Source organism: Hibiscus syriacus, unplaced genomic scaffold, assembly GCF_006381635.1.
Source record: "Hibiscus syriacus cultivar Baekdansim isolate YM2019G1 unplaced genomic scaffold, ASM638163v2 tig00110683_pilon, whole genome shotgun sequence".
In the NCBI taxonomy this organism is placed as follows: Eukaryota; Viridiplantae; Streptophyta; class Magnoliopsida; order Malvales; family Malvaceae; genus Hibiscus; species Hibiscus syriacus.
The window spans coordinates 167,455-239,543 of NW_024062823.1; the positions used below are offsets into that span (position 1 = coordinate 167,455).

General features: G+C 34.9%; 2 pseudogenes; both read right to left on the reverse strand.

The window, feature by feature from the left end:
• Positions 1 to 17,103: 17,103 nt before the first annotated feature.
• Positions 17,104 to 19,073, reverse strand: LOC120138266 (annotated as a pseudogene).
• A 10,798-nt stretch (positions 19,074 to 29,871) lies between these two features.
• On the reverse strand, positions 29,872 to 31,336 carry LOC120138281 (annotated as a pseudogene).
• Positions 31,337 to 72,089: the final 40,753 nt, after the last annotated feature.

Below are 72,089 nucleotides of genomic sequence, written 5' to 3' on the forward strand. Positions count from 1 at the left end.
CAATCGTTTCTGTTTTTTTAAAAAATACATTGGTTTTCTAAAAAAGGGAGCCCTTTACATGTTTCGAATAAAAGGATAAAATATAGTTTTTTTAATATAATAACCAACAACCCAGTTATCCAGCAATAAAAAAATACGAAAATAAACAAAAGAGGTAGATCATGGCTTACCTGAGCCGGTGAGGGCCTCGTCGAAGGTCGTTGGAATCCGGGGAAACCAAAAGGTTTCGAGGTTGTTTTCAGATGGTTTAGGGTTGCTTTCGGTGTTTTAAGCCCTAAATGGGACCTAGTGGACTAGTATACCTTTGGTGAGTTTTTGGGAACGTTTGGAGTTTTTGGCCTCTGTGTGCAGCGGTCGGAGACGGGTCAGCCAAGGGAGAGTTGAGAGAACTCTCCCTTTTTTGGGATCAAATGGAAAAAAAACCATTTGTTGGAATTTATAGAGAAAGTTTTAGGTTTACTTGCGTTTAACCCCCTGAACATTTGCCATGTTTTTGCAGATTGGTCTCTAAGGAGACCAAAATTGTTATTTCACCTTTTCGTTGTGCATGCTTTAATATTTTTGGTAAATTCATTGTTTTAATCCCCCAACTTAACCATGTTTCTGTATTTTGGTCCCTATAAGGACCAAAAATGGTATTTCTCCTTTTATTTGTTATTTTTATTTATTATGGTAAAATTTCTTTTAGTTCCCTTTAATTCAAACGTGTTTTTACATTTTAATCCCTAAATCTATTTTTTATTTTATTTCGAATTACCCTTTAAATTCTAATTTATTTTAATTTAGCCATTGTTTATTATGATTTAACTACAAACTTTTATTTTCTTGTATTTTAGTCACTGCTATTTTATTTTATGCAATTAGGTCCTTATACTTGTGTTTATTTTATTTTGTTTTGTTTTTACTATTTTTATTATTTTTATTTTATTATTCTAATTATGTTTATTAATTGTTTTGTTATTTCATTGTTTTAATTCTTAGATTTGATTTTAAATTAGATTAATATTCAAATAAAGCTTATAAATTAGGATTTCACTCTAGTTTAATTAGGGAGCAATTCGAGTCGAGTTTTCGCATAAGACGTCTGATTACTCGTCCGATTAATCGAATCGATTGCTCGACTTTAAAAATTAATTATTAATTAATATTTTCTAAAAAATACATTAAGTTTAATCGTTTAGAAAAATTAGGTTGTTAATTGGCCCCTAACTTTGGAAATTACCAATTTAGCTCCTAAGCTTTTAGATCTTTTAGAAATCAATTTTTTTAGTTCTTGACCCTTTTTTAGTCCCCGAATTTGGATTAGTGTTTTAATTTTGACATAATTAACTAAAACTAATATTAGAGCCTCAATCTTAGGCTTGATTTCACATTTAGTCCTTTAAATTAGGTAAATTCTTAATTTGGTCCTCGCTTTTGCTCGCGGTTCCAATTTAAATATTCGAAATAATATTTATTAAAATTAATTTAAGGTAATGTTAGAACCTTTACTTTAGGATAGATTTCACTCTAGTCTTTTAATTTAGGGAATAATTCGAGTTAGCCCTCGCCTAAATGCTCTAGGGACCATCTCGATTATTCGATTCGATAATTGATTAAAATCAACTATGATTAATATTAGAGCCTACACTTCTAGGTTTATGCCTTTAGGTTCTTTAATTTTCATAATTTGACACCTTAGGCTAGAAAAAGCCTTTAATGTACCTTAGCTTAATTAGGATGAAATAAAAAAATTGATTGCATTATTTTTTAAACCTAAGGCAATGTTCACTTATTAGGGAATTAATGATATATATCTCCCGCAAGTGTGCTCAGGGGTGACTACTGGTGGTTCCCGAAATAAGTCGACATCCTTGTCAAATACCGCATCATAATTTTCTAAAATCAAGGCAATATTCGGTTATTAGGCACAATAGCAAATCTTCCACATTTACGCTTGGGAGTGAATGCTACCGGTCTCAATAAACGAATACCCTTTTTAACTTTGCATCCGTAATGATTTTCAAATTAAATAAAGATCGAACTCAAAATTTTCGAGTTTAAATATAGGGTAACCAACTACATACCAATTTTTGGGTGCTTGTGGGGGTACTAATCCTTCCCCAAGCGTAACTGACTTCCAAAACCGATTTTTAGATCTTCGCAGACCTTAAAACTCGATATTTTGATAAAAATAAAATGTTTTGTTAAAATCACCCAGTTTTTACGTGTCCCAATCGCACCTTAAATGATTGGTGGTGACTCCTCACATTTCGAAAATTCCTTTCAAAGAGAACCCCCAAGTCAGTATTGGTCTTTCCCTCCCGGACGAAAAACAGTGTCGACACTTTCTCATGTAGTATAAGTATATATATGGTGTATGTACATAAGTGTATATATGTATATATGTATGATGTGTGTACATAAATATATACCAAAACTGCTAATGTGACAACTCATAAATGTCACTAGATTCAAGCTTTATCAATGGCCCAAAGCATTTGTATTTCTTTCTCATAGATTGCCAAGTAGAAAACTGTAACTCTCACAAATGTGATAAAACGATGGAGCTCACTCCTCTTCACTTTCTCCCAAAACTGGAGTCATTAATGTAACTCTTCACAAATGTGCAATTGTCAAAAGACCTACAGAAATTGTTGATTTTTTAACAATGGTAGAACCTCAATTTTGGTCATTGTAATTTAGGGTATTTGTAAATTAGTCCTTAAGCTTCAACTATAAATACCCTAGCTCATTTAGCTTTAAAATCATCCCAAAGCATTCTAGCTTACTTCCAATACTAGAGAGAATTTAGAGAGTTTCTTGAGAGTTGTTTTCTCATTTTTATTAAGAAAGAATTATCATTGTTTTCTCCTTGGTCGATCAAGAGAAGTTGTAATTCCTATTTTCTCATAGTGAAATTCTTCTACCATTGCCCTTGGTTTTTACCCTATATTAATTAGGGTTTTCCACGTAAAATTTGTGCCTTTTTTATTTTCATTTTTATTTTCTCAAATTATCAGTTTCGATTTTTCTCTATCCGATAGCTGTCTTCCGTAACAATTGGTATCCGAGCCATATTTAAGTGTGTAATATATGCTTATCATCTTTGTGGTTACCACCAAAAGGTGGATCATTCAACATAAGAAAGTAAGAAGGTATTACCAGTTCTTTGAAGGTTCCAGAGAACTATTCACGATAGTGAAATAGTGGTAGCTATCCATAATAGAAGTTGTGGCAACAAAATTTGATATTAAAAAATTCAATGGGAGAAATTTCTCATTTGTAAATTGAAGATGAAAGATATCCTGAGGAAATACAGTTGTCTAACAACTATTAGTGAAAGGCCGGTAGATTTCACAGATGACAACAAATGGATCGAAATGGACGGGAATGCTATGGAAAATTTTCATCTAGCATTAGCGGATGAAGTATTGTCAAGCATCGCTGCACAATAAAATTTTCCATAAGAGAAAATTGTACACTCTCCGTATGCCAAATCTACTTCAGTGACGGAGCACTTAAATATACTGAACACTTTATTTTCTCAGCTTACATCCTTAAGCTATAAAATAGGAGAACAATAACGTCCTAAACTTCTACTTCAAAGTCTATCGGATTCGTATGATCAACTCATCATCAACTTGACAAACAGTAATGTCACTATTCTAGTCTTCGATGACATTGCAAATGTTGTTCTACAAGAAGAAAATTAGTGCAAGAACAAGGAAGACAGAAGAGTAAATCTGCAACAAGCAAAAGCATTAACAACGATGATAACGATGAGAGGGAGATCAACAAAGCGTGGCCAAAGCAGCAGTCACAAACATTGTAGATCAAAGTCGATGAGCAAGAAGAATTTAAAGTGTTACAACTGTGGAAAGAAGGGTCACTTGAAGAAGGATTGTTGGAGTCTAAATAAAAACTCCAATCCACAATACAATACCGCAAACACTTCATATGATAGAGATGCTCTATTATGTGAAGCATCAACCACCGTGGAAGGCAAAAAAAGATTTACATATATGGCTCATTGATTCAGGAGCAACATATCACATGACCTAAAGAAGAGAATAGTTCCATCATTATGAACCTGTCTCAGGAGGATCTGTTTATAGTTGCAATGATAATGCCTTAGATATCATTGGCATGGGAACCATCAAATTAAAGATGTATGATAGAACAATTAAAGTTGTTCGAGATGTGCGGCCCGTGAAAGGCCTGAAGAAAAATTTATTATCCTACGGATTGTTGGATAAAATACAAGTAAGATTGAAACACAAAAATGAATCATGGAGGTGTTCCGTGGAGCGCTTGTGGTGTTGAAAGGCGAAAAGATAGTAGCAAACTTGTACATTCTGAAGGGAGAAACTTTGCTAGAAGAAGAAGCCTCTGTTCCCTCATGCAGTTCAGATTCTGTAATGATATGGCATCAGAAACTTGGACACATGTCAGAACAAGGAATAAAAGTCCTTTTGGAGCAAAAGCTACTTCCAGGCTTAACAAAGGTATCACTTACTTTGTGTGAGCATTGCATAACAAGTAAGCAGCACTGGTTGAAATTCAACATATCAAATTTTAGGGGCAAAAGTGTTCTAGAATTGGTTCACTCTGACGTATGGCAAGCACCAGTTACATCCCTAGGCGGAGCAAAATATTTTGTCTCATTTATTGATGACTACTCCAAGAGATGTTGGGTGTACCCTGTTAAGAAGAAGTCAGATGTGTTTTCCACTTTCAAAAACATCAAAGCGCGGGTGGAACTTGATTCTGGAAATAAGATCAAGTGTTTCAGAATAGATAATTGATAAGAATACACAAGCGAAGAATTTGATGACTTTTGCAGGAAAAAAGGCATCAAAAGACAATTCACAGTGGCGAACATTCCTCAATAAAATAGAGTGGAAGAGCGGATGAACAAAACCTTGTTAGAAAGAACAAGAACAATATTGAGGGATGCAGGCCTAGAAAAATCATTATGGGCAGAAGCAGTCAATACCGCCTGTTATTTGGTGAATCGAGCTCCATCAACTGCAATAGAGGTGAAGATAACAATGAAGGTATGGACTGGTAAACCAACTGATTATTCAAACCTCCATGTATTTGGAAGTATTGTGTACATGATGTACAACTCCCAAGAAATTTCAAAGTTGGATCCAAAATCCAAGAAATAAAAATTCTTGGGGTATGCTGATGGAGTAAAGGGGTATCGCTTGTGGGATCCCATAGCCCATAAAGTGATCATTAGAAGAGATGTTATCTTTGTAGAATATAAACTACTAAGAAAAGAAGACGATGATAGCGCTGAAAAGTCAGAGACTACACAGATACATGTGGAAAAGGAGTTTGAACAAGGAGATTCTTCTGAAGCATAACCAGCACATGATGAATAAAAACCAGAGAGTTTTGAAGCTCCAACAACTCGTCAATCAGATCATGTGAGAAGACGTCCCAATTGGCACTCATATTATGTTATAGAATGAAATGTTGCATACTACCTTTTAACAGAGGACGGTGGGCCATCAATAAACCAGGAGGCAATAAACAGCTCAGATGTTTTATTGTGGATGATGGCGATGCAAGAAGAAATTCAAGCCCTTCATAAAAATAATACATGGGACCTTGTGCCACTACCACAAACAAGGAAGTCAATTGGTAACAAATGGGTCTTCAAAATCAAGCGAAATAGTGACGATCAAGTGGAGAGGTATCGTGCAAGACTGGTAGTCAAAGGATATGCTCAAAAAGAAGGTATTGATTTCAATGAAAGCTTTTCTCCTATGGTTCGACTAACAACAGTTCGAGTAGTCTTGGCAATGTGTGCTACATTGAACTTATATCTAGAGCAGCTAGATGTTAAAACAGCTTTTCTTCATGGAAATCTTGAATAAGGATTTACATGCTCTAGCCTGAAGGTTTTGAAGAAAAAGAAAAGAAGAACTTGGTTTGTAGGTTGAATAAATCTCTATACGGTCTAAAGTAGGCGCCAAGGTATTGGTATAAGAGATTTGATTCCTTTATTATGTGCCTTGGATACAACAGACTTAATGCAGACCCTTGTGCTTATTTCAAGAGGTCTGGTGATAACAATTTTGTTATATTGTTGTTGTATGTGGATGACATGTTGGTTGCAGGACCCAAAAAAGATCATATTGAAGAATTAAAGGCACAACTGGCTAGGGAATTTGAAAAGAATGACTTGGGATCAGCAAACAAGATTCTAGGGATGCAAATTCACCGAGACAGAAGTAATAGGAAGATTTGACTTTCACAAAAGAATTACTTGAAGAAGATATTGTCATGATTCAACATGCAAGATTGTAGGCCAATTTCTACCCCTCTTCCTATTAACTTCAAATTATCCTCCAGTATGAGTCCTAGCAGTGAAGAAGAGATTATGGAGATGTCTCGAGTGTCGTATGCATCGGCAGTGGGAAGTTTAATGTTCGCTATGATATACACAAGACCAGACATTGCACAAGCAGTGGGAGTGGTTAGTCGGTACATGGCGAATCCACGCAAAGAGCATTGGAATACAGTGAAGAGGATCCTGAGATATATCAAGGGACCTCAAATATTGCATTATGTTACGGAGGATCAAACTTACTAATCAATGGATATGTAGATTCTGACTATGCAGGGGATTTGGATAAAAGCAAATCTACTACAGGATATGTGTTCAAAGTTGCTGGTGGAGCTGTAAGGTGGGTTTCAAAATTACAGTCAGTTGTGGCTAAGTCAACAACAGAATAAAAATATATAGCAGCTACACAAGCCATTAAAGAAGCAATTTGGTTGAAGATGCTATTGGAGGATCTTGGGCACAATCAAGAGTATGTCTCTCTGTTTTGTGACAGTCAAAGCGCCTTGCATTTAGCAAGGAATCCAGCATTTCATTCAAGGACAAAGCACATACGAGTTCAGTACCATTTCATTCGTGAAAAGGTGGAAGAAGAGACGGTAGATATGCAGAAGATCCATACCAATGATAACATAGTAGATTCATTACGAAGACGATCAATGCCGATAAATTTACTTTCTGTCGATCCTCTTGTGGCCTGTCAGAGACGTAAGCAACATGATGGTACAAGGTAGAAAGAATGGTGTGAATATATGATTGTTCCAATCAAATCTTCAAGTGGGAGATTGTAGAAAGTCAAATATGGGAGGAAGATTTCGGTGCATGAATGCACCGAATGTGCAATTGTCAAAAGGGCTGCAAAAATTGTTGATTTTTCAACAATGGTAGAACGTCAATTTTAGTCATTGTAATTTAGGGTATTTACAAATTAGTCCTTAAGCTTCAACTATAAATACCCTAGCTCAGTTAGCTTAAAAATCATCCTAAAACATTCTAGCTTTCTTCTAATACTAGAGAGAATTTAGAGAGTTTCTTGAGAGTTGTTTTCTCCTTTTTATCAAGAGAAAATTATCATTGTTTTCTCCTTGGTCGATCGAGAGAAGTTGTAATTCCTATTTTCTCATAGTGAAATTCTTCTATTGTTGCCCGTGGTTTTTACCATATATTATTTAGGGGTTTTCACGTAAAATTTGTGTCTTCTTTATTTTTATTTTTATTTTCTCAAATTATCAGTTGCGATTTTGCTCTATCCGATAGACGTCTTCCGCAACAGTATAAGCTACTTACAAAAACTATTATTCGCCACATGAAACCTCTTTTCCCAAACTTGATTGCTCCGAATCAAACCAACTTCATCTCGGGCTGATCAATTACTAAGAACATCAGTATTAATCAAGAGGTGATTCACTCCATGCAGATATCCAAAAGCAGAAATTGTTGGATGACTATCAAGGTAGACCTTGAAAAAGCTTTTGATAGGCTTTGATGGGACTTGATCTCACATACCTTGATTAAGGCGGGTTTCCTTGGTGGCATTCATCGTATAATTATGAACTTCATTTCTTCTTCCAGTATGTAAATTTAGTGGAATTGAGACCTTACTAATGTCTTTTCCCAAGAAAAAGGTGTTCGACAAGGAGACCCCATCTCGCTCTATCTCTTTCTCCTCTCAATGGAGCGTCTAGGACATCTAATTCATTATTTTGTGGCATAAGGTACTTGGATTTCTTTTGGGTTTAAGCGTAATGGCACAGGGTTGTCTCACATTTTTTTCGCGGATGGCTTGATCTTATATGCTAAAGCTAATATGGCCCAAGCGAGGCACATTAATGAAATTTTCATCGTATTTTGTAATTGCTCTGGTCACCGAGTTAGCAAAAATAAAACTCAAATGTTCTTCTCCTCTATTGTCGATTAAGCTTTGAAGAATGATATTAGCACCACTCTCGGCTTTCAACAAGTCAGTACTCTTGGGAAATGTTTTGGTGTCCTTGTCCTCCATCAGCGTCTCCATTATTCTGACTTTGATTTCTTTATGGATGGCTGGAATGATCACTTTGGCTAAATCTGTTCTTTCGGTAATTCTGGGGTACTTTATGAGAACCATGATTCTCCCAAAGAAAGTTTGCAACGAGATTGAAATGCTTATTCGAAGATTTATTTGGGGTTCTATTACTAATACCCCAAAACATTATCTGATTAATTGGGAGGTCGTTTGTCAACCCATGGAGTGTGGTGGTTTGGGTCTTCGTCGATTTCATGATTACAATCTTACTTTCATCCTCAACCCTGGCTGCTCCATTATTACTAAGGTACGTTTATCTTGGGTTTCTCTTTTACGTGAAAAATATGGTTTGCATGATGTTTATCCAATCTCGATGAAACGGAATGTTGTACCCCTTTATGGCTTGCGATTGCTGCTCCTTGGGACACCTTACGTGAGATTATCACTTGGTCCCTTAGAAACGGAGGAATAGTAAACTTTCTGCACGATGTATTGGTTACAACGTTAGGGCCTTTGCGGAATTATCTTATTAATTCAAACATAATCTATCCAAGTTTATCATTTGATGATTTCATGATGAGTGATGGTAGTTGGGATTTTTCAAAGCCCTCTATGTTTTTCTCTCGTGAAGTGGTCTTGCATATTGTTGGAATAAAATGCCATAATCCCCTGGATATTTCTGATTCTTGTATTTGAAGGTATGATACTCGGTATTCTTTCTCCATCAAGTCAGCTTATACTTGTCTTTTTAGCCTTTGTGGGGTTATAAACTCTCGATCTGGAAGAACATTCGTGTCTTCATGTCCCCCAGCGGCTTCGCCTTTTTCTATGGATGGCTTACTGTCAAATATTGATGACTAACCAAGAGCGTTGTTGATGTTTCATTAGCAACAATCCTCTTTATGGCTTGTGATTGCTGCTCCTTGGGACACCTTACGTGAGATTATCGCCTGGTCCCTTAGAAATAGAGGAAAAGTAAACTTTCTGCACGATGTATTGGTTACAACGTTAGGGCCTTTGTGGAATTCTCTTATTAATTCAAACATAATCTATCCAAGTTTATCATTTGATGATTTTATGATGAGTAATAGTAGTTGGGATTTTTCAAAGCTCTCTATGTTTTTCTCTCGTGAAGTGGCCTTGCATATTGTTGGAATAAAATGCCTTGATCCCCTGGATATTTCTGATTCTTGTATTTGAAGGCATGATACTCGGCATTCTTTCTCCATCAAGTCAGCTTATACTTGTCTTTTTTAGCCTTTGTGGGGTTATAAACTCTCGATCTGGAAGAACATTTCGTGTCTTCATGTCCCCCAGCGGCTTCAACTTTTTCCTATGGCTGGCTTACTGTCAAATATTGATGACTAACCAATAGCGTTGTTGATTCTTCATTAGCAACAATCCACTTTTCCCTTGTTGTCGTGAAAGTGAAGAATTCACCCTCCACACTCTCCATGATTGCAAGTTGTTGAAGTAAGTCTGGAATGCAGTTACTGCTCTTGTGGATGTTAGTTGAGCTCATAACTGATCACTGCACGTGGAGTTGTTGTAGTTAGGATATTAGGTGGTTAGGGTTGTTAGCAGTTGTGTAATTGTATGCATGTATGAACGTTATATAAAGCATGTAAAAGGAAGAGTTAAAGAATGAGATAGAAAGCATTCGTTTTTTTGTTCTTGTTGTTTAGTGTAATTGCTTCATTATCTCAACATGGTATCATTTTCTGTTGTATTCTAGGGTTTACTTCTGCTATTTGTACTGTTATGGATCAAAGTACCTCTTCCACATCCACTTCAATGAAGTTTTTTTCAATAAACACCAAAGTTTTCACCAATAAAAGGGTGAACGTGATTCTTGATGAAACAAACTTCCTTCTTTGGAAACAAGTGTTACTCACTGTGAGGAGTCATCACCTTGAGCGAATGTTGACAGATACGATGCTATCTCCTCCAGAAATAATGGTTGGTGAAGAAGGAGTTGTGGTTATCAATAAAGAGTATGAGGAGTTTCTGGCCCAAGATAATGTGTTAGCTTCTTGGTTGTTGTCAATGGCCAGTCCTCACTTACTCCCTCAATTTGTTGGTGCTGAAACATTATTTAGGTATGGAATAATGGTTTGTAATTCTTTGCAAATTGATTTGTCACTGTTGTAATGAGTTTACATTATAATCTGCAGTCCCTCTAGAAAGGAAGGGATAGCTTGAGAGTTTACCTTATAAAGGTGAAAGAAGTTACTAATACATTAACTTCTTGTGGAAGTCCAGTTCTAGTGTCTAAATATGTTGCAAGCATCCTTAAAGGTCTTACAAGGGTGTATCAGTCCTTCATTACAGTCATATCTGCTATGCGTGACTCACTATCACTTGACAACATATGCACCATGCTCATCGATGCTAAAACACAGCTTGAGGGCTTTGATTATCAACCTGAGGCTTTACCTCTTAGTGCTAATCTTGCACAAGGGAAGGTGAATCTGATTCTAACAAGAATCGAAAAAAGCAACAATATATATCTAGTCATTCGTCCTACTCGTGCGGGGGGTCTCGTGGCAGAGAAAGAGGTCGACCTAGAGTTCAATGCCAATTATGTTGCAAAAATGGACATCTTTTCAGTCAGTGTTGGAATAGGTTTGATGAGGATTTCACTGGTATTACACTTGATGATCATACCTTTGGTTCTAAAACTTCAAAAGTCTATTATGATGCAAATAGAACTAGTGATAGTGCTTGTGGTTGTTGTAATCACAATAGCAAATATCGTGATGATAACAGAAGTGTTGGGCAAAATTAGGAACATTTTGTTTCTGCTGGTCAAGATCATTGGGTAATTGACTCTGGTGAAACACACCATGTTACCTTCAATGCAGCCTTGATTACCCATCACACGAATTGTAGCAATCCTGGTAAGTTAATGGTTGGGAATGGTGATTCATTATTTGTTCATATGGTTGGCAAACTGAGTTACAACCTGCATCACGTACTTTGTCTTTAAGTGACATTCTTCATGTTCCCTCTATCACTAAGAATCTATTTTTTGTTTCTAAGCTTGCTATGGATAACCATGTGTTTCTTGAGTTCCATGCCAAAATTTGCTATGTTCGAGATAAAGACACCAAGGTTGTGTTGCTATGAGGTGAAGAATGTGATGGGTTATACTTCTTCAAAGCTAGCAGTACTCAAAGTAGAGATGGTGTAGCTAAAGTGCATGCTACCATAGTATCCTCCAAGACATCTGAAATATGGCAAAGGCGACTGGATCATCTTGCCTATGATACTCTTGTTAAATTTTGTAAACAAGTTGACGTAAAAACTCTTTATGATGTCAATAAAAGTTGTGTTGCTTGTCATTTGGGTAAAAGCCATAAGTTTTCATTTCCTCGATCTGATAGTGTATATGTTGAACCATTTCAACTTGTCTATTTTGATCTATAGGGACCACCACAAATTTCCTCAAATGCCTTTTGATTTTATGTGTCATTTGTTGATGCTGCTATGTGGTTTACCTGGATGTATCTGTTAAAGACAAAAGCTAAAACTGTTACATCATTTAGATTATTTCAGAAGTTAGTTACTACACAGTTTGGTGAGGTAGTTAAAGCTCTTCAAACTGATTGGGGATGAGAGTTTCGACCATTGATAGATGAATTAAGCAAGGTTGGTGTTCTTCATCGCCTTACCTGTCCTCATACTTCTGAGAAAAATGGTGTAGTTGAGCGAAAGCATAGGCATCTTGTTGAAATGGATTTAGTTCTTCTTGCTCAAGTTTCCATACTCATTAAATTCTGGTCCTGGGCTATTCAGACCACTATACACCTGGTTAACAGATTACCATCAAGAGTTCTTCATGATAAGTCTCCATTTCAGATGTTGTATGGCAAAATTCCGGATTACAGTGGATTGAGAGTATTTGGTTGCAGATGTTTTCCACATCTAAGGCCGTTTTTGCGTCACAAACTTTAGTTTTGATATCAGTTGTGTACGTTTTTAGGTTACAGCATGCAACACAAAGGGTTTTAGTGCTTAGCAAGTGATGGTTGTGTATACATTTCCAGGCACGTGGTGTTTAATGAGGATGTTTTCCCTTTGCATGTAATCTTAGAAGAAGCTCTGTTGCAGCTTCAAATAAAAAACAGTCTTGATCACTTGAATTGGTCACTGATATTACTAAGTTCAGGACTCAACAACCTGAAACTCATAGGCTATCTACAAATGTTAGCAGTAGTTCATCAAATAGCTTGCAAATATCAGGTACTGCTAATGGTGTGGGAGAAACTGAGGTTGTTCTTGTTGTTGAAAATAAACTGCCTACAGTTGCTATCTATGACAATAGTGGAAGTGTAGAGCATGAGATAAGCCCAGAACAACATACTGATAGCATGGCCATAAATGATGATGCTGAAGGTCAACATGCTGATGACATGGTCAGTAGTGATGATATTGAAATCGAAGTAACTCGTGGCAACACTCATCCTATTATAACTCGGAGCAAATACGGGGTGTTCAAACCCAAAGCTTATATAGGGTCTGTTATTGACTATGTTTCATGCACTGTGCATGAAGCACTTAAATCTTTAGAATGGAAAGCAGCAGTTTATGAGTAGTATAATGCTCTGCAACACAATGAAACTTGGGAACTGACTAGGTTACTAGAATGGAGGAAGATGGTTGGTTGTAAGTGGTTGTTCAGGCTCAAGAAAAAACCCTGATGGCTTGATTCATCGGTACAAGGCACGTTTGGTTGCTAAAGGCTTCTCACAAATTCCTGGCTATAATTTTAGAGACACCTTTAGGCCCGTGGTTAAATTCACTACCTTGAATGTTATTTTTTCACTAGCAGTAACCAACAACTGGGTGATACGACAAGTAGATGTAAATAATGTATTTTTTAATGGTGATCTTCAAGAGGTGGTCTTCATGCAACAATCACCAGGTTTTGAACAGGCTGCTCCTGATGGAAGTAAGCTGGTATGTCGATTGAAAAATGCACTCTATGGGCTGAGGCAAGCACCCAGAAGATGGCATACCAAGCTTCGAGATAGCTTGCTAAGCATCAGTTTTCAAGAATCACGAGTTGATGTGTCATTGTTTATCAAGAAGAATGGTGTGAACTACATTTATTTGCTAGTGTATGTTGATGATATAATCATTACAGGTCATTCGAGTGTTGAGATAGATGAAGTAGTTCGACTACTAAATGATAGATTCTCTCTGAAGGATCTCGGACAAATTTCAAATTTCCTGGGCATTGAAGTCAAAAGAACCAGTGAGTGTCTTGTTTTGTCATAGAAGAAGTTTGTTATGGAGCTTCCAAAGAAAGAAAACATGTTGAAAGCTTCACCTACACCAACTCCTATGGTAGCACCTGACAAATTGTGTTGTGATGATGGGGAACTTATTACTGATGCGTACAACTATCGCAGCATTGTTGGAGGGCTGCTTTATACGTGCCACACAAGGCTTGATATTGCATTCAGTGTTAACAAAGTGGTTCAATATATGCATGCACAACAGTCACATATGATTGTAGTAAAACGGATTTTGCGTTACTTGGTTGGCATGGTGAACTTTGGTCTGGTATTCGCTGATGTTGGAACTGGAGTGAAAGTTGACGTCTTTGCAGATGCAGATTGGGGTGGTAACCTCGATGAAAGGAGGTTAGTGTTTGGGCATAGTGTCTTTGTTGCAACAATATGGTTGCTTAGAGAAGAAACATAAATTTGTATCTCGCTCTACAATGGAGGTTGAATACAAGAGTGTTGCTGACACAGTAGCAAATGTGGTTTGGGTTGGAGCCTTGCTTGCAGAATTTGGTGTATGTCAGAAAGAAGAATCATCACAATGTGTGACAGTACTAGTGTTGTGGCTATGAGCGTGAACCTTGTCTACCATGTGCATACCAAGTATGTTGATATTGACATACACTTTGTACAAGAGAAGGTTGCAGCAAATCAAATGCGTGTCAACTATGTGCCTGCTGCTCACCAGGTTGTTGATGGCCTGACCAAGTCATTAGCTCGACATGCCTTTGAAGAATTTCGAGAAAAGTTATGTGTGAAGTTGTGTTGAAGAGCATGAGATGAGAGAAAGTAGGGAGAATGTTGAAGTAAGTCTAGAACGAGCTTATGTAATTACTGCTTGTGTGGATGTTAGTTGAGCTCATAGCTGATCATTGCACGTGGAGTTGTTGCAGTTAGGATGTTAGGTGGTTAGGGTTGTTAGCAGTTGTGTAATTAAATGCATGTATGAATGTTATATAAAGCATGTAAAAGGAAGAGTTAAAGAATGAGAAAGAAAGTATTTATTTTTTTTATCATTGTCGTTTAGTGTAGTTGCTTCCATTATCTCAACACAAGTATGCTACTACTATCTTGGAAAATTGTTACCCCAATCTTTGTCTCATGATTTCAACACTCAACCGCTTCAGATTTGCCTCTCGGCTAATATGTTCTTCAAGCAACCTCTGTCAAATTCTAATGTTACTTGGCAGTTAGTTTTTATCTCTACCTTGTGGCAGATATGGAAGAACATGAACGATTGGGTTTTTAATGCTTACTATGACCAGCCACATTCGCTCTTGCATCGAAGCTTGGTTTGGACACGTTTTTATCATGATTCTCCATTATTGTCTGCTTCCACATCTGAAGCCCCCATAAGGCCTATTCAATGGTCTCAACCAACCTAGCATGACTTTTGTTTAAAATGTGGATGGTGGTGTCTATCAATCCTCTGTAATTGTTTATGCTGGTGGTCTCCTTCATGACAAAAGAGGTAATTAGATTATAGGTTTCAGAAAAACTATTCGTTGTGTTCAACCTCTTCAAGCCAAACTTTGGGTTCTCTACACTGAATTATAGATTGCTTACGAAAATGGTATCACCAACCTGCAGATTCAATCATATAGTATGGAGGCTCTGAAGCTCATCCAAGCCCCTGCAGTGTCTATAAGTTTCAAACGAGTGCCACAAAAACGGTAAACTTGTTGATCACTCTTGGCTTACCACTGTTTTTCTTAATACTACCCCTTCTTCTTTGCTTCCTTTGATCAAAAGGGATGTCCTAGGACCACTGTTTTCTAAGCGTACACATTTTTTTGGCTCTTTCTTTTATCATTCAAAAAAAATTGTTTTGGGGTCTAACAACAATAATAAATGATGATAGGTGACTTGAGACTTTGGTCAAATTCATGGGTTAAACTGATATTTATCTAAAATTTAAGAGTTAAACTAATATTTTATTTAAAATTTAGGAGTTAAATTAATATTTTATCTAAAATTTAATGATTAAATTAAAAAATTAACTTCTTTTACTAACTAGCCACACCATCAAATTAAGACATTTGATAATTCAATTATCAAAACATTATAAATCAATAAAATAAATTACTATAATATTACTTTTTAAATTCAATGATAAAAAATGAATATTAAAATAAAATTGATCGTGAATTATAGATTATGGTTGAAGAAAGTATTATGTATGAGTAGCCAAGTAACCAAAAAGGTTGACAACATATAGAACTTTTGGAAGGGGCACTTAAATAATTAATTTCATTTATAGTTGGAACCAGCATGGGCAAATAAAAAAGTTTTTGCTGTAACAATCTGAATTTTTGAATCAACGTTTGAGTGTTGATTCAGATTAGTGATAAATTATTTAATTAGGGTTTGGGTTTCATTGGGGAAAGTTCAGATTTATTTTCACAGGTTTTGAGGTCTTTTGTAAGTAATTAATTTTTTGGGGACTTTTGAGAGTTGAGTGAGAGTTAGAGGACTATTTGAGTGATTTACCCATCTATTGTCTCAAAATATCGATTTATTTATTTTTATTAAATATAGGGAGTTTACAAATGATAATTTATTTTAAAGACTCACAACCATTTGTTAATAAATATTTAAGACCGAACAAAAAAATCTTTTATCCCGAGATTGTGCCCTACTCTTGCCTCTTATTTTAATTTTTTTGACACGTGTTTCGTTAATAAATTTCTTTATTTTATTTTTTGCTTTAAAATATTAAAAATTTGGTGTTTTTTCTTCTTTGGCTTATATTATATTATAATTTATATTTTGAAATTTATTTTAAATTTCAATTGTACCAAATATAAAAGTTATAACAATAAATAATAAATAGAAAAATCAAATCAAGTGATCATTACATTTTATAATTTATAAATACATTTTAAATATAATATCTTTTACTTACATTAATTTTCTTTTATTTGATGTTATTTATAATATCTTTCTATTTTCTATTTTTCAATTAGTGTTAAAAGTCTTAATTTAAACTAAGTTTGAATTTGAACAAAAATACAGTAGTTAAATTTAAAATTAAACATGCAAATTAAAAGTCTTACTTGATCTGATTTTTCTATTTTATTAGTTATTGTTATAATTTTTATATTTTATACAATTGAAATTTAAAATAAATTTTAAAATATAAATTATTACTTAATATAAATAAAAGAAGAAAAAAAAATCAAACTTTTAGTATTACTAAAACAAACAAACAAAGTTTAAAGAAATTTATTAAGAAATATGTATCAAAATATTAAAGTAGGAGGCAGGAGTAGAGGCACAATCTCAGGGCAGAAAAGTTCTGGTCCTAAGACCTTTGGAATAACACATGTTCTTATAATTATTGAGATAATTTGGTTCGTGAAAAATATTTGTTTGTTATATTATTTAACTATATTCACGAATAAAAGTTTTTTTCCCCTTTTGTGTGCTTCTTCATATGTCTCATCAATAATTTAGTTCCACATATTAATGAAAATGTGTTTTATTTTTACTTGCTATAAGGGCAGCTTTGGCAATCAACCTTCCTGAAAACTATTGAGACTGCCATATTTAATGTAATCAGAAATTCACGCCAAGCTGAACTCAATCTTCTTAGTGCTCGTCAAAGTACATATTTTGATCTGTGTAATGGGATCAGCAACATCGAAGCGTCCGATCAACCGTGTAAAGAACCAGTTGTTTTTCTATTGTGAATTTGATGTTATCAGCCTGTTCCAGTACGGTATCAGCAGGATCAATCGTATCTCAATATGACAAAATTTTGAAGAGATGCAGGTGGGATATGTACCTCGCGGAAACCATGCTGTTCTCCCTCATACTCCACAGAGCAACAGGCAAACATTTTTCCTTTAATGCCCTGTAGATTTTACGAGATTGATCCGGGGGTACAACCTGTGACATATAAAGGCTATTCAAGCTACTCGTCATATTTACAACAAGATACTCGTATCAGTAAGTCTTCATTACTGTGTACCAACAAAAAAGAAATTGAAGAAAATTTATGTACCTTATCTTCCAGTCCCTGAAAGAGAATGATGGGACAAGAAAATTTATCCACAAAATTGATAGGTGATCGTTCAAAGTAAGCCTTCTCTTCTCCTGGAATGGTCAAGGATATGATAAGCAACTAAATGGATAAAAGTTATAATCAAACTCAGGCATTGGTTATCCTTTTCTAATTACCAACGAGTTTATCATTATAATGGGACTCAAATTTATGCATTTCGGCTCTCAACAAGCTAAGGTCAGCTACCTGTTCACAGAGGATTATTACACATAAAACAAATGTCAGGTTTAATTTCACTCATAAGATTCAAGGAAACATATATGCATAAGGCGTTAATACACAACACAATGAAAGATGCCAAAGTTAAATCGAAAATAATGATGATATAATTACCCCATAGAGGGAAGCTCCAGCCTTGAACGTATCTCTAAAAGCAAGGGCCGCTAAGGTTGTCTACCCGCCAGCAGAGCCTCCTGTTATACAGAGTCGTTCCTTATCAGCTTTCCCATTCTCCAACTAGAGAACAGAAAAATGTATTGTCACGATGGGCAGTGTCATATATACTCGATCATTAGTATTTAGAAATGATCTAACAAATTACCAAAAACCTAGCACAGCTGCAACAGTCATCAACATCGACAATTCCCCACCGCCCCAAAAGTCGTTCCATAACCTACAAAATTGTCATGTGATTCAAGAAAGGCAGCGCATTAAATCAGATATAAACAGAATTAATTTGTTCAGAGATGCTAATGGTGTGTGCATGTTTTGCTAAAGGAAAGGAGAACATACCAGTGCTTCCACAATAATTAACATCCACAAATGCCCAACCTCGACTAGTCCAGTAATGGATGCTGAGATTCAAAACTCCACGAGTTTCAGCAGTAGGCCCTCCTGCCATATATTACATAGATACAAGAGTCATGATGCAATCAAGTACGGAAAAGAATTTTCTTATCTGCTCGAGAAAATACTCGTTAAGCAAATATCATACCTTGACTTTCCAACAGCTACGGTGGCTTTTCTTCCTGGCAAGCTTGATAAAGGGGATTTTTTTGGTGGATAATAGCATGTATAGGCATTTTGGCCAGGAACCTCAGTTGGAAATTCAATTAACTCTGGCCGACTGAAGTAGGCCTCGTACTTTAAGCAATCCAATGAAGATGACCAAACAATCTTGAAATCAACTACGTTTAATTTATGACCATCTAGCGTCACCTTCGAAGACAATGAAAGATTGCTATGAGTGTGACTGTCATCAAAGGATCTCTAAAATATTATTGAAATGTAAAGAAGAGGACAGCATTACCTTAGCCACTGATGAAGGTTGAACTGCAGAGACTCCCTCAACATACAGATAATTATTCCATGAAGTCCCCAAAACAGATAACATGCATCTTTAAAAAGACGTTCCCACACAAAACTAAATTTAAAGATAATATTAGAAAAAATTTTGGGATACCGAAAGTTCAATATTTTCTATATCTGTGAAAGGAATATCAAGCAGAGAAAATGAACCCTGAGCATCATCCAAAATTCCAAGATAAGACCTCCCATTCTTCCTGCATTTAGACATCCACAGTTTCACTCAACAAAACCAAAAACATGTTTTAGTTCTCAAAGGCCTTATCCATATTATGAAGTGTGATGGCCAGTAATTTTTCATTACTACCTGTAGGTGCAAGCAATTAAGGTTTTTCCAGCATCGCTCTTGATGAACTCATAAGAATTCATTCCAAATACCCATAATGGTCTTGTGAACTCAGCATTCAAGGGATAAAGTGCAAACACCTCATTCTTAGATTCAACCTGTTTCCAGAGATGATAGGAGGTGATTAATTTTGATACACACTTCAAGCTCGGAGAAGTGCACAGCGAAGTATATAATGCAGAAAACCACCAACACGATTTTGGAAGGGGGAGGGGAATCGAGAGAAAACAAATATATATATTTTTTGGAGATGTTGGTTTATGGAGAACTATTAGCCATGTAAGACTAAATACACAATTGATATCTTGTTAATATTGATTTTTTTTTTAAAAAAAAAAAAGAAGATGCATCAGGTAACCATGGACATCAGGATAAGCCCAATACTGCTGGCTAGAAAATGCAGCTTTAAATTGCCAAAAAGGAACTTACCATTTATGGAGATTCTAGAATCCATTTTTTCTATCTGTAATGAAAAAACGTTCTGCACATATTCGAAAAATATTTGAACATTTCACTGAAAACTGTCAAACAACCGATACATGGATAATCACTTTCCTATAAGATCAGAAAATATCAAAAGGAAGAGAAAAACATCAAATTAATTGGTCCAAACCTGGCAGAAATGTCCCGGTCAGTATTTTGGCGTTGATGTTGCAAGAGTAATGCCAAATTACTGGATTTTATTGCTGTTATTAAGAAACAAAAAGTTGGAAGAGGGGGAGGGGGCAAAGACAACTGTTGAAGACCGTATGGAATCTGACCAAATATAAGATGATCTTCTATTATTATTAGAGAGAATGAGATAAATTTTATAACTACATTCAATATTGTTGAATTTTGAAGTATTCTAACTTTCGATGTCAAAATTATATCCTTAATAAAGTGTCAAATACAATGTATGAAGTATATGATATTCATAATATGACTAAAGAATTATATTAGACCATGATTATAAATAGTAAAAGTGGAAGAGTTGAACCTTAAAGAAAATGATGAATGCAATGTTAAAAAATTTGGGTTGTCACAAAACAGGTGGGATTGTTCTATCAATTAATTACCCTTTTAATAAGGTTCATCGTAAGAAAAGAGACATGGCATTATATAAATTTAGAAAACTTTTATACAGCTACCTGAAAGTGTGGATGTAACGACTAGAATTATGGGTTAGTAATTTCTGGTCAACCCGAGAATAATTAAATAGCCTAATAGACCCATAGAATAGCTTGGACCAAGTAAGTTTGGAAGTGGGCTTGTGATATGCCCAAAAAGGCAGAGAATTAGGGACCATTTTAATATCTAAATGGAAGATAAGGACTAAAGGAAACATTTTACCCTTTTTCAAACCAAAAGCTGATTTCTTTTATGAATGATGATGTATTTTGCCTTACCCACTCCCCTAATTTCCCTCATTTCTCATCATTTCCTTGTCTTCTATCTTCCCTTCTTCTTCATTTTTCTTCTTTAAGAAAATCATTAAAGGTAGAAACTTGACAACCCTTCAAGCCCTTTGAAAAAATCCCAAGGTTAGAATCATAATCTCCTCACCCCAAGCTTTCATTTAAGCTCCTAATCTCTAAGTTTGGTCACCATAGCTATAAGTGGGAGTTTAAGAATCTAGGGGTTTCAAGCTCGTTTTTAGGTAAGATGAAATTAGGAATGTGTTTTTAGACTTATTTTAGCAGTATAAACAAGTTAATAACACCATTTTCATGTTATGTTAATGAGAAAAATTTGAGAAGGTTCCAAATCTAGAGGAAAAGAGAAGTTAGCTCTTAGGTGGTTTGAAACGTTTTTCAGCTACAAAGACTCTAAGGTAACACATTTCTAACCTCTTAATACCATTTGTAGACCTCCTAGTGCATTTGTCCAGCTTGCATTAATTTTAAAGCATATTTATGGAAAATTCTAAATTTAAGTGTTTCTAAGCTTGCAAATTAACTCTTTATGATCCTATTAATATCTCATAAGCTTTTAATAATGTTTGGAAATCTCAGTAGGGTTGTAGGAGTGATAAGATAATGATTTTCATGCCCAAATAGCGCATTTTTTTAGCGTGAGTATCAGTACTGAAAGAACAGTACTGATGTTGGCAAAAACAAGGAAGTTTTAAGGGAGAACTGTCGATACTCACTATAAGAATATCGGTACTAGGATCACAGTTTCGAGACCCATGGATTGGTATCACGACCAATTTTCCAGTGTTGAATTTTGCTTTCGATAATCAAGGGGAGTATCGAAACTCCCCATAGGAGTATTGATATCGAGGTAATTTTTCAAACATTGAACCTAAATTTAGTATCGATACCCTGATTAGTATTTGTAGATTGTTTTTTTTGTCCCAATTTTAAATTATTATTATTATTATTATTATAAAATAATAATTACAAAACAACAACCTAGGACCCAATTACAAGTGACCCGTCGACCCAAATCAGACCCAATAGCAAACCCAGACCCAGTTAAAAAGCAAATTCGACCTGAAGGCCAAGATCTGACCCAGCAGTCCCAAACCCGATTAGGGTTTTCACCCTAAGTCCTCTGTGCCACGAGCCCTCAGCCGTTGGATCTGTGAGAGATCCAATGGTCTAGATCTCTAATTAGATAGGGTTTTAACCCTAGTTTTCTACAAGCGCCGCCGCCAGTCCACAAGGATCGTCCATGTGCCACGTGTGAGAAGCACGCGCCCAACTCCTCAAGCCACCACCACCACCACTGTCGATGTCACCAGCCATATCCGAAAAATCTGAGTGCATTAAATGCACCCAGCTATAAATCGGTGCCACCCCTAGTCACTGCCATAGACCGGTGACTTAGAGGGAGCCCATCCCTCTTTCTGGTCTGAACAAAGCTCCACGGGGCCTATAAAACCCCATCACCTACAAGAGAGCAAAGAACCATTCGACAGCAATAGAGAGAAAAAAACCAACACAAGAGCAAGCAACCATTCGAAACCAATTACCACAACTAAAAAAATAGAGAGAGATCGAAGAAGTACTTACCCTGATTCAGAGTCTTCAAAAGTAGCCGAAGATCGTTGTTTTAAAACCGAGGTAAAACCTTTGGTTTTGTATAATTTAGGCCGATTGATAAATTTTTAGGACGAGGGAGTTTTGGATTTAGGTTGAGGGTTTGGAGATCTACGATTTGGGGAAATTTTTAGGTCGTTGGCTAGTGACGCGGCGGCTGGAATCCCCAGTATAATGGTGGCCGGTGGTGGTCGGCCTACCTCCGGCGAGGAATTTTAGAGAGAAGCCAGAGCTTCTCTATTTTAGAGAGAGAAGAAAGAAGGAGAAGTGAAGAGATGAAGGCCATTTTCGGCCATTTAAGGGTATTTATACCCAATGTTAAACAACGTCGTTTCAAGGCAGAGCTGTGCGTTTTGGGGCACATGGGAAAATCATTCTCGTAGTCATTGGGCTTTGTAATTTTACGATTTAGTCACTGAAATTAATTTATATGTATTTTAATTTGGATCTCTGATTTTATTTTATTTTATTTTAGTCACTGCCTTTATTTATATATATTTTGGGTAAATACCCAATTTAGTCCCTATTATTTTAGTAGTTTTTATTTTAATCCTAAATAGTGATTAGGGTTAAATTATCATTCTAGTACCTCAATTATTGATTTTTCTATTTATGGCCATTACTTTTGTTTGTTTTGTATTTTAATCCTCGAATTTATTTTTTAATTCATAATATTATTGGTTTATTTACAATTGTAATACCTAACATATTAATTATTTACATTTGTTTCCTTAATCTTTTGTTAGTTTTGTTAGTTTCCTTAATTGACTAGGGAGATATTTTTTCGAGATTATTCGTATTAAAATATCCTTTTTATTTTTTCTAAAAAAGTATCATAATTTTAATATATTCAAATTTGTCAATTTTAAATAATTAGATATGCTAATCGTGTAAGTACCATTGTGGGCGTTGTGGGGGTGTTAATCCTTCCCCACGCGTACCGACTCCCGAACCCTTTTCAAAGTGAATTTCTGGTTAATTGCATATCAATTTTATCTTTTAAAATTATTTTTCTTAAAATTATTTCAAAATGTATTTTTAGGTATTCGATTTGCCTAATCCAAAAGGTCGATGGAGACTCCAAACCTATGTATTTGTTTTATTTTAAAACCCAACATGTTCCCAAAATTAAGTTGGATCGATCCCCGAAAAATCCCTAAAAAGCCGCAGGGACCGTTTCGATTGATACCTTAGCTTGGGAGTATTGATACTAATATGAGAGTATCAACACTCTCTGTTTTTTCCATAGTTTAAATAAGCCGTCAAGTATTGTTACATAGGTGGAATATTGATACTCATGGGCCAGTATCGATACCATCATACTTTTGCAAACAAGAGGAACATTTTGAGGAGCCAATGTTTATACTACTTTCCAAACTGGCGCCAGGTTTTGAGTACAACTCGAGTTTATTATTAGTGGGAATGTAATGTATATGAACCCTTTTTATATTCGAGTCGTAATTGTATTTGGAACTTTTGTAAATTTTGGTTTGAATTTATTTTGGGGGCTCCCGTATTTTGTAAATCAACTATCATATATTATTTTGTCTTAATTTCATAGATGAAATCTTTAATGGATGTTTATGTCATTTTAAAAGAAAAGTTTTGGGTTAACCACATCAGTGGTTCTGTGTGATGCCCTAGTATGTTGATTTTAGGGTCGTATTGGATTAGGATGCTACAGTGGAGTTGTCTTATATATTGTATAATGATAAGCAAAGGGATTCCACGTCGACATAATACGATTAAACAATTGATCTCAATTGAAGTTGTCTTTATTGATTTTGTAAAATTAATAGATGATATTGTGGATCCACTAGCCAATGGATTGAATCGAAATCAAGTATATAAAACACCAAAAGGAATGTAACTAAAAGCCCATAAATATTTAAGGGGTTATGTGAAGGAAAACCCAACTTAGTTGACTGTAGATCTCAAGGACTAAGTTCAATAAGACAACCTACTTGTATGGACAATGTGAGGTCACTATGGGAGTTCTTATCCCAAGTCCATTCATGTGATGAAAATGATGACTAAAATATAAGCGATGTTTTCATGACCAATACGTGTTTTCTGTGAGTCGAACAACATAAGTCACCTATGTAAGAGTGAAGTAAAGCCACTTCAAGGAGACTATTGGGGCATAGTTCTTTAAGCTCTTGCAAAACCATAAGATGTTCATGGCCATATGGACATGACCATAAGAACCAAATTCTTGTTAGTGAGATATTTGTTTGAGGTATGTCATCACTTACACAAATGACAGGATAGTTCAAGGATAACACATCTATTGGACAACTAAGGTAAACATATTGTAGACACCTATTTTGTTCGGGTCGGAAAAAAGTATTAATTATTATTATATATTATATTATTATTATTACATATTAATACATATTACATGTTTGTAAGCTACTCCAGAAGCCCAAATGGAGACTCAACCAGCAGCCCAAGTGCAACATTTACAAGCCCAGCATATTGACCCAGTGAAACCCACTGGAGCCAGACCCGAGGTCTACGACCAGACCGACCCAGACTCTTTAGGACTTCATGTTCTCTGCCCTAGCGCCACCCAACATCATCCGTTGGATATGGACCCAAATCAACAGTCCAGATCCAAAGCTATATAGGGTTTGAAACCCTAAACTAAAGTCAACCACCAATGCCTATCCAGTTTCCCCAACCGCACCAAACACCATCGAGCCACCACCAAGCCCCGAGCCATCACCATCACCATCACCTGCAAACAACACCCAAATTATTCAACCAATCAAATAACTATATCATTACCCACCGAAAGTTCAATCAAATTTCCAAGTCAAAAAAGTAAACCACCTAAACCCATCAATATCTTACCATAAAGAAAAATAAAGAAAAAGATGGGGGATTTGGTAAGGAAAAAACATAAAGAGAGGGATTCGATGTGTGAAAAAAGAGGATTTGGGTTCTAAAAGAAAATAATAGAAAATATTTGAACCCAAAATCAACAAAAGAAAAAAATAAAGAAAATCAAGAGGAAACTTACCAAGGTTCGAAGCCTCGGATATTCCCAAAGGTCGTCGTAGTTGAAGAATACGAAGAGTTCTTCATAGATATACGGCTTGTGAGCATTTTCCAGGCGAAACGAAGCTCGGATCCGTGACTAGCATCACAAGACGCTTCGAATGGTGCTATTATCTCTCCTCTCCGACGTCGGCGTACGGCTACTACCGCCGGTCAGTGGCGGCAGACACGGTAGAGCTCCACCGGCTATGAGCTTCACTTGAAGCTCTGGAGAGAACTCTCCCCTTCTCTCTCATTTTCTCTCACGTGCAAAGAGAAAAATAAAGAAATGGGATGATTTTGGTCTGAGTTTGGCCTTATATTCAGTGTATGAAACGGCGTAGTTTCATGAAGGACCGGGATAGCATTTTCCCCCCTGGGATATTCACGAGAGAGGTCCCCTTTATCTTGTAGCTTGTTAATTTAATCATCAATGCTATTTTAATATATTTTTACTGCGATCTTTTATTTTGTGTATATTATAATTTAGGCATATTATTATATATTTTAATATATTATTATTATATAATATATTATTATTGTAATCATCATCATATTCGTTTATGTATTTTCCACAAAACTGGAAACTAAATATTGGTCTTTGGATCCCACCCGCTCTGTTTTGAAAACCGGACCAGACCGGCTGGTTCAACCGGGAACCGTTGCTTAGTCCGGTTCAATCTAAACCGGTTGAATCGCTATTAGTGAACCGGCCAGAACCGCTGAACCGTTAGAACCGGACCGGCTAAAAACCGGGAAAAATCGGGATATTTGTTTTTTTTTTTAAATTAAACCAAACAACGTTGTTTGTTAAACGAGCCAAGTTGAACTCGAGTATTGCGAGCTCGACTCGAACTTGAAAACTTTAAAAGTAAGCTCAACTCAACTCAAACTCACAAGCTAAAAATTATCAAGTTCAACTCAAACTCGAAATAATATTGAAACTTGAACTCAAAAAGGTTTGAACTCAAAAAAAAATTAGAAGCTCAATTGAAGCCTAAAATTCGAGCTTGATTGAAGTGAAAGAATAGTTTACTCAATGCTCACCAAAAGGCTCCATGATTTTGAATGTCAAATTACCTCTATTATTTATAGAAGTTAGTTGTGATGCGCTTCTATGTTTCTTAGCAATGTGAGATTGTTTTGTTCTCATATTTTTACTCTTTAGACTTTTGGGATGCTCTTCTATGTTTCTTAGCCATGTGGGATTGTTTTAAAAAAAAAATTAAACCAAACAATATCATTTTGTTATGATTTTTTAACCCTAAATTTATTTTTAATTATAGTTATATAATTATATTTATTATTTAATATGTTTACATTAAATATTATGTTGTAGTTAATTTGAATCATTTTGTTTCACTTGATTTATGGTTTTTAACTTGTATATGTTATGACTTGCTTTGAATATAACTTGTGAAATAAAAAATTATTTTTTATTAAATATTTTTGTATTTTTATTTAATTTTTTAAATAATTATGACGTCGTCCGGTTCTTCCGATCGATCGAACCGATTCGACCGGTTGAGCCAATGAACCGGTAGCATGATCGGTTTACTAACCGGTTCGGTTCTGAAAACCATACCCACCCGTTAAAACACATTAATTACTAGATGACTTTGTCTCGGTTGCAGAGAGCATCCAATGGCAAGATTGTTCACCCCCATTAACTTTTACTAATATATATTTTATTGGTTTTGTTTATTTAAAAGATGGGATTAGTTGAGATAATAGCATGATTTTCTTCAGTCTTTGTAGCATCTTTCACTTTTCGTGGGTTTGAAAAGTGAAAATTTGGAGTTTATTACATATTTAGGTTTCATTACTTTGTCCTAGTATGATTTAGTCCTTTTAGTATGTAATGCCTTTTTATTACCTATTATCCTAGTTAAACTATTAAATTAGTGGGTTTTTATTCTTTATGTCATTAAATGCTATACATCGTGTGTATGTGTTTAACTAATTTATCCTAATCCATACATGTTTATATGTACTAATTATTTCACTGTATTATATTATCTCATTCATATTAACTTAAATTTTAAATTAGCCTTTATATCAATATCACGTTTGTCAAACTCGATTAAAGTGTTTAAATTTATTCAAATATTTTCAAGAACACGTATTTGTAGAACGGGCGTGGAGAGTATCACTTGATCGAAGTGATACAATCCGATACGACGTTTGAATGAACTAATGCTTGAAATAAATACTCTTATGATTCAATATATATTTATATAGCATTTTTAATTTATCCAAAGTGTTAATTTTCAATTTATATTCGATTTATATTTTATCACTGAGGAGAAATATTCTTTACGAATGAGAAATAGTTAAAATAGCTTTCCCGACAGAGGATAGCAAATTTCAAGATTTCTTATCAAGTTAAAAGATTTTCTTTAAATTATTGATTCGAACCAAATTAATCAATATTCAATAAACAGATCATAAATTAAACTTATGTTCAATTTATAAGTTCCACCATTTACGGAAATATGTAAGCGACACAGTACCAATTTTGGATGATGTGGGGTGTTAATCCTTCCCCACGCGTAATTGACTACCGGACCCATCAAATCGAATCTTTGGTAATCGCAGACCGAATTTTGTCTTAAAAAATGATTTTTCTTAAAATTATTTTTAAAAGATATTTTTAGGTATTCGACCTACCTAATCCAAAGGTCGATGGCAACTCTACTCAATTTAATCCAAAATCACCAAATTTTCTAAAATAAAAGTCGTAACTATTTTTTTAAAACAATAAACAATTGTTCCACCCTAAAAAAATGGTTATGACAGCTTGGCGACTCTGCTGGGGACTTTTTTTAGAGAGTCAAGTTGTAAGTCGCTTACACATTGTCGTTGTGGTCGAAATTATGAATTGAGTCTTTAGTTAACTTATGATCCTTTTCTTGAAATTTTTAATTGCTTCATTTTTAATTGTCATACTAACATTTGAATTTTTGCTTGCACCTTAGTCCAAGTTTGTCGAGTTTTTTTTAGTCAAAGGTAGGTACGTTTCCTCCTCACACACATCACATACATTTGCATAACGTAAGCTCTAGACACGAGCTTCGATCCAAAGTAAGTCAGTGAATGCTTTACTCTCGTAAGAATTTATTCTTCATATGAGTTTTAGCAAATAACCCATGTGATACATACTTTATACCTTCGTAGGGATTTATTCCTCGTATGGGTATAAGGTAGTGAATCCCCTCGAATTGAACTCGTTCCATTTGAAACCTGTAATGGGTGAGGATCAAGGGTTTGGTAGCCCAAGGAGGCACTGACATCAAGGACAATTCGAGAACTCTTTTCCTCATAGAGCCGAAACCATGCATATAGTGAACCGTAGAATGATCAAACCTAGGTATATTCATATTGAACCTCTGTCCGTCAGTAGGTACCCAAACTAAGTGTACACAAAGGAGGAGTGTTTCTGAACTTTTCCTTTTTGCTTTAAATTCTCTCGAATAAAAAGCATGTGAATTAGATACCATGTAGTTAGGATTAATTTCTCGAAAAATCATTTTGGGTAGATAGCATGTCCGGATAGGAATGTTATTTAATTAAAGCATGTTCGGGTAGATATCATGACGGGTAGGTGTTATATTCATCTTTGAATAACATTTATCTGTATCGATTGTTTCACCAGTACTAACTAATTTCTTTTCTTTTGTTTGTGTACACTAACATATTTCTTTTCTTTTGATTGTGTCATTTTTCATTTTTACATTGCGTTGCATTTTCATGACATAATACGAGAAGTATTGATCCGCAAGGGGATATTCATGAGAAAATTTTCTCAAAGAAGAGATAAAAAGTTTTCAATCAAGCGGTCGCGTACACAGACATGTACCAAGGGCTAAAAGAAGTTGAGAGCACAAAATGAGACTTGTTCCAAGATCATGACGCATTCGACTGAAGTGGTAATCCACTGATTCGAGGAGTAATCCAACACTGGAGTATTTTCTACAATCATGTCATCACTAGTCATCCAAGAGCGACATAGTGACATCAGTATCGCTGAGGCATTAACGGAGTTGGTTTACAGAGTATTGAGGGGCATCAGTTTCAAATATGAAGATCCAATATGAAACTATGAGCTCGACGATCGTGCAGTATTCGAGACTAAAATGATGATACAGTGATTCGAGGAGTAATCCAGAACTGAAGTTTTCTCTACAATCATGTTAGCACTAGTCATCAAAAAGCGATGCACTGACTTCAGCACCGTTGAGGCATTAACAAAGTTCGTTTACAGAGCATTGAGGGGTATCAGTTCCAAATATGAAGATCCGAGACAAACCAGTGAGCTTGACGATTGTGCAGTATTCGAGATTGAAATTATGATTCATTCATCCGAGGAGTAACTCAACAGTAGATTCTTATCTATAATCATCTAATCGCTAGGAGCGGTGCACTAACTTCTGCAATGAATTCCACTTTAGATGTAACAAATGACAAACTTCATTAGATCAAGTGGGATGTAGAAAAGAACACTGTAAAGCCATATGACACTGGCCCATCCCCATCATATCCTTGAATCCTTGTAAATCCCCAGTTTGCATATACAGTAACTAAAGTAGCAACCAACTGTGCAATAACAAAGGAAGTGACCAGTAGTAGTCTAGGACGCTCAACATAAGACCAACCATGTGATCCAGTCATGAAAATTAATGCCTAGCTCACAATGCTCACTTGTAAATATAAAGCACTCGTCATTTGATCATTTCTGTCCTTTAGATACCTTACACCAAATTTGTCCAAGAAGAAGTCGGTATCATGCATAACCTATAAGAAAACGACAGTCATCAATGCTAAAAAACCTCCAAACACAATTCCGGTTGCCATTGTTTTTTTCTGTTTCCAGCTATCAGGCAAGGGAGATGGCTTTACTCTGTCCTTTTAAATTGTCATGATGATTCCACTATTTAGAATGACAATGATCAAAACCATGGATAGATAATTCTTCATCTTCTGAAAAATGATTCTACTAGTTAACAACATACTGACAATAATGCTTAGTCCAGAACAATATTTGAAGTGCTCCATGCCGCACCAATAGTATCGACCACAGCGATATCAATATCAGTCTTCTTTAAAACAGGAGCATCATTAACACCATCTCCAATCATTCCACAAATGTGCTTCCTCTCTTGCAACTTCTTCACAATTTCGTGTTTGTGTTCCGGAAATATGCCAGTAATCCTATCTGCTTTCTAAATCAACTATTCCATAGGGAGGGCAGCTATGCTTGCATCCTTGTCTTGACCAAGAAAAGAAGCATATGGATACATGTTTGTTCCCATTCCAAGTCGTCGGCCAGTTTCCTTTACAATGGCAAGTTGATCACCCGTAATCATCTTGACATTGGCACCAAGATTGAGAGCTCTACAAATGGTCTCTACACTGTCATGCCTTGGAGGACCAAACAGAGGCAATAAACCAACAAATTGCCAAGGAGTACCATCACCTTCTTTTGTTTTTCTGGCACTTGCTATCTTGCAACACCTAATGACTGAAGTCCACGATTTGTAAACTGATAGAATGAACTTTATTCTTAACATCTTCTTTTGCATTGCAAAGGGTTAAAATCTGTTCATGAACACCTTTGCATGCTCGGTGCCAGTTATCGTTTGAATCAATTAAGCATTCCAATAATGGCAGCACCAATGGCATCTTTATTTTCAGTTCTAGTGCCTCTTGTTGTAAGTATGACAACATGTTCTTTATCGAAATCCTTTACAAACACCTCAATCAAGTTTTTATCAACTCAGTTTGTTCAAAGTTAATGTTCACGTCTTATCACTACAAAGGACATCCATATCAACCATTTCTTTAATGGCAGTTATTCGCTTGGTAATAACACCCTGCTGAGACAGCCTGTGAGATCCGATTGTCATGGTCATCATTTTCAAGGACGAGGATCTAAAATGAAACAATGGTCTACTTCAGACTTAACCACCTAAGCAAAGACATGTCTGTAAATTGGACTGTCTTGTAATGTGAAGACTTTTATCACTAGTGAAAATAGTTCTACGATATTCATCGTTGGGATCAATATTTTTGCATCTGCATTTTCATATTTGCATTTTGCATCTGCATTTCATTTTTAAGCATTTTTATAAAAAAAACAAGGAGCTAATTCATGGAGGATTCGATGAAGTGGTCCTAACCACGTGACACCACATGGAAGCAAGAAGTTAAAATCAGTACAGTTGGAGCTTGTTTAGCTCGTTGTAGGATTGAGCCTTCCAGAATTATATGAGAAAAGAGTCCCCATATCTTGAGGGCTACGATGTTGATCTCCTATACAACGACCACATAGGAAGCTCCAGACATTCCGCTAAAAACTGTAAGGCACTAAAGCGCAAGATCCAGAACTTGATGGATTCAGGGGCATGAACAATCAAAGAAGAATGGGGGCATGACATTTACCACATTGCAATGAGAACATTGTTTTGTTTGAACAAGTTTTTGTTCTATCTTTTCTATTTGTTTAAAATTTTAAACGACTGAACTTATGCTACCTTCTAAGGTGGAATAATTGAACGAGTTTTAATATTTAGTTCTTCGAATATCAAATTAATTAAGGATTCTTTTAATTTTTCAAGAATTATGGATTTTTGACATGTGTCAAGATTAGGCCCCTCTTATCCTGTCTAAAAAATATACCTTGATTTTTTACCCAAAATAACCCATAGTCATTACCAAAAGACCAAAGTTTGACATTACCTTTCCTTGATATACAAAGAGTCATACACATACCATTCTTTGAGTCAATAAAATCACACCAACATTTTTCTACCAATAAAACCTAAGGCATTGAGTACAAGATGTTCACTTGAACATGAACCTTCTTACCAGAAGACACAACTTGGGGCATCTCGCAGGAAACCTGAACATTGAGACATACTGGGAACAAGAAGCATAAAAGAGAATTAATTTGAAATAATTATATATCATGCATTAATTACATTGTTTCTATGTGAATAGAATTAATCCTGAAAATCTATCCCCCTGGGGATACCTCTTCTTCTAAGACTTCTGTGTATGAGATGATGAACTATTTTTTTTCATTTGTCCATATATGTATATATATATATATATCTTATTGTCCCCTTTTGAGTCTATATTATTTTTCTTCTGATTTAACCCTAACCAAGGATTACCCTCCACAATGGGTGTAAGGTGGAAGAAATATGCCCACATGAGTGAAGAAATTAATCCAGAGTAGATACCGAAAGGTGAAACAAATGCCAAGTTTAGATGTGTGTAGACTACAAGGATCTCAATCGAGCAAGTCCAAAAGATAATTTTACACTGCCACATATTGACACATTGGTTGACAATACAATTGGTCATGCTTTTTTCTCCTTCGTGGATGGTTTTTCAGGGTACAATCAAATCAAAATGAACCCTGAAGATAGGGAAAAGACAATGTTTAATGATGATGTGGGGCTTCTTTTGTTACAAGGTGATGCCCTTTGGACTCAAGAATGACGGGGCAACATATTCAAGAGCCATGATTACTTTGTTCCACAACTTGATGCATAAAGAAATAGAAGTATATGTGGATGATATGATTGTCAAATCATAAACCGAAGAAGAACATGTGAAGGTCCTAAGGAAGCTATTTTAAGATTGAGAAAATACATGTTCAAACTTAATCCATCTAAGTGCACTTTCGGAGCTACTTCAGGGAAATTATTGGGATTTATAGTCAGTGAAAATGGGATAGAGATTGATCCTGATAAAGTCAAAGTAATCTTGGAATTACCAACCCCAGAACATAAAAAGAAGTACGAGGATTTCTAGGGATGTTAAATTATATTGCCAGACTCATCTTAGTTAACTGAGAACTGTGATCCGGTCTTCCGATTATTGAGAAAGCAAAACCCAGGAGAATGGGATGATAGTTGCCAAGAATGTTTTGACAAAATTAAGAGTTATTTGACTAATGCCCACTCTTAATGCCAACAATCCCAAACAAACCATTGATCATGTACTTGACTGTCTTTGAGAAGTCAATAGGATGTGTATTGGCACAACATGATGAAACTGAAATAAGAGAAAGAGCTATTTATTTTCTCAGTAAGAAATTCATTGCATGTGAGACTCGATATTCCTTGATCAAAAAGTTATGTTGTTTTTAGTATGGACTACTAAGAGACTGAGACAATGTTTGTTGTATCACACAACTTGGTTAATATCAAGACTGTATCCATTAAAATATCTGATGGAATCAACTGCTTTAACCAGAAGAATGACAAGATGGCAAATGTTGTTGTCCGAATTTGACATAGTCTATATAAATCAGAAAGCAATAAAAGGAGGTGCTATTGCTGATTTCCTAGCAAGAAGAGCATTAGAAGACTATGAGCCAGTAAAATTTGATTTTCCAAATGAGTACTTAATGAGTACATTTGTGGCAGAAGAAGATGCTCCGAATAATGAGGCATGGAAATGAACTTTGATGGTGCCTCAAATGCTGTGGGACATGGAATTAGGGCAATATTAGTTTCACCATAAGGAGATCATTATCCTTTTACTAGTAAGCTCGCATTTGAATGCATAAATAACAAGACATAATATGAAGCATATATATTGGGTATTCAAGCTTTAATTGAGCGTAAAATTAAAAGATTGGAAGTATTTGGTGATTCTACTTTGGTTATTTATCAACTTCGAGGGGAATGGATGACTCGAGACTCCAAATTGATAGAATACAAGGACTTTGTGATGAATTGGATCTAATAGTTTGAAGAAATTTCTTTCACTTATATTGCCCGTGAAGAAAATCAATGGTGGATGCTCTGGCTATGTTGGCATCCATGTTGAAGGCTGATGATTAGTCTCGAATGATGCCTATTCGAATGACTATAAGAAATACCAGCTTATTGTTGCAATATTGAGGAAGAGGAGGAATACGGACTCCCATGGTATTATGATATTCTCCAATATGTGAAGTATCGAGTTTCCAGCTGAGGCAACTAAAAATGACAAATGAACTTTGAGAAGATTGACAATAGAGTATGTTCTCGATGGAGACATTTTGTACAAAAAAGCAAAGCTCAAGTGCTTTGCGATGTGTGGATAAAATTGAGGCCAAGAAAATACTAAGAAGTCTATGAAGGGTTTTGTGGAACACATGCAAATGAATTCACAATGGTTAGACAGATCGTGAGATTTGGATATTACTGGTCTACTATGGAAGGAGACTGCATCAGATTTTCTCGAAGATGTCATAAATGCCAAATCTATAACCAAATACATGTTCCCCTTCACCACTACATGTAATTAATGCACCTTGGCCATTTTCAATATGGGGCATTGATGTCATTGGGGTAATTTCACCGAAAGCTTCAAATGGACATCGTTTATCTTAGTGGCTATTGATTACTTCACCAAATGGGTGGAATATGCCTCTTATGCTAATGTTACAAAAAGCAGTTTGCAGATTCTTAAAAAGGAAATCATTTACAGATATGGAATACCAGAAAGGATCATCACAGATAATGTGTTGAATCTGAACAATGATTTAATGAAAGAAGTTTGCACAAAATTAAAGATCAAACATCACAACTTGGCTCCTTACCGCCCAAAAATTAATGGGGAAGTAGAGGCAGTGAATAAAAACATCAAGAAGATCATCACAAAAGCAACTGAAATATATAGAGACTGGCATGAGAAATTACCTTTTGCACTGCTTGCTTATCGCACATCCGTTCGTACATCTACTGGGGCAACATCATTTTCTTTGGTATATGGGATGGAAGCAGTTTTACCTGTTGAAGTAGAAATTCCTTCTTTGAGAGTATTGATGGAATTGAAACTTGATGAGGCTGATTGGGTAGAAAGTAGATTTGATCAGTTGAATTTGAATGAAGAGAAAAACTAAGAGATATTTGTTATGACCAAATGTACCAGAAAAGGATGATGCAAGCTTATGACAAGAAAGTCAGACCTTGAGAATTTCATGAAGGTGATTTAGTACTGAAAAAGATCCTCCCTATGCAAAAAAGACTTTCGTGGGAAGTGGATGCCAAACTGGGAAGGTCCTTATGTTGTAAAAAAGGCCTTTTTAGGAGGAGCTTTAGTTTTGACTGAAATGGATGGAGAAGATTGGCCTAATCCTGTGAATTCTGAATCAGTCAAGCAATATTGCACTTGAAGAAGAAAAAATAAAAGAAAAAAGAAAAAAAGAAAAGAAAAGAAAAAGGGACGAGAATCGAGTCAAATGACGCATCAAACTTCAAACCATGAGATTGATCAAGCACAATCATTCCAGAATCATTTCACTCAAAGATCATGGAGCATCCAGAGAACATTAAGAGAAAGATACATACGCAGATTCAAGTCGAGCAAGACATGATTGAAAGCATCATAAGGAATTGATCCTTGGTTCAATACACTAAACACTTGTTTAGGTTTTTTATCCTTTCTTTCATAACCATGAACCATGGCTTACCATATGTGCCTTAAAAAGCCCCTTCTAATCATACATGGATTTCTAAAACCGAAGAGACTATCTTCAGATTTCATCCCGCACATCAGGATTAATTTTATTTGCAAAAGGTTTTCTAAAATCTTTGATGCATGATAGAAAAAATAACAAAGGGGGTTCAAAATGTAAATTTTGAATAACGTTTTGAAACCAAAGGAGGATTCGAGTTGAAAACTTGAAAAGGTGGCTCAAATATAAAAATTGTACAGCTGAGGTGATCACAAAAATTCCTTGATAAGACATCGTACAATCCGAGTGTGACCATGATAACTGGAGTTGGAGAACACTTTTAATAGAGGACCATACAAGCTACCCCATCATATCAGTGAACATCAAATAAACAAGAAGGCCAAACCATTGACCCAAAAACAACAACCTGAGATATTTTACCATTTCCTCACCTAACCACTCCCTAAAGATAACTTTAATATTGACACTTGTCAAATAACTATAATTTATTGAAGGATTAACAGTGTAATTAATTCTTTGATATCCAATGAGCTCTAGTTTTATGATTTCTTAATTGTAAAACCTAGAAAGGGGCAATATTTTCAAAATCCTTGATTAAACATTTTTCAAAACTCTTCTAATTGATATTTTCAGATTTTAAAAATAAAAGAAGAAGAAAAACACTTTTCAAACAAGACAATCTCTCTAGAGTGGATCTTGGTTGACACGTGTCTCTCAGACACAAAGCTCATGTTTAGAATCAGCGTTGAAGTAAGTAACGATGAACAATGAGAGCATCTTTGAAGATTCAACAGCTAATGTTGGGGTATCTTTGGAGATTCAACATCCCAACATCGATTATTAAGGCATCTTTGGGGATTCAATATCTTGATATGAATGATCAAATCTTCTGAAGGCATTTTCTCCACCAGCAGGAACAATTTTCTTTCAAAACAAATTTTGTCTCATTTGAGACATAAAGAATCATTGAGTTTGTTTCTTAGAAAACAAAATTTTGTCTCTTTTGAGATAGCTTCTTTTGAAGCGTCATCTCTGAATCGGTTTCTTTTGAAACCAAAATCCCCTGGCTAAGACTCATGAACAGATGAGCAGTGTCAACCCTAGATAGCCAAGACTTATCATAGTATGAGCAGTGTTATCATCCTTAGATGGACAAGACACATGAACAGAAGAGCAGTGTCATCCCTTGACCAGATCTCCTCATTATATAGGAGTTGTGTCAACCTAGATAACCAGCCGTCCCCATCAGAGTGAAACAGTGTTATCACCTTTAGATGGCCAAGACTCATGAACAGATGAGCAGTATCATCACACGATCATATCTCCTTATTATGTAGGAACTATGTCAACTCGGATAACCAGTTGTCTTCATCACGTATGAGCTGTGTTATTACCTTTAGATGGCCAGAACTCTTCATCACGTGTGAGCCGTGTCATCACCTGACCTGATCTCCTCATCATGTAGGAGCTATGTCAATCCTTGATAACCAAAACTCTTCATCACGTATGAGTCGTGTCAACCCTTATACGACCAGAACTCTTCATCACGTATGAGAAGTGTCGTCTCCCAAATCAAACAACAAATCTCAAAACCAAAAAAAGAGAACCGGACAAAAACTGGTTGTTTTTTCATCTTTGCCCTATTCTTGTTAACACAAGAATGTGCAAAGAGGGGCAGTTGTAGACACCCGTTTTTGTCCGAGTCGGAAAAAAATATTTATTATTATTATTATTATTATTATTATTATTATTATTATTCATTTTTGCAGGCTACTCCAGAAGCCCAAATGGAGACTCAACCAGCAGCCCAAGTGCAACATTTACAAGTCCAACATCAAATTGACGCAGTGAAACCCACTGGAGCCAGACCCGAGGTCCACGACCCGATCGACCCAGACTCCTTAGGGTTTTATATTCTCTGCCCTAGTGCCACCCAACATCATCCATTGGATCTGGACCCAAATCAACGGTCCAGATCCAAAGTTACATAGGGTTTAAAACCCTAAACTGAAGCCAACCACCAATGCCTATCCAGTTTCCCCAGCCACACCGAACGCCACCGAGCCATCACCATCACCATCACCTGCAAACAACACCCAAATTATTCAACCAACCAAATCATAACTATATCATTACCCGCCGAAAGTTCAAGCAAATTTCCAAGTCAAAAAAGCAAACCACCTAAACCCATCAATATCTCACCATAAAGGAAGAAAAATAAAGAAAAAGACGGGGGATTTGGTGAGGAAAAGAACATAAAGAGAGGGATTCGGTGTGTGAAAAAAAGAGGATTTGGGTTCTAAAAGAAAAAATAGAAAATATTCGAACCAAAAATCAACAAAAGAAAAAAATAAAGAAAATCAAGAGGAAACTTACCAAGGTTCGAAGCCTCGGATATTTCCAAAGGTCGCCGTAGTTGAAGAATACGAAGAGTTCTTCGTAGATCTACGACTTGTGAGCGATTTTCAGGCGAAACGAAGCTCGGATCCGTGACTAGCATCACAAGACGCTTCGAATGGTGCTATTATCTCTCCTCTCCGACGCCGGCGTACGACGACAACCGCCGGCCAGTGGCAGCAGACATGGTGGAGCTCCACCGGCTATGAGCTTCAGTTGAAGCTCTGGAGACCCCTTTTCTCTCATTTTCTCTCACAGACAAAAGAGAAAAATAAAGAAATGGGATGATTTTGGTCTAAGTTTGGCCTTATATTCAGTGTATGAAACGGCTTAGTTTCATGAAGGACCAGGATAGCATTTTCCCGCCTGAGATATTCACGAGAAAGGTCCCCTTTATCTTGTAGCTTGTTAATTTAATCATCAATGCTATTTTAATATATTTTTACTGCGATCTTTTATTTTGTGTATATTGTAATTTAGGCATATTATTATATAATATGTGAATGTTTGAATCTGGTCGTGTGATTTTTTAATTATTCTATTTTGGTCATCGATTGATATTTGGTTTAATATCTACTTTAGGTCATTGATTTCCTGATGTGTTTCATTTAGATCCATGTCTGTGTATTAATAAAAATTAATATTTAGGATCTGGTTTCTAGATTTGTTTGACTTTCGTTTTACTCCTTTGAATATTATTGTAGAGGATAAATATTTAATTTGTATCATGAATTTTAGATTTCACTTTGAGTTCATATTTAGGATTCGTGTCGTTACCATCATCATCATATTCGTTTATGTATTTTGCACAAAAGTGGAAACTAAATATTGGTCTTTGGATCCCACCCGTTAAAACACATTAATTACTAGATGACTTTGTCTCGGTTGCGGAGAGCATCCAATGACAAAATTGTTCACCCCCATTAACTTTTACTAATATATATTTTATTGGTTTTGTTTATTTAAAAGATGGGATTAGTTGAGATAATAGCATGATTTTCTTCAGTCTTTGTAGCATCTTTCACTTTTCGTTGGTTTGAAAAGTGAAAATTTGGAGTTTATTACATATTTAGGTTTCATTACTTTGTTCTAGTATGATTTAGTCCTTTTAGTATGTAATGCCTTTTTATTACTTATTATCCTAGTTAAACTGTTAAATTAGTGGGTTTTTATTCTTTATGTCATTAAATGCTATACATCGTGTATATGTGTATGTGTTTAACTAATTTCTCCTAATCCATACATGTTTATATGTACTAATTATTTAACTGTATTATATTATCATCATATTAACTTTAATTTTAATTAGCCTTTATATCAATATCATGTTTGTCATACTCGATTAAAGTGTTTAAATTTATTCGAATATTTTCAAGAACACGTATTTGTAGAACGGGCGTGGAGAGTATCACTTGATCGAAGTGATACAATCCGATACGACGTTTGAATGAACTAATACTTGAAATAAATACTCTTATGATTCAATATATTTTTATATTGCAATTTTAATTTATGCAAAGTGTTAATTTTCAATTTATATTCGATTTACATTTAATCACTGAGGAGAAATATTCTTTACGAATGAGAAATAGTTGAAATAGCTTTCCCGACAGATGATAGCAAATTTCAAGGTTTCTTATCAAGTTAAAGGATTTTCTTTAAATTATTGATTCGAAGCAAATTAATCAATATTCAATAAGCATATCATAAATTAAACTTATGTTCGATTTATAAGTTCCACCATTTACGGCAATATGTAAGCGACACAGTACCAATTTTGGGTGTTGTGGGGTGTTAATCCTTCCCCACGCGTAATCGACTACCAGACCCATCAAATCGAATCTTCGGTAAAAGACGTTTTTAGGTATTCGATCTACCTAATCCAAAGGTCGATGGCGACTCTATTAAATTTAATCCAAAATCACCAAATTTTCCAAAATAAAAATCGTAACTATTTTTTTTTAAACAATAAACAATTGTTCCACCCTAAAAAAATGGTTATGACACATATTTTCAACAATAGAAGGTTTAAATGGAGATGCATTGTTAGAATTATGAAGAGGCTCAATTTACAACCGAAAAAGTGCAAAGGGTTTAATTGATAAAATTGAATTTAGGGAGTAAGGAGAACAAAAAGATGAGACAATTTGGCACAAGGATTTATAGTGGTTCTACTTATCAACCAAGTCTACATCCACTACCTTAGCTCCTCATTAAGGATTTTCTAACAAATTCACTAATTTGTTATTTCTTTTTCAAGGATAAAGAGATAACCTTTACACTCCCTATCTTTTCAATTGGCTAAGATAGAACCAAAAACCCTTTACAAGGAAAAAGAATGTAAACAAATAAATCCTCTAAAAAGGAAGGTGTTTACAAATTAAAAGCTCACAAGAACAAAATATTTACAAGAGAATTGGAATAAAGAGTGAAAAGCTCTTCTCTTGTGTTTGATTACTTGTATAGGTGTTCTAATCCTTTAAAAACTTGTTTTTGGCAAAACTCCCCCTTAGTAAAATGTTTAATGAAAAAGATATCAATTGTTGGAAAATATGTGAAAATGTTTAGCTCCTCCTTTTCATTAAGAAATTGAATTTTTCAAATCCATACTTCTACCCCTTTTTGTTAAATAAAAAAGAATCCAACTTTAAAGTTTAAAAATAACTTTGGAGAGTAAGTGATAATTTTTACATTTAAAACCATTTGAAAAATCAAAGCTTCTCCTTAAAAAGTGCATTCCAAACAAAATTTAGCTTTAAAATCTTGACACTTAAACAAAATTGAATTTCAACAAATAATAAAGAAAATGTTAGTAGCTCATGAATTTCAATATTTCCAAGTCTAAAATATTTTATGAAATACCAATAGTTGAAATTATGTACATATGCATAAAGCATTTCAAAAATGTTATGCATTTGAAGAATTTGATATAAATTGTTAGAGAGATATCTGTAACATTTTAAAACATATGCATAAACATTTAATTTTATGTCAAAAAATTTAAATTTTGTAAAATCAAAGCATTTGAAAAGTTGATACCAATTGTTAGAGAGATATCATTTGCATTAAAACAATTTTGACCAAAATTCAATATGATGAACAAAACAAATTATGAAAAATCATTAAAACTTTAAAATGTTCATCATAACATCTTTTTAACATATATGAGATGAAAAACATCAAATCATTTAAAATAAAAACTCATGCATGCTTAAATCAAAATGAGCAACCAAATAATCAAAATCAAAATCATTAAGCTTAGAGGTTACCCATTCCTTTTTCAAGTGTGTCTAGAGCATCTCAATTTCTTCATTTTCATCACCATTGCTCCCACACACCTACAAGAGACATTTATTTGGATTTTGGTATCCAAATTGCTTTGGATCCTTGGACGTTAGTTTCAATGCCCTTTGTTCCCTTAGGAACTCATACTTGTCTAATTTTAAAAGATTTTATTTTATTTATGGGACAAGTATGTTCCATATGACCATGGAAATGGCAATGCGAGCATTTTGTCATTTTTAAACATAATGAGTTGTTTTGAGAAATTAATTCTTTTTCTTTTGTTAAGCTCTCAAGTTTAACTTTCAAATCAAAATTTTCTTTTTCTAAATCATTGATTTTGACTTTTGAAAACTCTAAATCATTTTTCAAAATTTCATTTTGATTTTCAAAATCAACTTTGGCTTTCAAAATCAAATCATTTTCAACTTTAAATTTTGAAATTAATTTCTTATATTTGGAATTCATGGTCTCAAATCCCAAATACAACTCATTATAAGTATATTGTAACTCATTAAAATAATGTGAATTTAAATCATTTGAGTTAGAAGATACCTCGGAATTTTCTTCAATGGTTATGAGGCATAGGTTAGCTACTTCATATTCATCATTGGAGTCATCTTCATCACTCCAAGCTGCCACAAATGCATTTTTCTTTGATGATCTCTTTTTCTTTAGGATAGGGCATTCATACTTAACATGCCCCTTTCTTTGACAATTGAAGCACACTGGGAGACCATTCTTTTTGGTTGATTCATGCTTCACTTCCTTAGATGGCATGAATCATTTGAACTTTTTGAAGAGCTTGGCCATCTCTTCATCCACCTCTTCACTTGACTCTTGATAGCTCTCATTGGTGGACTTAAAGGCAATGCCTACCTCATTCTTCTTCTTGTTTTGCTTCTCTTCATCTTCTTCATGTTCCTTCACCATCAACTCATGGGTAAGTAGAGAACCAATTAGCTCGTCAAGAGTGAGAGACTTTAGGTCTCTAGCTTCGATAATCGTCGTCTTCTTCAATTGCCAAGATTTTGTAAGAGAGTAGATCATCTTCCTCACTAACTTCTCATTGAAGATAACTTCTCCAAATCCTTTGAGACCGTTGACAATCACGAAAAATCTATATGTCATAGCCTTGATGTCTTCATTGGGTTTCATCTTGAAATTCTCGTAGCTATGGTTGAGAAGACTTATATTGGTTTCCCTCACTTCATCGGTTCCCTCATGAGTGACTTGGAGCTAATCTCATATCTCCTTGGCATTGGAACAAGAGGAGACTCTTTCATATTTATTCGGGCCTAATGCACAAAAGAGAATGTGCATAGCCTTAGCATTGAGTTGGAACTTCTTCTTCTCTCCATCACTCCAATCGTCCATCTCGCCGGTTGGAATGGTGTAGCCTTTCATTATAGATTTCCAAACTCCTAGATCGTTGGCTTGAATGAAGAGCATCATCTTATTCTTCCAATAGGCATAATTTGCTCCATTGAAGTAAGGTGGCTTCTTGACCGGTTGTGAATCTTCAATGTAGTAGGCACCGGAGGTTGAAGTCATTTCTTTGTCGGTTGCGTCGAGATTTGGTAGAGCTTCTTCTAGGAACGTCTCAAGGTGATTAAACCTTCTATTGAGTTAGGCTCTGATACCAATTGTTAGGATTATGAAGAGGCTTAATTTAAAATCGAAAAAGTGCAAAGGGGTTTAATTAATAAAATTGAATTTAGGGAGTAAGGAGAACAAAAAGATGAAATAATTTGGCACAAGGATTTAAAGTGGTTCTACTTATCAACCAAGTCTAAATCCACTACATTAGCTCCTCACCAAGGATTTTCTAACAAATTTACTAATTTGTTCTTTCTTTTTCAAGGATAAAGAGATAACCTTTACACTCCTTATCTTTTTAATTGGCTAAGATAGAACCAAAAACTCTTTACAAGGAAAAATAATGAAAACAAAAAAAATCTCTAAAAAGGAAGGTGTTTACAAATTAAAAGTTCAAGAGAATTGAAATAAAGAATGAAAAGCTTTTCTCTTGTGTTTGATTGCTTGGATAGGTGTTCTAACCTTTCTTCAAGTGTCCTCAACTTGTATTTATGTGTTGGATGTTATTATGGTCGTTTCTAGCCGTTGGAGGAGGTTTGGAGCCGTTGTGGATCAATTTTCGTACAAAATAAAGATGCTCAAAATAGAGGGTATCGATACTCCTAAAGAGAGTATCGGTACTATCTTTGTTATATTTAAATAAGCTAGCCATTATTAGCCGCTGGGGCCTGATGGTATCGATACTATGCCTATGGTATCGATACTACTATATAAAGTAGTATCGGTACCCCTTTGGGCATCGGTACCATTTTTACATTCTGGAATTTGAGCAAAGCTGGTAGTATCGGTACTACCTAGTGAGTATCGATACTTCCCTTACCTTTGGTATCAGTACCATATGAACAGTATTGATACTTGTTCAATTGGTATCAATATTGTAAGAACAGTATCGATACTACTTGTGCAGAAAATTGTTTTGTGCTCAATTCCAAGCTTTTAAGGACTTTGAATTATTTTTGAAAACTTTGAATAAATTCAATTCAATTCCAAAAATATTTTGCCTTAATTGTTATATCAAAATATAGTTCAACACGCATACCTATCCTATGCAAATATCAAACATATAATCTATCACCACAACGAGTCAGTGTTTGAAACTATCAATTTCATTCATGTAGGGGATTGTTGAAAATAATAAATTAATTAAATAAAATTGATGATATTTATTATAAGTCATGCCACTTAGTGAATAAACTTTTTTTTGTTTAAAGTTGCATCCATTCAATTATACATATTAACTTTTCAATAATTCTTTTGATGAAAGATTTTAACTCTTCATCAAAAGATCTTAATCTTTTGATTCATTTTATCTCCATTATAAATAGGTTAACTGAGACACTTCTTAGTAAACGACAACTTAGTGTCGTAACCGGTTTTCGTCCGGGTACAAAAAATTTATTTGGCGGAAAAATTGATGTGAATAAATGGTTTTTGAAAATAATTTGGGAGTCGCCATCGGCCTTTTGGGTCAGGTAGGTCGAATACCTAAAAATTATTTTTTTTAAAAGAGTTTTAAGAAAACATCAATTAAAAAAATGAACTGATCTGCGTTTATAACCAAAAATTCGTTCTTTTTAATAATAAAAAAGGATTCGTGGTCGGTTACGTTTAGGGAAGGATTAGCACCCCTACAACGCCCAAAATTGGTACTTTTTAATTATAAATTGTCTCTATTATTAAAATTTAAAAAATTCAAAATATATTTAATTTATAATCCTATTATTTCAAAATTACATAAAAAATATTTATTTATTTAAAAATATCGGAAAAAGACTTCTAGGTGCCTTAAGACAGCTCTTTTCTTTGATATTAATAAATATTAATTTAAATAAAATTAAATAATAATTTTTATAATATTAATTTTAAAATACCAGAATAGGACATCCAGTTGTATTAAGACTGCCCTTTCTTCGATAAAAAATATTAAAATAATTTATTAAAAAATTTAAATTATTATTTATTATATATATTTATGACTATATAATAATAATAAAAATATTTAAATATATAAACAATTAAAACAATAAAAATACAATTAGAACGATATATTTAAAAGCAGTAAAATAAATGAAAACATTTAAAATTAGTGACTAAATTATAGTAAAATTAAAATTAAAAACCTAATTCATAATTAATCAAAATTATAGGGATTAAACATGCTATTTTCTTATTTTATTAATTTAGTGACTAAAATAAAACTATATAAATTGGATATTAGATTAAAATAAATTAAAACATACTATTCAGATTAAAATTAATTATTAAAATTAACGGATTAAATCTGTTATTTACCCTAAATATATTATTTTAATATAAAGGACTAAAATAAATAAAATTAAAATTAAAGATCTGAATTAAAAGGATTATAAACTCGATTTAGTGACTAAAATATAAAGTTTACAAACTAGGCTGACTTCGGACGGGATTTAACAATTAAAAAATTGCACAAATAGTCCTTCCCGAAACGACGTCGTTCGGGAAGGCCTATTTAAGGTCTGAAACGGCTGGCCCAAAGGGCCATCCTTCATTTCTCAGTTTCTCCTCTCTCTCTCTTCTCTGAGAGAGAATTTTCTCTCTCGCTTCTCTCTAAAACAGAGAGAAGCCGGCCGGCCGGCAACCGTCCGCCGGCGTTCTTCCGCCGGCGGCCACCGCCTTCGGTGGCCGGTATAAAAAATTTTTATACTAAAACATAGATCGGACCGTCCTAATGACGGTTACGATGTCATTTTCTTTTAAATGGCTCCCGATCGGAGCAAATCTAAGAAATATACCTTCGGTTTTCGAAGGTTTTGATAAGGTCCGGCGGTCGTGGCTTCCTCGGTAAGCTTCTCTTCTTTCTTTTTTTCTCTGTTTTTTTTTTCTCTGTTTCTTTGCTGGTTTATTGGGTTGTTGCTTTCTGTTTTCGTATTTTTTTTGCTCTTGGTTTTCTGTCTCTCTGGCTCTGTTCTTTTTTTTTCTTTGCAGGTTGGGACCGGCGCTCGTCTCGGACCGGTCCGAAGGGTGGAGTTCGGTGAGTCACCGGACTCCCAGTGGTGACTCACCGTTGGGATGACATGTGTGCGGCTGGAGTGGCAGCGAGGCTGAAGCAGCGCCGCGTGGTCTTCTGGAATCTACGGCGGCGCTGGGACGTGTCCCTAGGGTATTGATACCCTAGGGTTTCCTCTGGCAAACTGTGGACCGTTGGATCAAACCAGATCCAACGGCTGAAATTGAAAGGCGGTTGAGATGATGCTGAAACCCTAAGAGGGTTTAGGGTTTGTTATTAGGTTTGGGCCAGTCTGTTTGGGCCAGAATTGGGCTCCGGGTATTGGGTATTGTAATCTGGGCCTGGTTGTAATAATAATATTAATAATAATAAAAATATATAATAAATAATATAATAATAATGATAATAAAACCGGGACAAAAATTTAGTGTCTACAGCTGCCCCTCTTTACTCATTCTTGTGTTAACAAGAATAGAGCAAAGATGAAAAGACAATAAATTTTTGTTCAATTAACTCCTCCTAATTAATATGGAGATGTTGAATAAATTTCTTTTCTTTCTTCAGATGAGTTCTTCTTATTATGAACTTTCCACTGGGGATGATGCTAATCTATCTCCTTATGTGATAGAATTATGCAAAAGGCTGAACAAACTCTTCTCATTGTGAACTTCTTCTTCTTCAAATGAGTTCTTCTCATTATGAACTCCTTTTGGAAATGCTGATGATGATATATCTCTTTCTGTGATAGAGTCCTGCAAAAGGTCGAACAAGCTCTTCTTATTATGAACTTCTTCTTCTTTCTTCAGATGAGTTCTTCTCATTATGAACTTTCTCTGGAAAAGCTGATCCATCAAGTGATGGATTTGAGCAAAAGGTTGAACAAATTCTTCTCATTATGAATTTCTTCTTCCTTCTTCAAATGAGTTCTTCTCATTATGAACTTCTCTTGAAAAACTGATCCATCAAATGATGAATTCAAATAAAAAGTTGAAGAAGTTCTTCTCATTATGAACTTATTCTTCTTTCATCAGATGAGTTCTTCCCATTATGAACTCGACCTGGCAATGTTGATCCATCTCTGATGAATTCAATCAAAAAGTTGAACAAGTTCTTCTTATTATGAACTTCTTCTTCCTTCTTCAGATGAGTTCTTCTCATTATGAACTTTTTCTGGAAAAGCTGATCCATCAAATGATGGATTTGAGCAAAAGATTGAACAAATTCTTCTCATTATGAATTTCTTCTTCTTTCTTCAGATGAATTCTTCTCATTATGAACTTTCCCTGGCAAAGCTAATCCATCAATTGATGAATTTAAATAAAAGGTTGAACAAATTCTTCTCATTATGAACTTCTTCTTCCTTCTTCAGATGATGAGTTCTTCTCATTATGAACCTTTCTGGCAATGTTAATCCATCAATTGATGGATTTGAATCTTTGCTAAATATCTTTGAAATTCCTGTCAAAATTCAACATGGATGAAAATGAATGAAAATGCACATTTTTTTGCAAATGCCTAAATATGATGCATGAATGTTAAGTTATTTGATTTCAGATTGGTGAACTGAATATTTCTTCAGTTGTAGAAACCCAATAAATCTTTCTTCTTCTCAATCAGAATCTATCATCCTTGACAAATGTAGATGTAGATATAATGTCACAAAACCTATTGAGAATAAAACTCAATAGTAGGCTCTTGAAAAGCTTGTCTTCATGCGACATGTTGATTCTGATAACAACTCATCTGATTATGAAATAACCTTTCAAGATGATTTCACAGATATCGATAGTTCTTTTAATACCAAGAAATCTTGAATTCTGATTCTGATGAGGAGAATAAACTGTTATACTTGACAAAAATGAGATTCTCAGAGGCTGAAGCTTCAATAGCCATGGAGAGATATGGTTCAGATTCATCAATTGCAGAATTGACAAATTTTATGTGCTGCTCGAATGGCTAAGGCTGCTGACGCATTTTTTCGATAAAAGATGGGAAGCCATTATGCAATGATCCCAATTACAAGAAAAGGCGAACTTGGGCTATGATTTTTGGGAAAGGAATAAGCAAAAGAAGCTTGAAAAGAAGCTTCTTAATGAAGACGATCATGCAATTCATCTTTTAATTCAAATGATTGTTTCTGGGTTTTATATCAAACCAAATCAGAGAACTCAAAGAACACTTCCAGAAGATGCTATGAGCACATTATTCTTCCAAATTCAATGATTGATTTACCAAACCAGATCAGATAATCAAAGAACACTTCCAGAAGATGCTATGAGCACATTATTATTCCAAATTCAATGATTTATTTTACCAAACCAGATCAGATAACTCAAAGACATTCACTTCCAGAATGCCATGAGCACATTATTCTTCCAAATTCAATGATTGATTTTACCAAACCAGATCAGATAACTCAAAGAACACTTCCAGAAGATGCTATGAGCACATTATTCTTCCAAATTCAATGATTGATTTTACCAAACCAGATCAGATAACTCAAAGAACATTTACTTCCAGAAGATGCCATGAGCACATTATTCTTCCAAATTCAATGATTGATTTTACCAAACCAGATCAGATAACTCAAAGAACATTTCCAGAAGATGCTATGAGCACATGGCATTTGTTCCAGTTAATGTTTGGACTGGGATCACAGTACTTATTCGTGTAAAGCCAGAATTTGTAGATTCGAAGCATTTCATGCTACTATACTGAAAAGGGCTATATTAATAATTCTGCCAATTAAGAACAGATTTTCTCTTATTCTGCTTCCTCCATGTGCTGATGCTTTCCATTGACAAAGAAATGATGGCTTTCTTGGAATCCAAGAACAAAGTTGAACTGTTTATAAACATGTACAGGAAGTGCCAAATTGACAGAAAGGATCTTTAAGGCTCTTGAAGCTTATGACAAAGAGCCACATTCGAGTGTCCAGAAGTATGTTCTTGATGAGTGCTGAAAATGGAATCTAGTATGGGTTGGAGGGATAAAGTTGCTCCACTTGAACCTGATGAGGTGGAAATGCTTCTAGGTTTCCTTAAAAACCATACGAGGATCTGTATAGAGACATGTTTCCCAGTGATATCAATGTCTTGTTTCTTTTTGCTGGAATCAGTGCTGCAGAGGTCGCCTTCTACTGTATTAGTATATCTTTGAAAACAGATGTGCAAGAACTGAATGGTGATCGGTTGGAGCAATTGATGAGTAGATTTGGCGGATTCGACCTTGTTGTCGGTAGCATCTCGTGTAACAATCTTGATGGAAGCAATAAACATCATCATGATGAACTAGAAGATTTTTATTGGTGCATTTTCTTGCAATGACTGCTACGACAGCTGTCTCTTCTGCTGTTCCAATATATCCCATTCTTTTCAAATCATGGAACGATTTAGTTAACAGTAAAACTGGTCATCCTCAACTTTTAGAATACTGTAACAAATGTTACCCCTATATATCCAGAGTGCAAATAATGACTTGTTCATGGATTTATGATGATGATTGGCTTACTTTGTATTCCATGTATTTAAAAGTATTAACATAAAGTGATATTCAGATATCTTATTTCAAAATTATGTTAATTCATAGAAGAATAAATTGAATTTTCGAAAATAAATTGAACTTGAAATAGATAGAATTGTATTCAAAGTTATGGCAAGCATAATAATGATAAAAATTCAAATGTCTCAACAAATTATTAGCATAAATATTTCTAAATTAATCAAGTTGACACAATTTAGAGAAATGATGTAAGCTTTTGTCTGGAAGATCTCAAACGTTGTCAAAATGCTTGTAGATGTGAAGTTTCTCCCAAACTGTTAAAATCTTAAGAGGGTTCAATTGCCAGATGCCTAATATCAACCTGCATTTGAGCCGCATTTTCAGGTTTTCAACTCCAATCCTTCCTTTGGTTACAAGATGCCCTTTGCGGGTTTTCACCTTGACCCCCCTTTTTCTTCTTTTTTCTTCTTTTTTTTTTTTTTTTTTTCTTTTTTTTCTTTTTCTTTTTTTTCTTTTCTTTTTCTCTTCAAGCATAATATTTCTTGATAGAATCTGAGTTTATTGGATTTCTCAGAATTTTTCCATCCATTTCTGCCAAGATCAACGCTCCTCCGGAAAAGGCCTTTTTCACAACGTATGGCCCTTCCCAATTAGGTATCCATTTCCCACGGAAATCTTTATGTATAGGAAAAATATTTTTTAGTACTAGATCACCCTCTTGGAATTCTCTTGGATGTACTTTTTTTTCATGAGACTTCATCATCCGTTTCTGATACATCTGTCCATGGCAAATAGCTTTCAATATTTTCTCCTCAATAAGGTTCAATTGATCAAATCTAGCTTGGATCCATTTAGATTCATCCAATTTTATTTCTCTCAATATTCGAAGCGATGGAATCTCAACTTCAATTGGTAAGACTGCTTCCATCCCGTAGACTAAAGAAAAAGGCGTTGCCCCAGTAGATGTTCGAACAGTAGTTCGGTATGCGTATAGAGCAAAAGGTAACTTCTCGTGCCAATCTTTGTAAGTTTCAGTGGTCTTTGTAATGATTCTCTTGATGTTCTTATTTGCTGCTTCAACTGCCCCATTCATCTTTGGACGATACGCCACTGAGTTTGCATGTTTGATCTTAAACTGTGCACAAAGTTCGGTCATCATTTTGTTGTTCAGTTTCAGAGCATTATCTGTAATGATCCTTTCTGGTAGGCCATACCGGCAAACTATCTCTTTCTTTATGAATTTACAGACTGTGGACCTCTTAATATTGGCATATGAAGCAGCTTCAACCCATTTGGTAAAATAATCAATTGCCACAAGGATGAAACAATGTCCATTCGATGCTTTTGGTATGATTGCTCCATGACACTATTCCCCACATAGAAAACGGCCAGGGTGCTGTCATTACATGTAAAGGAGATGGGGGTATATGAATTTTGTCTGCATATATCTGACATTTATGACATTTCCTTGCATAATCAATGCAATCTGTGTGCATGGTAGCCCAATAGTATCCATATCATTATTTTTCTGGCCATGGAAAGACCATTTGCATGTGTTCCAGATATTCCACTGTGTACTTCTTCAATGATGCTTTTAGCTTCGCTGGTATTTAAACATCTCAATAGCATTTGATCATTGCTTCTTCTATACATAATCTCTCCATCAAGAAAATATCCAGCAGCCATTCTTCTCAAGGTTCTTTTATCAATTTCCGATGCATTTGGTGGATAACTTTGATTTTTGATATATTGAAGAATATCATGATACCATGGTTTACCATCTACCTCTTCTTCCACACTATAACAATGTGCAGGAATTTCATATACTTGCATTTGGATTGGCATCATATCAACTTTCTTAGTTGCTTGAAACATAGCAGCTAATGTAGTCAAAGCATCTGCCATTTGATTTTCTTCTCTAGGGAGATAATTAAAGGTGACTTTCTCAAATTCTTTCACTAATTTGAGGGTAAAATTTCGATATTCCAACAATTTGGTATCTTTTGTTTCCCATTCTCCTCTAAATTGATATACCACTAATGATGAATCTCCATATATTTTGAGACATTTGATTTTTCTTTCTATAGCTGCTTTCAATCCCATGACACAAGCTTCATATTCCGCCATGTTATTGGTGCAAAAGAACTCCAGTCTACTTGTAAAGGGATAATAAATATTTTCTGGAGAAATTAACACTTCCCTGATTCCTCATCCCAAAGCATTAGATGCTCCGTCAAAGTAAAGCTTCCAAGTTGCAAATGCATCATTTGTTCTGACTTCTTCATTCATGGATATGCACAACAAATCTTCATCGGGAAAATTGAAACTCAAAGGCTGATAATCATTTGATACACGACTGGCCAGAAAATCAGCTATTACACTTCCTTTTATTGCTTTTTGGTTGACATATACAATATCAAACTCAGATAATAACATCTGCCATCTAGCCATTCTGCCTGTCAAAGCTGGTGATTCCATTAAGAATTTCAAAGGATCAAGTTTTGATATCAACCAAGTAGTATGGTATAACATATATTGTCTGAGTCTTCGAGTAGTCCACACCAAGGCACAACATAATTTTTGTATTGGTGGATATCGAATTTCACAATCAGTAAATTTCTTACTCAGATAATAAATAGCTTTTTCTTTCCTTCTAGATTCATCATGCTGTCCCAGTACACATCCCATTGAATTTCCAAAGACCGTCAATTAGAGAATTAACGGTCTATCAAGCGTTGGTGATACTAAAATTGGGGCATTGGATAAATATTTCTTAATAATATCCAAAGTTTCTTGACATTCTTCATTCCAGACTTCAGGATTATTCTTTCGAAGTAATTTGAACACTGGATCACATTTGTCAGTTAATTGAGAAATGAACCGAGATATATAATTTAATCTTCCCAAAAAGCCTCAAACTTCTTTTTTTGTATTGGTTGGTGGAAGATCTTGAATTGCTTTTACTTTATCTGGATCAATCTCGATTCCTTTTTTGCTGACCACAAATCCCAAAAGTTTCCCGGAAGTTACCCCAAAAGTGCATTTCGCGGGGTTGAGCTTTAATTGATCATTCCTCAACCTCTGGAAAAGCTTTCTCATATTTTTAATATGTTCTTCTTCAGTTCGGGATTTGGCAATCATGTCATCTACATATACTTCAATCTCTTTGTGCATCATGTCATGAAACAAAGTTACTATGGCTCTTTGATACGTTGCCCCTGCATTTTTCAATCCAAATGGCATCACTTTATAACAGAATGTGCCCCACATGGTTACAAATGTTGTTTTTTCCATGTCTTCAGGATTCATTTTTATCTGATTATATCCTGAAAATCCATCCATAAATGAAAACCATGCGTGTCCTGCAGTATTGTCTACCAATGTGTCTATGTGGGGTAATGGAAAGCTATCTTTCGGACTAGCTTTGTTGAGATCTCTGTAATCCACACACATTCGAACTTTCCCATTTTTCTTTGGTACGGGAACAATGTTGGCTACCCATTCTGGGTATTTAGATGCCTGTAGGAACCTGCATTGATCTGTTTCATCACTTCTTCTTTGATTTGCAACAACATTTCTGGCCTCATTCGTCTGAGCTTTTGTTGGATCGGTTTATATTCTGGATTGATTGGAAGCTTGTGTATCACTATATCTGTGCTTAAACCAGGCATATCTTGATAAGACCAGGCAAAGATATCTTTGAAATCTTGAAGAAGATTTATCAATTCTTGTTTTATCTGGATTGTCAGAGTAGTACCAATTTTCACCTCTTTCATTTCTTCATCTGTTCCCAAATTCACAGTCTCAATCTCTTCTTTGTGGGGTAGAATTTGTTTGTCTTCTTTTTCTACCAATCTTAATAGTTCAGTAGGAACATCACATTCCAGTTCATCCTCACACCCATTGATTTCTTCCAGACATATGGGTTGCTCTAAATTTATCTCTTGATTAAATTTAGGAATAAACATGCTATTAACATGGTGACACCTGCAAATTTAAGTCGGACATATTTCCGAAAGAATATAGTAAATTTATGAAATAAATAAATGTAAAAATGTAAGAAAATGTAAAGAATGATTGCCATCTGAAAATTTTAAAGAAAATTTCTTATATTTAACATAATTTCCTTTACAAGATAACAAAAAGTTTTCATATTTTTGAGCTAAACATAAAGATTAGTTCTGAATATTACTCTGCGTTAATATTAAAACTATAGGAAGATCTTCAGTGGTCCAATTATTGAGTGTTTCTCCATGAAAACATGGGCGAATCCTATCCAAGTATTTGCCAGTCTTGTTGTCATTCATGATCATATTGATAAATAATCCATTCATAGCTTCTTCAAATATGCTTTGATCTTTCATCAACTTTTCTTTTTTAAAGGCCTCAACAAGCTGTTGTTCTACATTAATTTTTCCCCCTGATCTGAATGTGGTCTTCAACTGTGGGAAAAACATGTGTTCCCAAAGGATTTCTTTCCCTTTCAACCTTGCCTTTCTGTCTTCACATCTTCTTTTCATCTCTTTGTTCTTTTGCTGAAAATTGGGCTTAAACCCAAGCCCAAAACGATCTTTCTTCGTCTTTATACTTACAGGAATTGAAATCCCTTGAAGATTCTTTCCTAAACCTTTCCCAGCTTTAGCTCCGATGCCTAAAGTTTGTCGTACCGTCATCTTGGTGTAATCAGATAATCTGGGATATGGAATTTTGCTTCCTTCTGCAATAAAGGTTGCATTGACAAATTCAAGAGCTCGGAAAGAGCATTCAAGGGCATCATCATTGGTTTCAATATATAGAACATCACTTGTTATAGACGCAATGATTTCTTCTTCAGCTCCTACACATATTAGTTGTCCATCAACAACAAATCTCAATTTCTGATGTAATGAAGAAGGAATGGCTCCTGCTGAATGAATCCATGGCCTCCCTAATAAACAATTATATGTAGGGTGGATGTCCATCACCACAAAGTCAATATTGTACACGACTGGTCCAATTAACAACGGTATTTCCATTTTCCCGAGCACCTCTTTTTGAGTACCATCAAAGGCTCGCACTACATTCTGATAACTCTTCATGTGTGATTGATCCACATGCATTCTTTGAAGTGTGACTAGAGGCATCAAGTTGAGAGCGGATCCATTGTCAATCAATACTTCTGGCAACACATGACCATGACAATGTGTCGTGATGTTCAAAGCTTTTTACTGACCCCATTCCGCCTTCCGGTATTTCATCATCCGTGAACGTTATGTAATTGTCAGTGGCTATATGTCCCACAATTCTGTCAAGTTTATTGAGGGATATATCCTCAGGGATAAATGTTTGATTGAGCATTTTCATCAAAGCATTTCTATGTGCTTCTGAATTCATCAATAGATCTAGAATAGAAATTCTCGCTTGTTGTTTGTGTAGTTGTTCAACCACACTATACTCACTATGTTTCAGGAATTTCAAAAAAATTTGGGCTTGTTTTTCTGTCACAGGCTCATTGAATGCTGGAGGGGATTCATCATCAAATACCTTCTGAGGTATTACCATGTCTTTTCCTTTTGCTTTCACTTGTTCTGAAGCATTGGATGTTTCGGGAGAGTAACATCTCCCACTTCTTGTAAAGAACCCGACTTCACTTTGGTCAATTGAGTATACCATTTTAAAGTTGGTCCTGTCAAACTATCTTGAAAGCAGTGAATTAACAATTTCTCGTCTTTCACATATCCTGCCATTCTGTGACAAAACATAGTAATGTGGGATGAAGGGCATGTGGTACCGTCATATTTATCAAATTCGGGAGCTTTGAACATGATGGGGAGGATTAGGTCTGAACCAAACTCAATTCACTAGCGTCAAACCCATAGAATGATTCAGTTATTTCCACGGATTTCATTCGTTCCTCTAATCTCTTGATCTGTCTGGTTAATTCTTCATTTACTTTTTCTTTCTCATTCAGCTCATTCAAATCTGGGATTAAATGCTCAGTATTAAGATCCCCTATTTTTCACATCTAATATAAGCGGATTTTTGCTTGAAGATGCAGGATCCACTTGTCGATTTTCATGTGGTTTGGCTTCTTGAAATGTTGATGTGCGAGCATTAATTTGTATAGGTGTAGTACCAGAGTGATAAATTGGTTCTGGTGGAAAACCTAGAGGATACATAGGTTCTTGGTCGAAAGATACAGGATTTTCATGCATTTTTCCAATGATAGCCTGCCTTTTAAACATGTCCTCTATTTTCTGCATCATACTGTCCTGTGAATTTGCAATACTGGCTTCAATTTTCTCCAGCTTCATTCTCATTTCTGCTTGTTCTTTATTATGCTGTTCCTCAATACGTTGTATTTTATCATCCATAATTCTCTTAGTAGCTTGTCTAGTACCGTAGTGATGTTGTATTTCTCTTTTGGCCAGAATAACTGCGATTGAAAAATCTTTTGATATTATTTTTTCCAAATTTTAATTAATGAATTTTATCTTAATAATAAAAATTATACATAAAGAAAATCATGAAATGAATAATGAATGTATGCAAAATGCATGTATGCAAAAAGGTATTGATCCCAAAAAGTTAACTGTCATAGAACAACTTTCATCGGCATACAAAAGTTTCTTTATAATAGTTCATAAATACAGATAAGGCGTAGCTTTCCTATTAAGCTCTATAATTTCTTTCATTAACCATGACACCTTCTTTCCGCACTTAGAAACTGGATCAACGTGATGCTCAATTATTTTGGCTTCAACAGCTAGTTCCCCAACATATCTAGCAACTTCGCTCATTTGTATCATGGCCTCGAACACCATATTACTTCTTTCTTCATTTCTTTCAACATAGAAATCAATTGACTTTTGCCATTGTTCATTCGTTCCTTCAAGAGTTTGCTCTAACTCAGTGATTCTGACTTGACAATTGTACAGAATTTTTTCAAGATCTCTAATGCATATTCGCAGTGAAGCACTTTCCTCATTACTTTCTTTGAGATCATTAGGTCCTTGACGAACCTTTTCTTGAAATAATGATTCTTCAAGTTGCAAAATGTAAGCGTTAAACTCTGAGTTTTTGTTTCTAGACTGATCCAGATCTTCTTCAAGTTTTGTTTGTGCTTCTTGAGTTCTTTGATTAATCTTCTGGTTTTGAACATTCTTGTTTCTGCATCTTTGCATCCAATTGCTAGCCACTTCTTGCTCTACCTCAATTTTGGTGTTGAAATTCTTTCTTTCCAACTCCCATTTTCCTTTTTCAATATTGAACTCTTCAATCTTTTGGCCCCTGACTTCAAGTTCAGCAATCAGCTGGTTCATTTCAGATTCAAATCCCTTGAACATGATATTTTTCTCACCTTCAAATTTATTAAAGATGTCATTCTTCAATTCTTCTAAATCTTTGGCTTGATCCCTTTCTCTTTGTATTTCATTCATGATCTCGCGGTGTTCAGCCTTGTGTTTTATAATTCGCTCTCTTCTGTCAACCTCAAAATCTTCCATTTTTTGCTTTCCTTTCTCAAGGCTTTTGAGTAGACGGCTATTCTTTCCTTTCAGATCTTCAACTTGACTTTTCTCGATGTTCAATTCTCTGCTTATCTGTACTGTTGATTGGCTTGGTCCTGATGATTTCCGGGATTTATATAACTCTTGGTAATTTTTCTTTAATGCCCTAAATTCACCATCAACTTTTTCTTTGTTTTCTCTCAACATTGCACATTGTGATGAATGAAAGTCAATATCAACACCCAACATAGCTTTATCTCGTCTCATTTGCTCTAATTCTTGACCAGCCTTCTCTTTCTGCTTCAAACTCAGCTCTCAGGATTTCAATCTCTGATGGAACCACCTTAATGCGATCTTCCATAGAGATATCCTCATTTTGATCTGGTAGAGGAATATTTTCATTTTCCTGACATATCTCCATTCCTCATAATCAGGAGTTAGCATTTCTTTTGCTGCTTTAGCTCGGATACAAAAAGTTGTTTTCCAAGCTGTAACGGCTTCCATGATATTTCTTTTATAATTTTTGCTGTGAAATGCGAACTCAGATGAATGTAATCCAGCGGTGACAGGTACAAATTGACGACCTTCATACTGTCTTATGACCAGAAGTGGTGCATATCCAATTCCTCCCCATAATCCGAGCAGCATTATCCAATTGTAATCACCACATTTGTAAAAGAATTCCCTTTGGATTTGCCACGGGGCTCACCAAACAACGTCATTACTTTGCAGATTTCGAAAAGCATTAATCCACATATCTTTCTTAATTTCTTTCGGCCATTCTTGCTCCAGAAATTCTTTTAATGGTGAGTAATCCGTATTAAAGCGTCGGTATGAAACCTTTTCTGTCTTCCAGAAATGGCTACGGACCCAAACATATAACAACTGGGTACACCCTGAGAATCGTCCACCTCCTAGCTTTCTACAAGCATTTAACAAATCTGAAGGTCTCTGCTAGAATTGCAGAAGCAGGATTAATCTTTTTCGGTAGCTGTTCAAACAAATCTACCACTGCAGCTTCAACATATCCCAATACTTTTGGGAATATGACCATACCATACATACCCAGAGCAAATAGATCGAATCGTACTTTAGTATCTGGATGGCTCTGAATAAGTTCTTTAATGTTGGTCCAAGTAATGCCTTCGCTTTCACCTTTTTGTTTTGTACGGGATGCCACCCATTCTTCTCGTACCCCGGCAATCTTTGCTAATTTAACTCGAAAGGGTTGAGTTTTAATTGACTTTGAATAGATTCGATTCTCCAAAGCCCCTTCGATATGTAGCAAAGTTGTGTACTCTTCAATAGTAGGGACCAAGTCCTCCTTATTGAGAGTGAAGCAATTGTACCCTGGATTCCAGAATTGAACTAGGGCTCTGAGTAATTCATCATCAACTTCGACATAGAGCAAATATGGGATGTCTACGTAAGTCTGATAAAACTGCAATTTTTTGTTTGAATCCCAACTTTCCCAAATGCTTCGCAAATCTTGCATATCATTTCTTTTTAGCGAAACTGGAGCATAACTGGCCAAGTCAGATACATAATCATCCCTGCAGACTGTCTCCTTTTTGTCTTTGTAAGTCCTCAGCCCACTGTCTTACTTCTGAGTTTAGAATTATTTGATTTGAACACTTTTTATCCATGGATGAAGGCTTTCCAATGAGACAATTAACACGAGGATCAATTCCTTTTATCCTGTATGATGCTATGCAAACAGAAAAGATAAAGAACACACAAAAAGAAATGAATTAGTTTACATAATAAAAAAATTTAATAATAACATTTACCTAAATAATTTTATTTAAACATGCTTTTTCATAATTTAAATAATTTAAATATACATGTAATTTAATCAGAAAAAAAATTAACAGGAAAATTAGAATTCATTTCTCCTGTGTGTACACCTATTTTGGACAAAATTTCGGCATGACTTCGGATCGGAAGAGTTTCTAGGGTTTATTATGCAGGGTTTCAGATCTAAGAATAAAGGTACCCGAATTGTCCTTGTTAGTGCCCCCTTGGGTTGCTAACCCTCAATCCTAGTCCATCACAAACTAAAATGGATCGAGTTTAATTCGAGGGGATACATTTATCTATGCCTGACACAGAGAATAAATTCTCACGAAGACATAGAGCATATGAACCCCGAAAGTTACTTGCTAGGTCTGACACGGAGAATAAATTCTCACGAAGACGTCGCTTTCACTCCCACTTAAAAGGGACAAACTCAATTATAGAGTTATGTTATGCAATGCAAGTATTGTGTGTGAGAGAAATGTTCAAACCTTTGACAGAAAAATAAATAATGAAATAAAATACTTGTAAATAAAATGAAATATTAATAATATATATAAATACTATAAAAATAATATGTATATATAAAAAAAGAATTATAAATTAAATATATGAAATTTTAATTTATAATTAATAGAGACAATTTATAATTGATTTTTAAAAGTTTGACCAGGTCCCCAGCGGAGTCGCCAAGCTGTCGTAACCGGTTTTCGTCCGGGTACGAAAAATTTATTTGGCGGAAAAATTGATGTGAATAAATGGTTTTTGAAAATAATTTGGGAGTCGCCATCGGCCTTTTGGGTCAGGTAGGTCGAATACCTAAAAATTATTTTTTTTAAAAGAGTTTTAAGAAAACATCAATTAAAAAATGAACTGATCTGCGTTTATAACCAAAAATTCGTTCTTTTTAATAATAAAAAAGATTCGTGGTCGGTTACGTTTAGGGAAGGATTAGCACCCCTACAACGCCCAAAATTGGTACTTTTTAATTATAAATTGTCTCTATTATTAAAATTTAAAAAATTCAAAATATATTTAATTTATAATCCTATTATTTCAAAATTATAAAAAATATTTATTTATTTAAAAATATCGGAAAAGGACTTCTAGGTGCCTTAAGACAGCTCTTTTCTTTGATATTAATAAATATTAATTTAAATAAAATTAAATAATAATTTTTATAATATTTAATTTTAAAATACCAGAATAGGACATCCAGTTGTATTAAGACTGCCCTTTTCTTCGATAAAAAATATTAAAATAATTTATTAAAAAATATAAATTATTATTTATTATATATATTTATGACTATATAATAATAATAAAAATATTTAAATATATAAACAATTAAAACAATAAAAATACAATTAGAACGATATATTTAAAAGCAGTAAAATAAATGAAAACATTTAAAATTAGTGACTAAATTATAGTAAAATTAAAATTAAAAACCTAATTCATAATTAATCAAAATTATAGGGATTAAACATGCTATTTTCTTATTTTATTAATTTAGTGACTAAATAAAACTATATAAAATTCGGATATTAGATTAAAATAAATTAAAACATACTATTCAGATTAAAATATTAATTATTAAAATTAACGTATTAAATCTGTTATTTACCCTAAATATATTATTTTAATATAAAGGACTAAAATAAATAAAATTAAAATTAAAGATCTGAATTAAAAGGATTATAAACTCCATTTAGTGACTAAAATATAAAGTTTACAAACTAGGCAGACTTCAGACGGGATTTAACAATTAAAAAATTGCACAAATAGTCCTTCCCGAAACGACGTCGTTCGGGAAGGCCTATTTAAGGTCTGAAACGGCTGGCCCTTTGGGCCAGCCTTCATTTCTCAGTTTCTCCTCTCTCTCTTCTCTGAGAGAAAATTTTCTCTCTCGCTTCTCTCTAAAACAGAGAGAAGCCGGCCGGACGGCAACCGTCCGCCGGCGTTCTTCCACCGACGGCCACCGCCTTCGGTGGCCGAAATAAAATTTTTTTATACTAAAACATAGATCGGACCGTCCTAATGACGGTTCGATGGCATTTTCTTTTAAATGGCTCCCGATCAGAGCAAATCTAAGAAATATACCTTCGGTTTTCGAAGGTTTTGATAAGGTCCGGCGGTCGTGGCTTCCTCGGTAAGCTTCTCTTCTTTCTTTTTTTCTCTGTTTTTTTTTCTCTGTTTCTTTGCTGGTTTATTGGGTTGTTGCTTTCTGTTTTCGTATTTTTTTTGCTCTTTGTTTTTTGTCTCTCTGGCTCTGTTCTTTTTTTTTCTTTGCAGGTTGGGTGATGGCTTTATAGCCATCACCGGCGCTCGTCTCGACCGGTCGAAGGGTGGAGTTCGATGAGTCACCGGACTCCAAGTGGTGACTCACCGTTGGGCTGACATGTGTGCGGCTGGAGTGGCAGCGAGCTGAAGCAGCGCCGCGTGGTCTTCTGGAATCTACGGCGGCGCTAGGGACGTGTCCCTAGGGTATTGATACCCTAGGGTTTCCTCTGGCAAACTGTGGACCGTTGGATCAAACCAGATCCAACGGCTGAAATTTAAAGGCGGCTGAGATGATGCTGAAACCCTAAGAGGGTTTAGGGTTTGTTATTAGGTTTGGGCCAGTCTGTTTGGGCCAGAATTGGGCTCCGGGTATTTGGTATTGTAATCTGGGCCTGGTTGTAATAATAATATTAATAATAATAAAAATATATAATAAATAATAATAATAATAATGATAATAAAACCGGGACAAAAATTTAGTGTCTACAGCTGCCCCTCTTTGCTCATTCTTGTGTTAACAAGAATAGAGCAAAGATGAAAAGATAATAAATTTTTGTTCAATTAACTCCTCCTAATTAATATGGAGATGTTGAATAAATTCTTCTCTTTCTTCAGATGAGTTCTTCTTATTATGAACTTTCCACTGGGGATGATGTTAATCTATCTCCTTATGTGATAGAATTATGCAAAAGGCTGAACAAACTCTTCTCATTGTGAACTTCTTCTTCTTCAAATGAGTTCTTCTCATTATGAACTCCTTTTGGAAATGCTGATGATGATATATCTCTTTCTGTGATAGAGTCCTGCAAAAGGTCGAACAAGCTCTTCTTATTATGAACTTCTTCTTCTTTCTTCAGATGAGTTCTTCTCATTATGAACTTTCTCTGGAAAAGCTGATCCATCAAGTGATGGATTTGAGCAAAAGGTTGAACAAATTCTTCTCATTATGAATTTCTTCTTCCTTCTTCAAATGAGTTCTTCTCATTATGAACTTCTCTTGAAAAACTGATCCATCAAATGATGAATTCAAATAAAAATTGAACAAGTTCTTCTCATTATGAACTTATTCTTCTTTCATCAGATTAGTTCTTCCCATTATGAACTCGACCTGGCAATGTTGATCCATCTCTGATGAATTCAATCAAAAAGTTGAACAAGTTCTTCTTATTATGAACTTCTTCTTCCTTCTTCAGATGAGTTCTTCTCATTATGAACTTTTTCTGGAAAAGCTGATCCATCAAATGATGGATTTGAGCAAAAGATTGAACAAATTCTTCTCATTATGAATTTCTTCTTCTTTCTTCAGATAAATTCTTCTTATTATGAACTTTCCCTGGCAAAGCTAATCCATCAATTGATGAATTTAAATAAAAGGTTGAACAAATTCTTCTCATTATGAACTTCTTCTTCCTTCTTCAGATGATGAGTTCTTCTCATTATGAACTCTTTCTGGCAATGTTAATCCATCAATTGATGGATTTGAATCTTTGCTAAATATCTTTGAAATTCCTGTCAAAATTCAACATGGATGAAAATGAATGAAAATGCACATTTTTTTGCAAATGCCTAAATATGATGCATGAATGTTAAGTTATTTGATTTCAGATTGGTGAACTGAATATTTCTTCAGTTGTAGAAACCCAATAAATCTTTCTTCTTCAAATCAGAGAATCTATCATCCTTGACAAATGTAGATGTAGATATAATGTCACAAAACCTATTGAGAATAAAACTCAATAGTATAGGCTCTTGAAAAGCTTGTCTTCATGCGACATGTTGATTCTGATAACAACTCATCTGATTATGAAATAACCTTTCAAGATGATTTCACAGATATCGATAGTTCTTTTAATACCAAGAAATCTTGAATTCTGATTCTGATGAGGAGAATAAACTGTTATACTTGACAAAAATGAGATTCTCAGAGGCTGAAGCTTCAATAGCCATGGAGAGATATGGTTCAGATTCATCAATTGCAGAATTGACAAATTTTATATGTGCTGCTCGAATGGCTAAGGCTGCTGACGCATTTTTTCGATAAAAGATGGGAAGCCATTATGCAATGATCCCAATTACAAGAAAAGGCGAAACTTGGGCTATGATTTTTGGGAAAGGAATAAGCAAAAGAAGCTTGAAAAGAAGCTTCTTAATGAAGACGATCATGCAATTCATCTTTTAATTCAAATGATTGTTTCTGGGTTTTATATCAAACCAAATCAGAGAACTCAAAGAACACTTCCAGAAGATGCTATGAGCACATTATTCTTCCAAATTCAATGATTGATTTTACCAAACCAGATCAGATAACTCAAAGAACACTTCCAGAAGATGCTATGAGCACATTATTATTCCAAATTCAATGATTTATTTTACCAAACCAGATCAGATAACTCAAAGAACATTCACTTCCAGAAGATGCCATGAGCACATTATTCTTCCAAATTCAATGATTGATTTTACCAAACCAGATCAGATAACTCAAAGAACACTTCCAGAAGATGCTATGAGCACATTATTCTTCCAAATTCAATGATTGATTTTACCAAACCAGATCAGATAACTCAAAGAACATTTACTTCCAGAAGATGCCATAAGCACATTATTCTTCCAAATTCAATGATTGATTTTACCAAACCAGATCAGATAACTCAAAGAACATTTCCAGAAGATGCTATGAGCACATGGCATTTGTTCCAGTTAATGTTTGGACTGGGATATCACAGTACTTATTCGATGTAAAGCCAGAATTTGTAGATTCGAAGCATTTTCATGCTACTATACTGAAAAGGGATATATTCATAATTCTGCCAATTAAGAACAGATTTTCTCTTATTCTGCTTCCTCCATGTGCTGATGCTTTTCCATTGACAAAGAAATGATGGCTTTCTTGGAATCCAAGAACAAAGTTGAACTGTTTATAAACATGTACAGGAAGTGCCAAATTGACAGAAAGGATCTTTAAGGCTCTTGAAGCTTATGACAAAGAGCCACATTCGAGTGTCCAGAAGTATGTTCTTGATGAGTGCTGAAAATGGAATCTAGTATGGGTTGGAAGGGATAAAGTTGCTCCACTTGAACCTGATGAGGTGGAAATGCTTCTAGGTTTCCTTAAAAACCATACACGAGGATCTGTATAGAGACATGTTTCCCAGTGATATCAATGTCTTGTTTCTTTTTGCTGGAATCAGTGCTGCAGAGGTCGCCTTCTACTGTATTAGTATATCTTTGAAAACAGATGTGCAAGAACTGAATGGTGATCGGTTGGAGCAATTGATGAGTAGATTTGGCGGATTCGACCTTGTTGTCGGTAGCATCTCGTGTAACAATCTTGATGGAAGCAATAAACATCATCATGATGAACTAGAAGATTTTTATTGGTGCATTTTCTTGCAATGACTGCTACGACAGCTGTCTCTTCTGCTGTTCCAATATATCCCATTCTTTTCAAATCATGGAACGATTTAGTTAACAGTAAAACTGGTCATCCTCAACTTTTAGAATACTGTAACAAATGTTACCCTATATATCCAGAGTGCAAATAATGACTTGTTCATGGATTTATGATGATGATGATTGGCTTACTTTGTATTCCATGTATTTAAAAGTATTAACATAAAGTGATATTCAGATATCTTATTTCAAAATTATGTTAATTCATAGAAGAATAAATTGAATTTTCGAAAATAAATTGAACTTGAAATAGATAGAATTGTATTCAAAGTTATGGCAAGCATAATAATGATAAAAATTCAAATGTCTCAACAAATTATTAGCATAAATATTTCTAAATTAATCAAGTTGACACAATTTAGAGAAATGATGTAAGCTTTTGTCTGGAAGATCTCAAACGTTGTCAAAATGCTTGTAGATGTGAAGTTTCTCTCAAACTGTTAAAATCTTAAGAGGGTTCAATTGCCAGATGCCTAATATCAACCTGCATTTGAGCCGCATTTTCAGGTTTTCAACTCCAATCCTTCCTTTGGTTACAAGATGCCCTTTGCGGGTTTTCACCTTGACCCCCCTTTTTTCTTCTTTTTTCTCTCTTTTTTTTTCTTTTTCTCTTTTTTTTTTTTTCTTTTTCTCTTCAAGCATAATATTTCTTGATAGAATCTGAGTTTATTGGATTTCTCAGAATTTTTCCATCCATTTCTGCCAAGATCAACGCTCCTCCGGAAAAGGCCTTTTTCACAACGTATGGCCCTTCCCAATTAGGCATCCATTTCCCACGGAAATCTTTATGTATAGGAAAAATCTTTTTTAGTACTAGATCACCCTCTTGGAATTCTCTTGGATGTACTTTTTTTTCATGAGACTTCATCATCCGTTTCTGATACATCTGTCCATGGCAAATAGCTTTCAATCTTTTCTCCTCAATAAGGTTCAATTGATCAAATCTAGCTTGGATCCATTCAGATTCATCCAATTTTATTTCTCTCAATATTTGAAGCGATGGAATCTCAACTTCAATTGGTAAGACTGCTTTCATCCCGTAGACTAAAGAAAAAGGCGTTGCCCTAGTAGATGTTCGAACAGTAGTTCGGTATGCGTATAGAGCAAAAGGTAACTTCTCGTGCCAATCTTTGTAAGTTTCAGTGGTCTTTGTAATGATTCTCTTGATGTTCTTATTTGCTGCTTCAACTGCCCCATTCATCTTTGGACGATACGCCACTGAGTTTGCATGTTTGATCTTAAACTGTGCACAAAGTTCGGTCATCATTTTGTTGTTCAGGTTCAGAGCATTATCTGTAATGATCCTTTCTGGTAGGCCATACCGGCAAACTATCTCTTTCTTTATGAATTTGCAGACTGTGGACCTCTTAATATTGGCATATGAAGCAGCTTCAACCCATTTGGTAAAATAATCAATTGCCACAAGGATGAAACAATGTCCATTCGATGCTTTTGGTATGATTGCTCCAATGACATATATTCCCCACATAGAAAACGGCCAGGGTGCTGTCATTACATGTAAAGGAGATGGGGGTATATGAATTTTGTCTGCATATATCTGACATTTATGACATTTCCTTGCATAATCAATGCAATCTGTGTGCATGGTAGCCCAATAGTATCCATATCTCATTATTTTTCTGGCCATGGAAAGACCATTTGCATGTGTTCCACATATTCCACTGTGTACTTCTTCAATGATGCTTTTAGCTTCGCTGGTATTTAAACATCTCAATAGCATTTGATCATTGCTTCTTCTATACATAATCTCTCCATCAAGAAAATATCCAGCAGCCATTCTTCTCAAGGTTCTTTTATCAATTTCCGATGCATTTGGTGGATAACTTTGATTTTTGATATATTGCAGAATATCATGATACCATGGTTTACCATCTACCTCTTCTTCCACACTATAACAATGTGCAGGAATTTCATATACTTGCATTTGGATTGGCATCATATCAACTTTCTTAGTTGCTTGAAACATAGCAGCTAATGTAGCCAAAGCATCTGCCATTTGATTTTATTCTCTAGGGAGATAATTAAAGGTGACTTTCTCAAATTCTTTCACTAATTTGAGGGTAAAATTTCGATATTCCAACAATTTGGGATCTTTTGTTTCCCATTCTCCTCTCAATTAATACACCACTAATGATGAATCTCCATATATTTTGAGACATTTGATTTTTCTTTCTATAGCTGCTTTCAATCCCATGACACAAGCTTCATATTCCGCCATTTATTGGTGCAAAAGAACTCCAGTCTACTTGTAAAGGGATAATAAATATTTTCTGGAGAAATTAACAATGCCCCGATTCCTCGTCCCAAAGCATTAGATGCTCCATCAAAGTAAAGCTTCCAAGTTGCAAATGCATTATTTGTTCTGACTTCTTCATTCATGGATATGCACAACAAATCTTCATCGGGAAAATTGAAACTCAAAGGCTGATAATCATTTGATACACGACTGGCCAGAAAATCAGCTATTATACTTCCTTTTATTTCTTTTTGGTTGACATATACAATATCAAACTCAGATAATAACATCTGCCATCTAGCCATTCTGCCTGTCAAAGCTGGTGATTCCATTAAGAATTTCAAAGGATCAAGTTTTGATATCAACCAAGTAGTATGGTATAACATATATTGTCTGAGTCTTCGAGTAGTCCACACCAAGGCACAACATAATTTTTGTATTGGTGGATATCGAATTTCACAATCAGTAAATTTCTTACTCAGATAATAAATAGCTTTTTCTTTCCTTCCAGATTCATCATGCTGTCCCAGTACACATCCCATTGAATTTTCAAAGACCGTCAAGTAGAGAATTAACGGTCTATCAAGCGTTGGTGATACTAAAATTGGGGCATTGGATAAATATTTCTTAATAATATCCAAAGTTTCTTGACATTCTTCATTCCAGACTTCAGGATTATTCTTTCGAAGTAATTTGAACACTGGATCACATTTGTCAGTTAATTGAGAAATGAACCGAGATATATAATTTTATCTTCCCAAAAAGCCTCAAACTTCTTTTTTTGTATTGGGTGGTGGAAGATCTTGAATTGCTTTTACTTTATCTGGATCAATCTCGATTCCTTTTTTGCTGACCACAAATCCCAAAAGTTTCCCAGAAGTTACCCCAAAAGTGCATTTCACGGGGTTGAGCTTTAATTGATACTTCCTCAATCTCTGGAAAAGCTTTCTCAGATTTTTAATATGTTCTTCTTCAGTTCAGGATTTGGCAATCATGTCATCTACATATACTTCAATCTCTTTGTGCATCATGTCATGAAACAAAGTTACTATGGCTCTTTGATACGTTGCCCCTGCATTTTTCAATCCAAATGGCATCACTTTATAACAGAATGTGCCCCACATGGTTACAAATGTTGTTTTTCCATGTCTTCAAGATTCATTTTTATCTGATTATATCCTGAAAAGCCATCCATAAATGAAAACCATGCATGTCTTGCAGTATTGTCTACCAATGTGTCTATGTGGGGTAATGGAAAGCTATCTTTCGGACTAGCTTTGTTGAGATCTCTGTAATCCACACACATTCGAACTTTCCCATTTTTCTTTGGTACGGGAACAATGTTGGCTACCCATTCTGGGTATTTAGATGCCTGTAGGAAACCTGTATTGATCTGTTTCATCACTTCTTCTTTGATTTGCAACAACATTTCTGGCCTCATTCGTCTGAGCTTTTGTTGGACCGGTTTATATTCTGGATTGATTGGAAGCTTGTGTATCACTATATCTGTGCTTAAACCAGGCATATCTTGATAAGACCAGGAAAAGATATCTTTGAACTCTTGAAGAAGATTTATCAATTCTTGTTTTATCTGGATTGTCAGAGTAGTACCAATTTTCACCTCTTTTATTTCTTCATCTGTTCCCAAATTCACAGTCTCAATCTCTTCTTTGTGGGGTAGAATTTGTTTGTCTTCTTTTTCTACCAATCTTAATAGTTCAGTAGGAACATCACATTCCAGTTCATCCTCACACCCATTGATTTCTTCCATACATATGGGTTGCTCTAAATTTATCTCTTGATTAAATTTAGGAATAAACATGCTATTAACATGGTGACACCTGCAAATTTAAGTCGGACATATTTCCGAAAGAATATAGTAAATTTATGAAATAAATAAATGTAAAAATGTAAGAAAATGTAAAGAATGATTGCCATCTGAAAATTTTAAAGAAAATTTCTTATATTTATCATAATTTCCTTTACAAGATAACAAAAAGTTTTCATATTTTTGAGCTAAACATAAAGATTAGTTCTGAATATTACTCTGCGTTAATATTAAAAACTATAGGAAGATCTTCAGTGGTCCAATTGTTGAGTGTTTCTCCAGGAAAACATGGGCGAATCCTATCCAAGTATTTGCCAGTCTTGTTGTCATTCATGATCATGTTGATAAATAATCCATTCATAGCTTCTTCAAATATGCTTTGATCTTTCATCAACTTTTCTTTTTTAAAGGCCTCAACAAGCTATTGTTCTACATTAATTTTTCCCCTGATCTGAATGTGGTCTTCAACTGTGGGAAAAACATGTGTTCCCAAAGGATTTCTTTCCCTTTCAACCTTGCCTTTCTGTCTTCACATCTTCTTTTCATCTCTTTGTTCTTTTGCTGAAAATTGGGCTTAAACCCAAGCCCAAAACGATCTTTCTTCGTCTTTATACTTACAGGAACTAAAATCCCTTGAAGATTCTTTCCTAAACCTTTCCCAGCTTTAGCTCCGATGCCTAAAGTTTGTCGTACCGTCATCTTGGTGCAATCAGATAATCTGGGATATGGAATTTTGCTTCCTTCTGTAATAAAGGTTGCATTGACAAATTCAAGAGCTCGGAAAGAGCATTCAAGTGCATCATCATTGGTTTCAATATATGGAACATCACTTGTTATAGACGCAATGATTTCTTCTTCAGCTCCTACGCATATTAGTTGTCCATCAACAACAAATTTCAATTTCTGATGTAATGAAGAATGAACGGCTCCTGCTGAATGAATCCATGGCCTCCCTAATAAACAATTATATGTAGGGTGGATGTCCATCACCACAAAGTCAATATTGTACACGACTGGTCCAATTAACAACGGTATTTCCATTTTCCCGAGCACCTCTTTTTGAGTACCATCAAAGGCTCGCACTACATTCTGATAACTCTTCATGTGTGATTGATCCACATGCATTCTTTGAAGTGTGACTAGAGGCATCAAGTTGAGAGCGGATCCATTGTCAATCAATACTCCTGGCAACACATGACCATGACAATGTGTCGTGATGTTCAAAGCTTTTACTGACCCCATTCCGCCTTCCTGTATTTCATCATCCGTGAACGTTATGTAATTGTCAGCGGCTATATGTCCCACAATTCTGTCAAGTTTATTGAGGGATATATCCTCAGGGATAAATGTTTGATTGAGCATTTTCATCAAAGCATTTCTATGTGCTTCTGAATTCATCAATAGATCAAGAATTGAAATTCTCGCTAATTGTTTGTGTAGTTGTTCAACCACACTATACTCACTATGTTTCAGGAATTTCAAAAATTTTTGGGCTTGTTTTTATGTCACAGGCTCATTGAATGCTGGAGGGGATTCATCATCAAATACCTTCTTCTGAGGTATTGGTCATGGCTTTTCCTTTTGCTTTCACTTGTTCTGAAGCATTGGATGTTTCGGGAGAGTAACATCTCCCACTTCTTGTAAAGAACCCGACTTCACTTTGGTCAATTGAGTATACCATTTTAAAGCTGGTCCTGTCAAACTATCTTGAAAGCAATGAATTAACAATTTCTCGTCTTTCACATATCCTGCCATTCTGCGACAAAACATAGTAATGTGGGATGAAGGGCATGTGGTACCGTCATATTTATCAAATTCGGGAGCTTTGAACTTGATGGGGAGGATTAGGTCTGGAACCAAACTCAATTCACTAGCGTCAAACCCATAGAATGATTCAGTTATTTCCACGGATTTCATTCGTTCCTCTAATCTCTTGATCTGTCTGGTTAATTCTTCATTTACTTTTTCTTTCTCATTCAGCTCATTCAAATCTGGGATTAAATGCTCAGTATTAAGATCCCCTATTTTCACATCTGATATAAGCGGATTTTTGCTTGAAGATGCAGGATCCACTTGTCGATTTTCATGTGGTTTGGCTTCTTGAAATGCTGATGTGCGAGCATTAATTTGTATAGGTGTAGTACCAGAGTGATAAATTGGTTCTGGTGGAAAACCTAGAGGATACATAGGTTCTTGGTCGAAAGATACAGGATTTTCATGCATTTTTCCAATGATAGCCTGCCTTTTAAACATGTCCTCTATTTTCTGCATCATACTGTCTTGTGAATTTGCAACACTGGCTTTAATTTTCTCCAGCTTCATTCTCATTTCTGCTTGTTCTTTATTATGATGTTCCTCAATACGTTGTATTTTATCATCCATAATTCTCTTAGTAGCTTGTCTAGTACCGTAGTGATGTTGTATTTCTCTTTTGGCCAGAATAACTGCGATTGAAAAATCTTTTGATATTATTTTTTCCAAATTTTAATTAATGAATTTTATCTTAATAATAAAAATTATACATAAAGAAAATCATGAAATGAATAATGAATGTATGGAAAATGCATGTATGCAAAAAGGTATTGATCCCAAAAAGTTAACTGTCATAGAACAACTTTCATCGGCATACAAAAGTTTCTTTATAATAGTTCATAAATACAGATAAGGCGTAGCTTTCCTATTAAGCTCTATAATTTCTTTCATTAACCATGACACCTTCTTTCCGCACTTAGAAACTGGATCAATGTGATGCTCAATTATTTTGGCTTCAACAGCTAGTTCCCCAACATATCTAGCAACTTCGCTCATTTGTACCATGGCCTCGAACACCATATTACTTCTTTCTTCACTTCTTTCAACATAGAAATCAGTTGACTTTTTCCATTGTTCATTCGTTCCTTCAAGAGTTTGCTCTAACTCAGTGATTCTGACTTGACAATTGTACAGAATTTTTTCAAGATCTCTAATGCGTATTCGCAGTGAAGCACTTTCCTCATTACTTTCTTTGAGATCATTAGGTCCTAGACGAACCTTTTCTTGAAATAATGATTCTTCAAGTTGCAAAATGTAAGCGTTAAACTCTGAGTTTTTGTTTCTAGACTGATCCAGATCTTCTTCAAGTTTTGTTCGTGCTTCTTGAGTTCTTTGATTAATCTTCTGGTTTTGAACATTCTTGTTTCTGCATCTTTGTATCCAATTGCTAGCCACCTCTTGCTCTACCTCAATTTTGGTGTTGAAATTCTTTCTTTCCAACTCCCATTTTCCTTTTTCAATATTGAACTCTTCAATCTTTTGGCCCCTGACTTCAAGTTCAGCAAT